The sequence below is a fragment of the Erinaceus europaeus genome, chromosome 9, assembly GCF_950295315.1.
Source record: "Erinaceus europaeus chromosome 9, mEriEur2.1, whole genome shotgun sequence".
NCBI classification, from domain to species: domain Eukaryota; kingdom Metazoa; phylum Chordata; class Mammalia; order Eulipotyphla; family Erinaceidae; genus Erinaceus; species Erinaceus europaeus.
The window spans coordinates 39,559,720-39,631,808 of record NC_080170.1 but is presented as its reverse complement, the minus strand read 5'-3'; the positions used below and the strand labels follow the sequence as shown (position 1 = coordinate 39,631,808).

At 42.2% G+C, this 72,089-nt stretch overlaps 2 protein-coding genes and 1 pseudogene across 3 annotated transcripts; 2 read left to right on the top strand and 1 right to left on the bottom strand.

The window, feature by feature from the left end:
* The first annotated feature begins 20,517 nt into the window (after positions 1-20,517).
* Positions 20,518-24,734, top strand: LOC103120174 (mucosal pentraxin-like; annotated as a pseudogene).
* A 2,707-nt stretch (positions 24,735-27,441) lies between these two features.
* On the bottom strand, positions 27,442-71,653 carry LOC103120221 (olfactory receptor 10J1-like). The gene is made up of 4 exons (XM_060197089.1): positions 71,642-71,653; positions 68,663-68,721; positions 66,726-67,252; positions 27,442-28,507 (listed from the first exon to the last, which is right to left on the bottom strand). Exons 1-4 carry the CDS (start codon positions 71,651-71,653, stop codon positions 27,573-27,575), a joined length of 1,533 nt encoding a protein of 510 aa, XP_060053072.1. The 3' UTR covers positions 27,442-27,572.
* On the top strand, positions 55,059-61,004 carry FCER1A (Fc epsilon receptor Ia). 2 transcript variants are annotated; one of them, XM_060196954.1, is made up of 5 exons: positions 55,059-55,179; positions 55,526-55,546; positions 56,513-56,779; positions 58,417-58,680; positions 60,633-61,004. In XM_060196954.1, the coding sequence occupies exons 1-5, from the start codon at positions 55,137-55,139 to the stop codon at positions 60,818-60,820; spliced, it is 783 nt and encodes a 260-aa protein (XP_060052937.1). In that variant the 5' UTR covers positions 55,059-55,136; the 3' UTR covers positions 60,821-61,004. The 2 variants fall into 2 exon arrangements, with proteins under 2 accessions (XP_060052937.1, XP_007530660.2); XM_007530598.2 differs by lacking the exons at positions 55,059-55,179; positions 55,526-55,546 and having other exon boundaries at positions 56,375-56,779.
* Positions 71,654-72,089: the final 436 nt, after the last annotated feature.

Below are 72,089 nucleotides of genomic sequence, written 5' to 3'. Positions count from 1 at the left end.
TGGGGCAGGGGTCTGAGGGAGGGGGACACTCTATGATACAGTGGTGGGGTCATCTGCCCAGGTAAGTAAGGTTGGCATCATGGTAGTGTTGCAGAAATGACTCCCAAAGCACAAGACAAGAAAGAGAGGAGGTTATTACACCACTGTATAGGAGACTCCAGATCACTCCAGGAAGTTCTTCCCAAACTTTTCAAAATCACCCAATTTTATTTTAGTATTCTAGTTTCATTGCAGCTCCCCCACAAAGGGGAGAGGGAACATACCAGATGAATTTATTTCAGTATTACAGAGTAAGCCTGAAATAGACAAAGGCAATCTTTCACATAATTGATATACATGTTTCTTTTTCTTTTTTTTTTTAAACCAGAGCACTGTTTAGCTCTGGTTTATGGTAGTGCAGGGGATTGAACCTGGGACTTTGGAGCCTCAGGCATGAGAGTCTGTTTGCATAACCATTATGCTATCTACCCTCTTCCCCGCTATACATGTTTCTTATCTGTGGCCTTGGTGCAGGCTGAGATGGGAAGGCCTAAGTATATATTAGTCCTGAGACAGCTGGATTCCTCCCTAGTCATCTTTATCTTCAAGCACCATTGTCTTGGGCCTACTAGCTTAGGAATGGAGTGGGAGGAGGTACAGTAGCTTCTTCTAGTGTTTGCCCTTCTTCCGTAGCCAGTCAACAGCGTCAGGTTGAGCCTGATGTAAAGTTTCGAGACCTCCTTTGAATCTGGAGAGGTGGCAGTCGTTGACTATGTGGGTCATAGTCTGTCTGTAGCAGCAGGGGCAGTTCAGGTCATCTCTGGCTCCCCAGTGATGGAACATAGCAGCGCACCGGCCATGGCCTGTTCGATAGCGATTGAGGAGAGCCCAATCATAACGTGCTAGGTCAAAGCCAGGTTGACACTTACAGGGGTCTGTGATGAGGTGTTTGTTCTTTACCTCAGCTGACTGCCAACTCTGTTTCCAAGAGTCTGGAACAGAGAAGTTCAGTGTAGGCGTAGGAGACCAGATTGGATGACGAGACGTCAAGTGTTGGACAGGGTGGGCAAAGATATCCACGTATATTGGCAGGTCCGTTCGAGCATAGACATGGGAAATGAACTTAGATGATGCCGCATTCCAATGAATATCTGGCGGGGCGATGTTGCTAAGAACTGGCAGCCATGGAACCAGGGTGGAATGGATGGTTCCAGAAATTATCCTTATGGAGGAATGTAATTTGGAATCGACCAAGTGGACATGGGGGCTACGGAACCATACTGGGGCACAGTATTCTGCAGTGGAATAGCATAATGCCAGAGATGATGATCGTAGTGTGGAAGCGCTCGCACCCCATGAGGAGCTGGCCAGTCTTGCAATGATGTTATTCCTCGCACCCACCTTTGCTGCAGTTTTTATGAGATGTTCGTGAAATGACAGAGTGTGATCGAGAGTAACGCCAAGATAGACTGGCTGGGCTTCATGCCGGATTCTCGTATAGTCAAGCTGCACATTAAGCTCATGTGAGGCCGAGGCATGGTGTAGATGGAAAACAGATGATACCGTTTTTGCAGTGCTAGGGATTAGTCGCCATTTTTTACAGTAATCAGATATCAGAGACATGTCTTTCGTGAGTGTTTCCTCGAGGATGTCGAACTTTGATGCCTGAGTTGCACAGCAGATGTCATCAGTGTAGATGAACTTCCTTGAAGAAGTTTCTGGGAAGTCATTGATGTAAATATTAAATAGCTTAGGAGCCAGAACAGAGCCCTGGGGGAGGCCACTTGAGACAAGTCTCCATCTGCTAGACTTGTCACCCAGATACACCGGAATCTTCTGTTTTGGAGAAGAAACGATATAGTATTGGCCACCCATAGAGGCAGGCATCTTGAGATCTTGACTAGGAGACCACGGTGCCAGACAGTGTCATAGGCTGCTGTGAGATCAACAAAGACATCACCCATCTTTAAATTCTTCTGGAATCCCCTTTCAATGTAAGTTGAGAGGGCCAGGACTTGTTCGCAGGTAGATCTTCCTGGGCAGAAACCAGCTTGGGCGGGTGATAGGAATTTCTCTGTAAGAGGCGAAATACATGACAGAAGCAGCCTCTCAAGGAGTTTGTAACACACGGAGAGGAGAGAAATTGGTCTATAGCTGGCGGCCAGTGTTGGGTCTTTCTTTGGTTTCAAAACTGCTATTATCTTCGCACGACACCAAATTTTGGGCATAGATTCAGATTCCAAGATGTGGGACAGGAATGTAGTGAGCCACTTCTTTGCCACAGGGCCCAAGTTAAGAATGAGTTCTGGGGTGATGTTATCATAGCCAGCAGCCGTTCCCGGTTCAACCCTCTTCAAAGCGTCTTCCAGTTCAGACAGTGTAAAGGGAGAGAGTTTTGGAGATGGACAAGATAAACGGAAGTGGGATGACCACTCATGGGACAGACTGGGTCGATCTTAGCACATCCAACTTGAGTTAGGTGACTGGCCACTGAGTTTGGAGATACAAGAGGATGGGAGACAGGAGAGGGTTGGCTACCGGCACCCAGACTATGAAGAAACTTCCAGGCCTTCCTACTTGAGTGGGTGAAGTTCAGACTTTCCGTGAGTTGTTGCCAGCAGGCTTGGCGTGCTGCATACAGGGAGGCATTGAGATGGTCGGCCACATCTGGGTTGCCCGACTCATCGTACTGCTTTAGTAGTTGCTCGCATTCAGCATCAAGACAAGGCATATAGTTAGCACGTCTCCCACGAGGAATAGCTTGGGAAGCTGCTTTGAAGATGGCTTGGTGGAAGCGCCTGTAGGAATCTTCAGAGGGGACAGAGTTAATTGGAATTGCAGGAATAGATTTGTTGGTAAGATCACTGAACAGATGCCAGTTTGCTTTCCAGTAGCTGCAGTCACTGAGTGCTGTGAGGCCCATCAGGTACAGAGGAAATACAAACTTAGGCTCTATGTCCCTATATCACAGAGGAAACATAAAAGTCTACCAGGCACATAGATTAAAATACCTACACAGGGTGAATCAGGAGAGTATGCACTGTGTTCATCTATTTTCCATAACACTAGCACTGGAATCTGGTGGCTGAAAGAGAGTTGAGATATAAAACAGAAAAAAATAGTTGATTAATCATGAATAAAGGCAAGAATATTGCAGATAAAGATTTGGCATCTCCATTTTGGAAAAAGCTAGTAAGTCTCTTTTAGGTAAATTCCTAGGAGACTTTACTAATTTCTGCCTGAACCTGACAACTAACATGCAGGTGGACCCAAGGTATTGTCTGAGGAGATGGTGTCATAGTTGGATAAAAGACTAGAAAGCTGGATCAGGGGAAAGAGTAGCTCCAAAATATGGAAAAAGTATATAAATATTAATTGTAAACCCCATCAATTTGATCTGGGGCCCATATTCAGCACAGGAGCCTGTGTAATCTCTGCATCACTGTAGGCTCACCTTTTAATGTTAACACATTTAAACATCTTAGAAGAAAAACAACTCTCTTGAAAACAAATTATTTGTAAAGCCCATATGTACTTGGATTGTATTATTTGATGGCAATGTTCAACTCTTATGTAGTTTGAATGAATACATTTAACAAAATTCTTTACACCAATGATAATGAGTACAAGCCCAAACTGATAGGAATAATAAAGTCTATTTATAGGATTTAAAGGATAAATATGTGATACACACACACACACACACACAACTCACTACCCAGACATAAAAAGAAAAGAATTCTGCCATTTATAGCAGTCAGGATGAATCCTTGAGGGCATTATGCTAACTGAAGCATGTCAGATAGAGAAAGGCCAAAATCATATGATTTCACTTACATGTGGAACCTGAACAGACAGTGGTTGCCAGCATCTGGGAATGGGAGAAGCAGGGAGACGCTGGCAAAAGGTCCAAAGTTCTCACTGTAAAAATAAGAGATTCTGGGCGAGTCAGGCGGTAGCACAGCAGGTTAAGTGCACATGGCGCAAAGTGCAAGGGCCAAGTAAGGATCCTGGACGGAGTCCCTGGCTCCCCGCCTGCAGGGGAGTCGCTTCACAGGCGGTGAAGCAGGTCTGCAGGTGTCTCTCTTTCTCTCCCCATCTCTGTCTTCCCCTCCTCTCTCCATTTCTCTCTGTCCTATCCAGCAAGAACGACATCAATAACAACAATAACTATAACAACAATAAAAAAGACAGCAAAAGGAAAAAGAAAGACAGAAAGGAAAATAAGAGATTCTGAAAATCTAATGCACAGTGTACTTGAAGCTAATAATCCTGCTTTATCATTATTACCAGGAGAAAAAAATCTTTAAATTCTCTCATTAAAGAAAAAAAACACAGTGATTACATAGTGGGAATCATTTTGCGACATATAGATGAATCAAATCACCACATTTTGAACCTTAAACTTATACAATGCGGTAATGTCATTAATATCTCAGAAAAGGCTGAGGTGAAATAAATTTGAACCCCCAAAGAAAAAAATAACTACAAAGAAAATGAGATCAACATTCAATGTGGCAAACAAAGAAAAATGGGCACATTTCTCACATGTGATAACCCCTCCTCGTGTGAGATTTAACATGACATTTTGTGTAAGTATAAAAATAATTCTGTAAAATAACTTTGTAGGCATATTTCTGAAAGTTATTGTATTTATGTAAGTAATACATGTAAATGAGAAGACTATTTGCTCTCATCAAGTCTGCAACTTGAACATCCCTGGCTTGATGAGAACTTAGGTCCTAGGACAAACAATGAGACTTTACTCAAATCAAGCTTCTCACTTGGGAACATCAAAATCTGGACTGTCTGCCATAAGATGAGGAAAGCTGCATGTGTGGAATCAGCAAATGGTATGGTTAAACCAAACTGAACATCTTGAGTTTTGTTAGGTGAACATTTTAGACCTTGGGATTTCTTCTTATGAATACTGTATGACTGTGTGTGTGTGTTGCTTATCAGAACAGAATTAAATTCAAATTAATGTATTTGTGCCAAAATTTTAGCCCAAATTTCTAAAGATTGCTTTTTGATGCCCTGTACTTTGCATAGTTTAAATTACCCATTAGAAGACACGGCCTCACTTTTACAATAGCCATAACACCTCTGGAATAACAACAGTATTTCATAAAGTAGTTTCTCAATATACTAAAAACTCAATGTCTTGCTGAAGTGCCTATCAAATTATCTTACTTTTTTTTTTTTTTTTTTTTTTTTTTACTAGAGCACTGCTCAGCTCTGGCTTATGATGGTGTGAGGGATTGAACCTGGGACTTAGGAGCCTCAGGGATGAGAGTCTCTTTGCATAACCATTATGCTATCTACCCCAGCCCTCAAATTATCTTACTAATTGTTGCTAATTATTGTTATTTTAAAATTTTTTTTTAACCAGAGCACTTTTCAGCTCTGGTTTATGGTGGTACGGGGAATTGAACCTGGGACTTTGGAGCCTCCGACATAAGAGTCTGCTTGCATAACCATTATGCTATTTACCCCCTACCCTAATTATTGTTAAGAGGCAGTTACATTTAGGTCAAACAAGACAACATACTATAAGAGTTAAGTGAAACAACAGAAGATCTTTAATCATCTGCAGGAAATTTTCTGCAGAAAATAAAATCATTACTGTTAGCTACAGTTATTTCTTAAGGTATTTCTATTAATAATGTTAATAAAAGCTTAAAAGCAGCACCTCCAACATCAAATCTTTCTAAAAAAATATGGGCACAGAAATGTCTCTCATAATTTTAGAAAATTTTTATACTTTAAAGGAAATGGCATGTGGAATTAGCAACAAAAATGACATTCCAACAATAAAAGAAATTATGAAAAGAAAGCATAGACATCTTCATAACTGAAGGAAAATTTCATTAGGACTATTTTAAGTCCACTCAAGATAATGGTTTCAATTAAAAAGAGAGAACTACCTTGCCATTTGGAGTCTTCTTCATGATATTTCAGCACAGAAATTTTAAAAAGAGGGACTTAAGTAATACTGTGCTGATCTAGATATTGCTTTAAAAGATAGCAAAACATTATGGTATGTGGCAGTAATTTATATGATGAAATCTAAATATTTTGTAATATACTTTGTGATAAGATAATTTATTATATCCTCCCCATTGCAATGTGTGAACAAAGCAGGTGAAGCTTGAGTTCACTTCCAGTGAAATATCGCCTTAAACCTTGTCATTCTGCTCTCCATTGCTGGTGTTTTAGAAAAGCAAATTCTCTACAAATTTAAATTAATAAAATTTAGCTAAAGACCATAATAACTCAAGGAAAACACTCTAATTTGCATTGTCTTAAGTAAAACAAAATTTTTAAAAAATAATAATATATTGATATAAGAACATAATTAGGGCCCACTTAATAGTGGCCTGCTTGGTCAGTATCACACCACCTGATCATCTGGGGCCCTAGTTAGGGAATCCTTGGATTCCCATACACATATGATGGGCTTTGACCTCTAAAAGGTCCTTCTTTCCACTACTACTGGTTACTTCCACAAGGAACAGCATCTTGTGGGCCCTCCTAGGATCTTGGCTCTATCATAAAGCAATGATGGTAGGGATATCCCCAGTCTCTGAAGCTGCTCATAAAAGACTGGTCCTGAAATGAGTGAAGACTGCAATGTTCCTCAGATATGACCATGAGCTATAAGCTCAGACCAATTGGAACTTAGCTGTTACACAGGCTCTGGTGATTATATATATATATATGCCTTGGAGCAGGTGGATGGAGGTAAAAAGTTAATTTTAGCCACAGATTTTTTTTTTTTAGAAATAAGAATGCTTCCCGCCTTAATCCAACTTCCTAGCCCCTTTCTCTACTCTGATACCATTTTCTCAGACAATATACTTATCCAACCTCAGGCTTGCTACCAAACTTAAGCAAACTACTATAGTTGTATTTCCCCAGGAACATGCCTAAAACAGTTTTCCTAGCTTTCTTCTACCCTAAAATCCCTAATGTCATCTACTCTTGATACTATTTTTTGGGTCCTGTTTATTAACCATTTTGTCTCAACTTAGGTCATGCCACCCTCCAGACACCAAGTTACAGATGCTACCATGACTCCATTCCGACTTCTCTGGGCAGATGACCTCAACAATGTGTCCTGGACCCTCGCATCTATAGTACGCTGGTCCACTAGGGAAAGATAGAAACAGACTGGGAGTATGAATCAACCTGTCAACACCCATGCTCAGTGGAGAAGCTGCTACAGAAGCCAGAACTCCTACCTTCTGCTCCCCATAAACAACCTTGACCCATACTCCCAGTGGGGGAGAAGTGACAGGATAAAGATAAGAGGGCTCTGAACTCCAGCTCCATCAGCACCCAGAGAGAGAGAAGAAAAAAGAGGCACATATGGAGGTAGCTACAATGTTATGAATGGATTAGAAAGTAAGAGAGGATTGAATCAGAAAAAGAAGGGGCAACTATGTATAAATGTGGACAGATAGTTGTAGAGAAGATAGTTGGCCCATGTCTACCACTTTAGGAGAATTATGGTGGATTGCAGTGGGGAGAGTGAAGATTCAGAACTCTGGTGGTAGGGATGGTGTGGGTTCAAACCCCTGTCAACATGTAACATAAAAATAAATTTTAAAAAATGATCCCATAGGTGAAGAAAAACTTAAAAAAAAAGAACATAATTAGTGATGTCTTTGAGATGAAGAAAGACAAACTTACCAAAATAAACATCTTGTCAACCCCATACTAAGTTCACTGCTATTTTTTTAGTTTTTTAAAAAATATTCTATTTATCTATTTTAGATACAGAGAGAGATTGAAAAGTATGGGGGAGATAAAGAGACATCTGTGGCATGACTTTACTGTTCTTGAAGCTTCCTCCCTGCAGGTAGGAACCAGGGGGTCCTTGTGCAGTATAATGTGTGCTTTTCACTAGATGTGCCACTGCCCCACACACATTGGTTAATTTCATTTCTTACTCAGACACAATTAGTCTGTAAACTGAGCACACAAATATACCCAACAACACATCAACCCAGATATCTTTCATGTTTTCCCAACTTTCTGTCATGTCAAACCCATACCTTCATATCAAATCTCAGTATGTGTGTTATGAAGACTTACTTCTTCAAGTCTTTGTGCACTGTAATAACATGCGCTCCACTGGGTGTGCCACCACCTGCCCCCTTGCCCCATCAATTTCTTTCTGAAGAAAGAGGAAGAAGAAAAGATATAGAAGAAAGGAAGGAAGGAAGTTAAATAAACATTTTCACCTGAACCACTTAACTTATGGATATCAGTGGTGTCTGTGATTGCCTTGATCTCTCAGAGGTGTCTGTCCTCTGCCTTGTCTGTTGCCTGTCTTGGCATGAGCTCAGGACATAGATGGGTTTAGTGTACAGAAGGATGCATGTCTAAATTTCACTGTCCATTCATGTGTTGGACCCACACATACATCTACTTTTCTGCTCACAACTCTCTATACCTGGGAAACATCTGACTTTACTAAATGTTCACAGTAGAGGTGAGGTGGTGCAGAAGTCACTGTATAATTTCATACTAGCAGTGAAGGCCAACTTCTGACCTACAAGTTGACTTCTTTTTTCTTTCTTCTTTTCCTTTATTCCTCCCTCCCTCCCTCCCTTCCTCCCTCCCTTCCTTCCTTCCTTCCTTCCTTCTTCCCTTCCTCCCTTTCTTCTCCCCTCCCTCCTTTCCTTCCTTTCTTTTATAGGAACAAATCTGGGGAAAGTAAGAACAGAGTGCTAAAACTTTCTTCAATGCAAGGGGCATGAAAGCAGGGCTTAACTTGGGTCACACACATGACAAAACAGCACACTATCCAAATGAGTTATTTTGCTGGCTCCCTGAAAGTTGGTTTAGCCAAGACAGAGATTCTGAGCACTAGTCACAGATGCTTGATTGTGTCACCTCCCACCTTCTCCTCCCCTCTCCTCTCCTCTCCTCTCCTCTCCTCTCCTCTCCTCTCCTCTCCTCTCCTCTCCTTTCCTTTCCTTTCCAGTCCCTTATCAACTTGTCCCTCTTGTGAACAGAATACTTTTCACACTACAAAGCAGAACAATGCTTTCCTGGACCCTCACTCTCACTTTGAATTCTAGGTCCACATCAGCTACAACAGAACCCTCTGAAGCGATGGAGCCACTGGGCACAGGAGACCACCACAGAGCCCCTGAGATTATTTATAAAGGGTCCACCCTTTCTCAGAAGGCAGCTGCTGGCTTAAATAGCAGATTCTTTCTTTCCAGTTCACCAGAAATAGGTCCATAATAGTACAGAAACACAGGACAGGAGTCTGCCAGCAGGGCTGCTGGTGGGTGTTGTATCCATTCAGAATGGCATGCTAATTACCCAGATGCCAGCTCATTGTTCTGAGTGAACCCACCTGCACAGGGAACAAACCAAGTCAGAGAAGGGTCTATGTTTGGGGTATGAAGCAGCCTGTATGTGCTGTAGGGGAGGACCCAGGGGAGGAGAGTCTTCTCTCCTTCCAGAGAGCTGCTGGGCAAAAGGACATGAGGGTAGAGGTAGCTGAGGGCCTTAGTTTACCAAGTGGCTCTCCATGAAGTATCCTGCCCACTGGTGGGGATAATATCATTCTAACTCCCATTATGCCGGCAGAAGGCCAGAGGGAGCTACTTGGGCCTCCCTTCCTTCCCCAACAAAACTTGTCATTGTCCTCACATGCAGGGAACTCCCTGCAAGTGTTTTGCTTGTTTATTTGTTTTCTGGATTCCCTGATTCCTTCTCACCATAGGGAACCAGAAAACAGAAGCTGTTCAGCACCCACCTAAGGACTCAGGAGGGCGAGGCAATGGCCTCTATTGGGGGCGAGGGTATTGGTACTACTCTGCCATGTTTGGGGACCCCTGCTTTACCTCCTTGAGCACAACAAATTTGAACCTGATACACAACATTGAAAGGCTAGCTGGCTCCCCTCAAATCCTATGTACAAGAAATCCCTGGCTATTGTGCTCTCTAAATAAGTGTCCCCTTCCCCAGCACACACACTCATTTCTCATCATAATGCCACCCTCACTTAGAAAAGTGGAACAAGTCAGTTACTATTGTGTTTGTATCAAGCCTCATTCCCCTTCCTCCAAATGTTAACAGAATGGTGTTCCCACAGTGCAGATGGAATCACATGACATCTGTAGTGTCTCCTTTCAGGGCCCTTCAGGTTACGTTCATACTTACAAACACAACACAGCACCCTGAGAACCCAGAACTTGCTTCCCTTGGGGTATTTTATTCTTCTAACACATTGCTCTCCAGCTTCCTGAGCTATATGCTATATACCAGTTAGCCTGAGCCACCTTCCATTATTTCCCTTTTGACAAAGTTACCATAGTCATGATCCCCCCTCCCCACCCACATACACACATATACACCAATCCCTAGGCAAGGTACTCCCACTGTGTACCCAGACTTTCCTGGAGCTGTGGTCATGTGATGCTTTAATGACCAATTTCTTGCCTCTTGAGACTCTACAGTTCTGTGTCAAGGAGCTGTCACCTTTCTCATCCTTTTCTGCTGTGGTCTTCTTTTCCTTTGCAGAGCAGTTCAGAGGACTCAGCACATTGAATGTTCAAGGTGTTGCTAGCCAATCAATCCATGGTTGATGGGGAGAAAGGGTGGTCTAGCAGAAAGTAAGCAAAAACGGTGAAGTGGAGATTCAGGACAGTCTCCCTGAGGACTAGAAAGCTGCACTGCCGTGATGTAGTCATGCTCCATCTCAAACGAGTAAGAATGTCTCATTGCTGTCTGGCTGCTCTGTCCTCTCCTCCTTCCTTCCATCTGTCCTAACAATAAGACTCTGGTAGCTGTGCTGGCAGAGTTCATCTCAGCTCAGAAGTCAGACATGTCTGAGACCATGTCTCACCAATATAAACATGAACACCACAGAGAACGAATGTGACCTTGCTCCCCTAGTACATGCCTAGTAGGTAAGAATTCACCATTTCCTACAAGCATGGCAGCACATTGGGCACCTAAGTAATAGAGAATACTGTCCTTCCCATGACAGAGCAAATCAGTGTAGAGACAGTTCTTTCTTTAAAAAATTTTTCTTTATAAAAAGGAAACATTGACAAAACCATAGGATAAGAGGGGTAAAACTTTGCACAATTCCTACCACCAGGCCTCCGTAGCCCATCCCCCTCCCCTGGTAGCTTTCCTATTCTTTAACCCTATGGGAGTGTGGACCCAGGGTCATTGTGGTATGCAGAAAGTTGAAGGTCTAGCTTCTGTAATTGCCTCCCTGCTAAACATGGGTATTGACAGGTCGATCCATACTCCCAGCCTGTAAAGACAGTTCTTGTTCAGTTTTTCTTCTTTTTAAAATAAGAATACAAGTTATTTAAGAAGCTCAATTCATATGGCAAAAAGAAAGATAGAAAATCTAAGCCTTTAAAGATATGAAATTCCAGAAGAAAATGATTAAAGGACCTTTTCTAAAGACAATAAACGGGAGCCTCTATCCTGATAAGCAAGTTGTCTGGAATATTCTGCTAGCTCTGGATATCAGAATCTTTTTTTTATGGACATCCCAGCTCCATTGTCCTCTTCTGGTGAGATTGAGTAAACATACTCTCCTGATAAGCAGATGTCTATATTATACCCTCTGATAACTCCTGTGATAAACACACCAAGGTTATTCTACCATCAGCTTCACATCTAACCCTTCTTATCAAAGTAAGTAAGCATAAAAAAATTCACACTAAAAGAAAAACATCCACTTCACACAGTCAGGGCTGTTTCTACCTAACTGTAAGCCTGGATGTGTACTTTACTGCAATTCGTCTGAATTTTGTTCTGACAGATGGGACATCACTGGCTCTGTGTTTGCTGGCTTCCTTATACACACACACACACACACACGTAAGGGTTTCTGGATATTGGAAGATGACCAATGACATCTCTAATATTGGTATACCACTTAAGGGGAGCTAAGCAAAGTCCATCACTGCTCAGATTCTAGCATCAGGAATTAGACTGAAAGAGAAAATCAAGTACTGAGTAACCAAGGAAAGTGCTGTTTGTCTGTTTTGTTTTTAGGAAAGTTCTCACTAATCTATTAATGAGAGACTAATGGTGTGACTTCCATTTCTTCTGGATCTCACACTGTTAGTAATACCTGATTTCTAACTTTCTAAATTAGAATAAAAACATTATTTTAAATACCGGATTTTAAAATACCTGATTTCTAAAGTAGTTGTCATACAGACACTTGTTTTCTGTCCCAGAGCTCATAGTGGAAGAGGGTGGAAATGGTTGCACTGTGGTACCGCACTAAAAACCCCTTCAACAGTAATCTGATATTTCTTAGAGTTCATCTGAGTGCCCGGACACTGTAACCTCTCATTGCATCACACTTCATAGACCAGCCTCTATCCATACCTTCTCCTCACTCTCTGATCTGTTCCTAGAGGGTCACTCAAATTTAGGTCACAGTTATAGATCTCTACTTACTTGTCCCTCTCCAAGCAATGACCTGAGCTGACCAGGAAGAAGAAATAATAAAAGCTCAATAAACTTACATACTGGCATAAAAAATTTATGTGGGGGTCAGTTGGTGGCACACCAGGTAAAGTTCATGCATTTCAGTGCACAAGGACCATGGTTCAAGTTCCTGCTTCTCACCTGTAATGGGGAAGGTTCACAAGTGGTGGAACAGCAGTGCAGGTCTCTTTCTCTCTCTCTGTCTATCGCTCCCTCCCCTTTTAATAGAAATATGCTGTTGCAGAGAAAAAGACTCCTTCCTTCCAGCTCCCCACAAAAGATAAATACTACATTCTTACCTTTCTTTACAGTGCCTAGACTTTGAGTATGTGTGATTCCACCACTCTGGGATCAGTTTTTCATTCTTTTTATTTCAGAGAGGCAGAAGGAAAGACAATGCAGATCTGTTCCACCATCCATGGAGTCATGGAGCTTTTCCCCAGTGCCGTGGCGTTCCTCCATGTGACTGTCAATTCAAAACCAGAGTCTCATGCCTTGTAAAGGCACATGCTTCACTGAGTAAGCTATCTTCTGGTCTCATTAAGTGGCATTTGTAACCACAATTACATATTATTAGCTCTATGCCACACTACAAAGTTTCTGAGGAAAAGAGTTTGAGATGAGGTCCTAAAACCAGGGTTCTTTAATAGTAATAATAATAATAATGCAGAAAGCCAGTTGATTTCAAATTCTCAGATTAGGAAGGAAAGAAGGCCAGGCTCTGAATATCTGAGCATGAGTTTTTATTCAAAGCTGGTTCTTATAAGAGGTCTATGCCAATGAGGGAGAAGCTGAAATCTATCAGTTTCCCAGTAGATTCATCTCTGGGGCTGAACAGAATGTCAGTGCTCTTCCAAGCTCAACCCAGAGTGTTGACCTGCCTGTTACTGGAAGGAGTGCCCCACACCCCAAACACTGGCTGAATTGGGCCCTAGGGGTGCTGCTGAACACAGAGACACTTTGTTACAAGCAATCTCAAATTCTTTCATACCTAAAAACTTAAAATAAATATAGTGAAAATGCACTCTAGTGGTATGAATCTAAGAGTCTTTTCTTGCTGCCCTTGCTTTCAAATTTTTTGCTCAGTGAGCAACGTTCTTGGGAAATAGTTAAGTTTTTAAAAAAGTACTTTGTTAAAATCAATTATATTAGCTTTTTTTTTCAGTTTTAAGGAGAAGAACATTTATTAAAACAACACAGGGACAGAAAAGATACAGAGAAAGATACATTAAGGTATTAGACCAGAGAGAGAGAAAGAGAGATAGAGATATTGATATAGCTAGATAGCTAGATAGGTAGGTAGATGATAGATGAGATAGATACCTGAGCTCCCCAGCTTCCTTTATTACATATTTTATTTTATAAAATGGGAATATTGACAAATACCACAGGATAAGACAGGTACAATTCCACACAATTCCCACCACCAGAACTCTGTATCCCATCCCCTCCCTTGATAGTTTTCTTTTTTTTCATTTATTATTTATTCCCTTTTGTTGCCCTTGTTGTTTTATTGCTGTAGTTATTATTGATGTCATTGTTGTTGGATAGGACAGAGAGAAATGGAGAGAGGAGGGGAAGACAGAGGGGGGAGAGAAGGACACCTGCAGACCCGCTTCACCACCTGTGAAGCGACTCCCCTGTAAGTGGGGAGCCAGGGGTTTGAACCAGGATCCTTACACTGGTCCTTGCTCTTTGCCTCTTTTTTTTTTTTTTTTTTTTGCCTCCAGGGTTATTGCTGGGACTCAGTGCCTGCACTATGAATCTACTGCTCCTGGAGGCTATTTTTTCCCTTTTGTTGCCCTTGTTGTTTACAGTTATTATTATTGTTGTTATTACTGTCGTTGGATAGAATAGAGAGAAATAGAGAAAGGAAGGGAAGACAGAGAGGAGGGAGACAAAGATAGACACCTGCAGACCTGCTTCACTACCTGCGAAGTGACCCTCCCTTCCTGCAGGTGGGGAGGCTGGTGCTCCAATCAGAATCCTTACACGGGTCCTTGGGTCCTTGAGCTTTGCCCCATGTGCACTTAATCCACTGTGCTACCACCCCGCCCCCAGCTTTCTATTCTTTTTTTTTTTTTTTTTTTTTACCAGAGCACTGCTCAGCTCTCGCTTATGGTGGTGCAGGGAATTGAACCTGGGACTTTGGAGCCTCAGTCATGAGAGTCTGTTTGCATAACCTTTATACTATCTACCCCCTGGCTGCTTTCTATTCCTTATGTCTCTGAGAGTATGGACCCAGGATCATTGTGAGGTGGAGAAGGTGGAAGGTCTAGCTTCTGTAACTGCTTCCCTGTTGAACATGGGTATTGGCAGGTGGAGCCATACTCCCAGCCTGTCTCTTTCTTTCCCCAGTGGGGCAGAGCTCTGGGGAAGCAGGGCTTCAGGACACATTTTATTTTAATGAGGGAGAAAGAGAAGCCAGACCACTCTTTTTCTCTGGCTAATGATGGTGCTGGGGATTGACCTTAGGACAAGAGATATCTTAAAAATAATATTGATGGTTAGTATTCATTTAGTTCTTAGTAAGTGAAAAGGACTTTCAGCATCACCATCATTCATCCCTGTGAGAATGCTTTGAAGAATCCTCTGGTTGGAGGCCAGAAGATAGCTCACCTAGCAGAGCACACATACCACCATCTACAAGCTTCAGTCTTGGGCCACCATATAGGAGAACTTTCAGGACAGGGGGTAGCTTCACAAGTGATAGCAGAGTGACATGGTATCTATCTTCACTTATCACTATCGACCGATCTATCTATCTATCTATCCATCCATCAATCACCCTCTGTCTAGAGGAAAGACAAAAAAGGGGGGACTGTTGGGAGAGGTGTAGTTATGCAGGTACTTAGCCCCAGTGATAATCATGGTGGAAAAAAAGAATGCACCATTTTAATTTATGTAATAATAGTAAGAGTAGGAGAGTGTCTTTCTTAAAAACTAGTTTCACCCTCCAAAAGAGAGACATGCCATGGCAGAGGGCATACGCTGACCACTGAGTCACAGAAAATTCAACACCTCATTAAAGACACACATAAGTTCTAGTACTACAAGCAAAAAAAAAAAAAAAAAAAAAGAAGAAGAAAAGAAAAATGCATAGAATCAAAGCTTTCCCAGCAGGTGGTTCCTAATCAAAGGATACTGTGAAGACCAAGACCAACCCTTCCAAGAGGAATCCCTGCTCTTGCTCCCCTGTCCAGTCCTTTCTCAGTGTGGGTAGACCCCCATCCTGACCTGTGCTGTGTCTTCCCAGTCAGGTTAGTATAAAGGCCATTAAGGGGAAGGGTCTGGACAGAGCACCTCAGAGGACCAATGTCACCTCTGAAGGGGCATCCTGCATCTTGTCATAGAAGCATATCAAAAGAGTCTGAGCTAAAAGATACTACTCTACAATGATCTTCAAAATGTTATGACACAGAATACGAGAAAGGATTGAGGGACAATTCTAAAGAAAAGATGACTAGAGGGAATAGTAATGACTTGGGTGGTGATCTGGGGTTTTCCTCTGCCTTGAGAAATGCAGTTGATCCCTTGCTCATGGTTTCAGTGTGTGTGTGTGTGTGTGTGTGTGTGTGTGTGTGTGTATGTTATAAAATATGTCAAGTATCAAAAGACATTAGAATACTAAGAGAGTCCACACATATATTTTTATTATAATACATTGTCACAATTATTCTATTTTATGATTAATTAGCACTGCTATTCTCTTACTGTGCCCAGTTCATAAATTAAGTGCTATTAAAGGTAGTTGTATATAGGGAAAATCAGAATAAATTTTTAGGATTCAGTACTAACTATGCAAAAAAAAAAAAAAAGTCAGTTATCCACTGGGGGTGGGTAAGGAAGCAATACTGGGGACGGGGTTCTTCTTTATTTTAAAGCTTTGGCAAAAAGGGTAAAGAAACAATGATCAGTGATTTGGGGACCAGGCAATGGTGCATCTGGTTAAGTGCACATATTACAGTACACAAGGACCTGGGTTCAAGTCCCTGGTCCCCACCTGCAGAGGGGCAGCTCCAAGAGTGGTAAAGCAGTGTTACAGGTGTCTCTCATTTCCTCTATCTGTATCTCCCTCCCCTCTCGATTTCTATTTCTATCCAAAATAAATAAAACAAATATTTTTTTAAAAAATGACTATGACTTGGGGAACTGAGACTATGAAGCATTTTTCAGTTACCCAAGACCATCACAATGCTTTATGAGTCAGACAACTTCAGAGAAACTGAGAATGTTTGTTGATATTCTAATTTCCACCTGCCATGGAGGCAAATAGGATCTCTCCCCTGCTTCTATTATCCCTCTGTGTTTCTACTCAAGACCCAGTTCTCTCCTGAAAGCCGGCCACAGGAGCTGTGATGTGGGTCTGTATTATGCACAGTATTGAGACCAGCAAATGCCCTGGCTGTGAGACTGAGGTCTCCTTTCTCATCACATCCCAAGCTCTTTCGTTTGTTCCAAATAGGTGACCATATCCAGCTTAGGATCCCAGAGACTGGGGAGTGAGGTCAGGTTCCTGGTTCTCTATTGTACATCCTGGTCTCCCTGTAAGCATGGCACAGACATTCTCACTACAGAGAACACTCTGGGCCCCTTCTCAGAGTCAGCAGTCCTTGGGTATCTGCCATCGCCTGCTCTTCCTCCTCTTCTCTTGTTTGCTTCCTCAGGTGATGCTAACACATCACACTTGCACCTCGAGAATGTGGTTTTAATGGTGTCAGCAGAGCATCTTCAACCATTTTATGGTGTGTGTTACTCCTTTGCAGGTTTATACATTAGCACTTATGTGTCTATTTATAAATGTATGATATGATTTTAAATGAGGATATGTATGCTGTAGTTTAAAACAATCCATATTGATTGTCAAAAAAGATCCTAGTTAATATATATCCTACATCACATCAAGATGTCTTTAACTTAACGAAATCCTTGGTAAGTAAACATTTTAAAATAAAGTACAAAAAATAGATGTAAAAAAACTATGTGTGTCTGTGTATGCATGCTTGTGTGTGTGTTTAGATTATAAGTGTCAAAAGCACATATCAAACTTATCAAAGCAGTGTATGTGCCAGGGTGTGGCAAAAAGTGGTTAAATTGTAGTTCTCCATTTTAATGCAATAATGTTTCTCCAAAGTAAAACATGGCATATAAAAATAACATTTTAACCTCTTCATAAATTATATTCTCCTATTTATAATTATTATTGCAATAATGTGAAGTGCATCCAAAGTGTGACTAAGTTAAATTTCTGTATAGATATGTATTATGGATATCACTAAATACTAACAAAATTAATTTCTAAAGGAAATTTCAATCATATTCAACTACATGATTTTATTTTTACTTTTTCAGATATAAAGAATACAGTGTACAAGGGCCTGGGTTTGAGACCCCGGTCATCACTTGAAAGGGGAAAGCTTCATGAGTGGTGAAGCAGTGCTACAGGTGTCACTCTATCTCTCTCCTTTATTACCCCCTTCTCTCTCAATTTCTGGCTGTGTCTATTCAATAAATAAGCAAAAATAATATATTTTTTAAAAGAGTGAGACAGAGAGGCAGAGAAAGATGAGGAAAGAAACCACAGCATTGAAGCTTCATTCGACATGGTGGGGTACAGCTTGAACCTGGGTCACACATATGACAAAACAGCTCACTATCCAAGTACACTAATTTGTCAGCCTCAAATTTACCACATGAGCTTTTTTTCTTTTAACTCGCAATATGTTGATGTAAAGTAACATGTTTCAAAAAGGAAAATCATTTTATGGAAAAGTGCATTTAATACCATGCAAGCAATGATAAAAAAAAAAAACCTAATGTCATATGCCACTATGACTATAGTTTAAAATTAAATGAGAGAGAGAAAACAAGACTGATACAATTTAAGTGTAAACAAATAAGACAAGGATCCTTAAAAAAAAATACTGTAATTCTCATTGCCCTGTATCTAACTCATTTTCCCCACACAGTTAGCTGTCCTGGTTGTCACCTTTCTGTGACTAAAACCACCACCAGCCCACAGATTCATGAACTAAGTTAGTGTTTACTACTTTGTAAAATCAGTTTTCAGAAGTTTGTTGAACAGAATAATGACATACAATCATGTTTTTTCTTGTGTGCAACTGAGAGTTTCAGCCAATTCTTTTTTGTTCTATTCCTCATAATCCTGGAATACCAGACTGATTCATGCATAAATCGTTTGGGGGCTTATACTATAATTTTTTAGTAAGACTCACAGTGGTTGATGTTAGAGACTTAGCTGTGGGAGAAACATGCATGGTGCATGAGGTCCTGGCTTTTTAAATTATTAGAATGTGTGATGAGTAAAAAATGGAGAAGATGATAAAGCAAATTGCAGAAGGTTTTTATTAGAGATAGAGCAACAAATTCTAAGATAAAATATCTTCATAAGTAGTCAGATTTCTGAATCTTAGATTTAAGTGATTTCAAGGCTAGCTAATTCTCAGGGTGATTCCTTCTGAGAGGGGTTTCATTTGACCATATTTGCAGACCTCTCTGAACTCTTGATTTCCTAAGCAATGTCCTAACTGCTGTTGAACAGAATCTTCTGAACCCAACATCCAGGGATACTTTATAGAGAACCTGGCAGTTCCATCATCTAGACAGATAACTAGCTCTGTGCTTTCTCACTGCTATTTTCTTTCTCTCTCTCTTTTTTAAAATTTATCGGGGAATTAATGTTTTACATTTGATAGTAAATACAATAGTTTGCACATGCATAACATTTCCCAATTTTCTATATAACAATACAACTCCCACTAGGTCTGCTGTCATCCTTTTTGGACCTGTATTCTCCCCCTCACCCACCCCAGAGTCTTTTACTTTGGTGCAAGATGCCAATTCCAGTTCAGGTTCTACTTATGATTTCTCTTCTGATCTTGTTTTTCAACTTCTGCCTGAGAGTGAGATCATCTCATATTTAGCCTTCTGTTTCTGACTTACTTCACGTAACATGAATTTTTCAAGGTCCAACCAAGATCGATTGAAAACAGTGCAGTCACCATTTTTTATAGCTGAGTAGTATTCTATTGTGTATATATACCACAACTTGGGTTGCTTCCAGGTTTTGGCTATTAAAAATTGTGCTGCTAAAAACATGTGTACACAGATCCTTTTGCATTGGTGTGTTGGATTCCTTAGGATATATCCCTAGGAGAGGAATTGCAGGATCACAGGGTAGGTCCATTTCTAGCCTTCTGAGAGTTCTCCATACTGTTCTCCACAGAGGTTGGACCTATTTACATTTCCACCAATAGTGCAGGATGGTTCCTTTGACCCCAAAACCTCTCCAGCATTTGCTGCTGTTACCTTTTCTGATGTATGACATTCTCACAGGAGTGAAGTGGTATCTCATTGTTGTCTTTATTTGCATTTCTCTGACAAGCAAAGACTTGGAGTATGTTTTCATGTGTTTCTTGGCCTTTTGGATCTCTTCTGTGATGAATATTCTGTCCATGTCCTCTCTCCATTTTTGGATGAGGTCATTTGTTGTCTTGTGGTTAAGTTTGGCAAGATCTTTATATATTTTGGTTATTAGCCTCAACTCACTGCTATTTTCAAGTCACAATTACTAGAATCAGGGATCATTCTTGTCTACAAGTGAGATGCTGACCTCTAAATATAGAGGACGGGCTCCTTCACTTCCATATGTATGTACATTACAGAGCTAACTTGTATATCCTGTGGCCAGATGTCCCTTAAGGAAGACAGGGGACCCCATCTCCCTTAGAGATATGCAGACGATGGCTCAGTAGGAAAACAAAACAAAAACAAACAAACAAACAAAAAAACTCTCAAAGAGGAAAGAAAGACCCTAGGATGAAGCGATAGGCTGAAAAGTAAACACATGGGCTTGTAATCATATCCTGGATCAGTTAATGTTTACCATTTACAACATGGCCTTCTGTTGCAGAAACAAGTCCCTGCGCCCATCTTGGGCACAAGATGCAATATAAGCAGCCAGCAGTAAATATTTCTCCATCATTCCAATTTCATGCTCCCACTTTCCTGAGACCTAGGAAAACAATGGAAAATCTTCTTCTGGGCATCCTGCTCTTCACCCTGTTATTAGGGGCTGTGGCTCATCCAGGTAGGTGCCAGGCCTTGTGGGAAGCTATTTCCTCCATCTCAGGGGAGCTGGGCTATAGCAACCCTTATTTATGTCACTGCTGCTGTTTGACAGAACTTGAAAGAAGAATAGTGTGTCAGTTGCTATGATACCAAGTATCAATTCAGACTTGCACTTACTATCCCATAGTTTCTGTAGGTCAGGAACCAGGGAGCATTCACACCTCCTGGAAGTCAGGAACTGCTTCCCATAGTCTAGGAGCTACTTCCTTTGGGCCAAGAACCAGGGAGCACTCTTACTTCCTATGTGGGTCAGGACTGGGAGATATAATATTTTCTATAGATCAGGAATGGGGAGTACTCACCCTTCCTATTTGTCGTTTTCGACGGGTTAGGTTGTTTCCGCCAGGCTGGCTTCACGGGCAGGTAACAGACGACCAGGGACTCATAGTTGAGCTGTAGGCAGTATCTCTTTATTCATGCAGGACGCAGCACAATCTAAGCCGAGCTGAGCTAAACTAAAGGTAAAGTACTCTAAAACTCACAATGCTGTCTTTATATATACTTGCCAAGTAGGGTGGAAACAGGGTGTGACATAGAGAGGGTGGAGAGAAAAGTGACTGGTGACAATCAGAGTGTGACAAGGAGAGGATCAGGGTGTGACAAGGAGGGGGGGTGGAGCAAAAACATATCATGAAACAGTGGGGATTGAACCAATGCCCTGGAGGGAGGTACTTGTTAACAGCGGTTATATAAATAGAATGAAGTGGTTATGTAAATAGAATAGTGTTAAGCAGGGGGGATTTAAACCAAATGAAACAGAAGGGGTCTCATGCATACCAACAATTCCCCCTTTCTTTTTAACTAATGGCCATTGCGGGGTGAACAGAAATGTATATTGTACAGGCGTTTTCAGAAGAACTGGCATATGACATGGAAAACAAAATAGGCGAGCAGCAATAACCAGTGTGATGCCAAGTGGAGCTTTTCTTGCCTCAAAGGGCAAGGCCTAGCAGGCGAAAGGGCATTTCTTGCCTCTGGGAACGCTTCATGCCTCTGGGGGCATCTCTTGCCTCAAAGGGCGTTTCCTGCCTCTGTGGGCATCTCTTGCCTCTTGGGGCGCTTCATGCCTCTGTGGGCATAACCTAATAAGGAGGGGGAGCTTTCTGCCTCTGGGACAGAGCCTGCAGGCGAGGGGACATGGTCTATAAAGTTTCAAGGCAATTGGCTGAAGTTAGTCTTTGAGAAACACAGCAGTGTGTACCAGTAAGTCCAATGGAGGTGTCAGTCCAAAGTAGCTGACCACAGAAGAAAATGCCGGAGGATGAAATGCTGCACGTCTGTCTCGATGGGGAATGTTGGCCACCAGAATTTTGCTTTTCTGTAGAGAGTGATCTTTGGAGTCTGTGAATCTGTTTCTTCAGGTCGTGCCAGGTCACCTCATTGGTTTCCGGGGGCGATGTCAGAGAACAGGATCCAAATGGATTTCCAGGAATTCCATTTGAGTAGATGCTTTTTCATGTGAAGACTTTGACAGCTGAAATTCACTTACTTGTCAAACAAAACTTGTAGCAGATTAGAAGTTTACTATAATTGATAACTCCATTATAATTGGAAGTCGTTTCTAGTATGATTTTAAGGTTGTTTAAACAGTTTAAACTCAATAATATGTGGAAAGGTAAACAGAAGAACCACGGTTAAAAGCCTCAAGCATGAGAATAATTAACATAATCATTGCACTATCTGCCCCACCCATAACTCATACAGTTTTCAGGATTAAATGTTTCAGATTCATGTCAAGACGTAAAAGAGAAATCAAAGGAGGGAAAAAACAATTTTTTGGATTGTTTCTGGATGTCTCTAGAAATCATGGCTGAGTCCAGCATTTTTTTTTTAAGTCAATGTCAAACAAAAATTCAGTCATTCAAATCATTCTCTTATGAAACGCAACTTGAACCAGATTATCAAGATCTCACCATGTAGGATTAAGAATCCCCGGAGGGCGACCTAGTCCAAAAAGGTCCTCGAAATTCCATTTAGGGTGTTTCTGACTGTTCCTGCTGGATTGCTTCAGGCACCCATTTTTAAAAGTGTCTTCCCATTGAAGAAAGAATCCAATCAGGAGAGTAGAACTAACCACATGTCTCCATACTTGGGAACTGCCAGGGTACTCGAGAATGTTCTTCAAATTAGAGTAGTCCTTCTCCATGGGAAACATTCGAGAAGAAGTCCAGAAAGTTCCAGGGGAAATCCCCATGCATATCCCAAGGTCTACGATCACGGTCATAAAGAACCAAACTGTGGCCCGGAGCAAAATGTAGTCCTTTTCCTCAGGAAACATGGGAGAGGGAATCCAGAAAGTCCAAGGAGAAATCTCCGTGCATCTCCCAAGCTCTATGATCCCGGTCATAAGAAACCAAAGTTCCCGGTGAGGGAACCGAAGTGTGGCCCAGAGTAAAATGTTCCAGAGACAGAGAAACTGTCTCATAATGAAACAGTAGAGGCTTTGGCAAACCTCTTCGTAAGTAGAAGAGAAGACCATAGTGCATAGGTAGGCAAAGTCTTCACTTATCTGGGAGTTGCGCAGGTCTGGTCCCACGTTGTTGCGCCATATGTCGTTTTCGACGGGTTAGGTTGTTTCCGCCAGGCTGGCTTCACGGGCAGGTAACAGACGACCAGGGACTCATAGTTGAGCTGTAGGCAGTATCTCTTTATTCATGCAGGACGCAGCACAATCTAAGCCGAGCTGAGCTAAACTAAAGGTAAAGTACTCTAAAACTCACAATGCTGTCTTTATATATACTTGCCAAGTAGGGTGGAAACAGGGTGTGACATAGAGAGGGTGGAGAGAAAAGTGACTGGTGACAATCAGAGTGTGACAAGGAGAGGATCAGGGTGTGACAAGGAGGGGGGGTGGAGCAAAAACATATCATGAAACAGTGGGGATTGAACCAATGCCCTGGAGGGAGGTACTTGTTAACAGCGGTTATATAAATAGAATGAAGTGGTTATGTAAATAGAATAGTGTTAAGCAGGGGGGATTTAAACCAAATGAAACAGAAGGGGTCTCATGCATACCAACACCTATTTGGCTCCCCTGTCTGCTCCAGAGATGCAGGAGAAGGGAGGCTGAGAAAGACTATTGGCCAAGGGATTTACACATTGTCCTGCTCAACTTTGTGTTGTGACTGTTGGTGTGGCACAAGCAAGCACAAATCAAGAACAGTCATTCCTAGATCCAACCACAGGTCCTCCCCATGTCTCAGGATGTGATTGTTGGTGGAGGCATGAGAGGAGGGAGTGCTGTGTATGTGATACCTTCACTCAGTGAATGACTGGGTTTTACTTCCTTTGATCGTGGTTAATGCTTCATCCAGAGAAATTCTGTAGGAAAGATGGGAGCCCAGTTGATCCAGGGCACCTGTGATTCCTTGTGCTAAGAAGCAAAACTGTCCCTAAGTTTGCCCTTTCATACCAGGATTTTTTTCCCCATTCCACCCCCCAGTGCTGGCTATTGTTCTAAGTGACAGCCAATTCTGCCAGAGAACTGATGGCACATGTCCCACCCTCTCTCTGCAGACTTGAGGGTGAAGGCACTGATCTTCCCGCAGGAGTCAGCACCATCCATGTGTCTCTGGTCCCCAAGATGAAGAGTCCACTGCAGAACTTCACTCTGTGCATGAAGGCTTTCACCGACCTCACATGCTCCTAAAGTCATTTCTCCTACAGCACCAAGTCCCAAGCCAATGAGCTGTTTATCTTTGTGGAGAAGATGGGAGAGTATAGCCTATATATTGGGAACTATAAAGTCATGTTCAAGGCAGCTCCAGCCCAGTATGACCCAATCCACCTGTGTGCCAGCTGGAAGTCAGCACCAGGCATAGATTAGCTCTGGGTCAATGGGAAGCTCCTGGGCAGAAAGGGCTTGAAGAAGGGTTACTCTGAGAGCAATGAAGCCAAGATTATCCTCGGGCAGGAGCAAGATGCCTTTGATGGAGGATTTGATGTCAAGCAGTTCTTTGTTGGGGAGATATGGGATGTGTCCCTGTAGGAATCACATGCTGCCCCTGAAGGGTATGTGTGCCTCCTGTCTCAGTGACAGTGTCCTCAACTGGCATGCCCTGGTCCACGAAGACTTCAGTTATGTGGTGACTAAGCCCAGTGTGTGGCCTTAGTCAGGTCTCCTTGTTCCCTCCAAAGCCCAAGGTCAATTTTGCCTATAATCATTGCACATTCTTTGAAATAAAATGCATTCACTCCAGCTCTCTCTGATTCTGTTAAAATGGTGTCAAAAACATTTTTAATGCTGGTTGTGGGTAGGCTGTGACATAGTGCAGTAGATAAAGCATTGAACACTCAAGCATGAGGTCCGAAGTTCAGTTCCCAGCAGCACATATACCAGAATGATGTCTAGTTCTCCCCTCTCCCTCTCCCTTTCCCTCTCCTCCTATCTTCTCATTAATAATAAATACAATATAAAAATTAATATAAAAATTAAATAAAGGTTGATGAGGGGAAGAGGGTAAGACAATTCTTTAGCAGGCCTGAGGCTGTGGGTTCAAATCCTGGTTCCACATGGGAGAACCATGAAATACACTGTGACTGCTCAACATATGATGAATATCTCTCTCTCTCTCTCTCTCTCTCTCTCTCTCTCTCTCTGTCTCTCTCTCTCATTAAAAAGAAAAAAGAAAACACTCAGCCTAGAGCCTGGATTCAAGCCCTTGCTCCCCATCTGCAGCAGGGAAGATTCATGAGTAGTGAAGAAAGTTCTGAAAGTATCTTTGTCTCATTCCCTCTCTATTTCTCCTCCCTTCTCAATTTCTCTATGGTGTATCAAATAAAGGAGAGAGAGAGAGAGAGAGAGAGAGAGAGAGAGAGAGAGAGAATGCCTGCCAAAAGCAGTGGACTCATTGTGCAAGCACCAAGACCCAATGATAACCCTGGTGGCAATTTAAAAAAGAAGAAGATGAAGAAGAAATAAAGAAAGGAATAAGGAAAGTAAGAAAGATAGGAAAAGAAAGAAAGAAAGAAAGAAAGAAAGAAAGAAAGGAAGGAAGAACTTAGCCTAGAGAATCATTTATCAGTAGAGCTCTGGGTTCATTCCCTACTGATAAGGAAGAAAGATAGAAGAAGAAGAAGAAGAAGAAGAAGAAGAAGAAGAAGAAGAAGAAGAAGAAGGAGGAGGAGGAGGAGGAGGAGGAGGAGGAGGAGGAGGAGGAGAAGGAGGAGAAGGAGGAGAAGGAGGAGAAGGAGGAGAAGGAGAAGAAGGAGAAGAAGGAGGAGGAGGTTAGGATGAGATAATGGAAAAGGAAAAAAGAGATAGGGGATACTCAAGGCTTTCATGTACATTCTTTATTGTTGCAAATGCTACTTTGGAAAATTGCACTGTCATTTTCCACAACATCAAATGACAGGAACACACCAAGTTCAGCTCAGTTACTGCCTCACAGAGGCCTGTGCAGCAGTGGGGACCTGAGGTATCTGTGTACAAAGAGTCAGCAGTCAACTATATGATATGATTGCAGGAGAGGCTTGCAGGAATGGGGAGTGAGAAGCAAGTCCTCAAAAAGAATCTTGGAGGGGACTTTCTTTGATGCAGAGCTCATGGCTTAGTACGCTTCCAGAGGCATCAGGGGACTAAGAAAAATAAGATGCCCACCAGTGGTCACATTCAGTTAGGTGTTCTCAGGACAACTGCTCCAGGGACACAAAACTCTTGTTCTCCCAGGTAATGCTCTGCCTCCCTCACTCCACACACCTGCAGGCTGCCCTCCTGCCACAGTGCCTTCCAGAAGCTTCACTGCACTTCACTGGGGACCTGTGAACTAGAGTTGGTGAAGAGTGGGTGGTACAGATTAACTTTTATTTTATTTTATTTTATTTGGGTTACACTCTTTGACACATAGGAATAGCCTCTTTTCTTCCCTTGATTGGTGTCTAAGTGATACACCAGGACACCAGTGTCCTTTCATCCTGTCTATCACTCTCCCTCTTTCCCCAGAGTTCTTTGCTTTGAAGCAGTATACCACACTCCTCAGTTCTTGAACTAGAAGATACCTGACAAGTTCTGTCTTTTTCATTTCCAGATCCACACAAATACCCCACATAAATCAATAAAATCTCTCTCCATAGAAAGCAGTATCAATAAGAATCAGTAAACACCCAGGCAAACATTGAATCTCTGAGTTTAGAAGAGTTCCCAGCTATTCACAGAATGAGCCCAGCAGGCAGGTAAAGAGGAGAAGTATGGACACAGTATTTGCATGTCCCGTGGACAAGATGAAAGTCACCTGCTGACTTTCAGATTGAGACAGACAGAGAAAGTGGAGAGGAAGCTTGATAAATTTAATTTCTGAAAAGGTTCTCAGATCACTCTACATGTGTGAACAAACAACCCAGCAAACTCCTTGTCCCCAGAAGATGCATAGCTGCCTGCAGAGAAATTCAGTGACTGGATGCGACAGCTCACTTAAGAACACGTGCAGAGACAAGAAACAAGTTGCATATAAGGCTCAACAGAAGTTGAAAAATATGTCATGAGACTACAGGAGGGTGAGAATGTTTGCAGCTGATAATATTTCTGAAATGTCACAGCTGGCTACTCTTGTCACCGTCTGGAGGGGAAGCTAAGGGTAGTAGGGATGATGACTTTGATTGTGTCCCCAGCACAACCAGGTCTCTCTGAATTTTCAGAGCTCAGTTCTTTCTGACATTTAGGTTGATCTTCCCACCCCTCCCCACTCACCTCTCTGCCAATGGTAAACTGATAACAATCAGATATTCTCTTTTCTCAGCCTTCTACCTACAAGCAGTACCTACTCAACCAGTGGTGACCTTTGAGATCTTTGGGAGGTTAGAAAAGAATACCAGTAAAAATAATTCAAGTCAGGGGGATGACTGAGTCTTTAACGCAACATCACCACCAAGTTTTGCAACTCCCTCTGGGTAGAAAATGAAATACCTCAAGATAACCAAATGCACAGAGGATAAGAGTCAAACCACCCCCACACCTAAACAAGACATTTCTTGCCCATGGCACGGTTTAGGGCATTCTGGACCTCTTTGTTCCTGAGACTGTACACCATGGGGTTGAGCAGGGGTGTGATGACGGTGTAGGTCACCGAGATCAGCTGGTCTTCATCCCTGCTGTTCTCTGACTTGGGCTTCAGGTAGGCGATAGAGGCGCAGCCATAGTGGATGATGACCACTGTCAGATGGGAGGCACAGGTGGCAAAGGCCTTTTTCCTGCCCTCGGCTGAGGCAATCCTGAGGATGGAGGAGATGATGAGGACATAGGAGATGAAGACCAGGCCCATGGGCACAAGGATGACCAGTGAACTAATGACAAAATTGATTATGTCATGCACAGTGGTGTCAGCACAAGACAACTTCATCACTGGGAGGATGTCACAGAAGTAATGGGCCACCTCTGTGCCACAGAAGGGCAGCCTGAACACAGAGGAGATCTGGATGATGGCCACCAGCAGCCCGATACTGAGGGCGCCCCCCACCAGCTGGGCACACACATTCTTGTTCATAATGAGTGAGTAGCGCAAGGGGTTGCAGATGGCCACGTAGCGGTCATAGCCCATGGCTGTGAGCAGGAAGCAGTTGTTTATGGCCAACGTGATGAAGAAAAACATCTGTGTGGCACAGGCACCCAGGGAAATGGTCTTGCTTAGGCCCACCAGGCTGCACAGCATGCGAGGGACAATGACAAGGGTGTACACGGTCTCTGAAGCTGACAGAACACTGAGGAAGAAGTACATGGGCGTGTGGAGGTGGCGGTCCAGACTGATGATGGTAACAATGATGACATTGCCTGCCAGGGTTAACAAGTACAGTGCAAGGAAGACCACAAAGAGGGTGAGCTGGTGCTCCTGGAACCTGGAGAAGCCCAAGAAAACAAACTCAGTCACCACTGTGAAGTTCTCTTTCTTCATTGAAAAAATTCCAGCCCTAAAAAATGGAGAGATAGTGGTGGATCTGACTCTTACAGAGGTGTACTGGGTCTTGGAGACTGTCAGGGTTATGGGCCACTGTTCACCTATTGGGAAAAGATTTAAAACATCGAGTCAGGAAACCATTCCACATGTGGAGAGCCATGCTGAAGGTAGAATGAGTGGCTATGAGAAAGGCCAAAGCAAGGACCTTGTACAACTTTGGAGAAGGTTCTCTGGTGGGTCAGAGGACAACTGTAGAGAAACACAAAGGGTAAAGAAATGGGAAATTGAACTCATCAAATCAACTTTTGAAGAATTTCCTGACAGATTATGGTTTCTGAGTTCTGTATTCCTGAAAGCAATTTGTCAACCTCTTCTACTTTAAGTGCTCACTTCCAATATTTCTTAAATTTCTTCCTTTCCTAATATCCAGACCAAACAGTGTTTCCTTTCTCATTTCCACTCCTCTACATCTATTAGAAAGCCTTTCCACACATCACTGGATAGTTTCACACTGAAACAATGCCCATCCCCCCATCCCCAGGAGTGTTGTCAGAAGCCACGTTCCTCTTTCAGCAGTACCCCAGCCTCCTCTTCTCAGAGGTCTTATTGGAACTCCATTCAGCCCTTGAACATCTGACTGCTGGTTCCCCATGACTGGTTCTCATTGACTCTAGGTCTACCTCCCACTGCTGTTTTGATGTGAACTTCACCATCACCTGTTTCAGTAATGATGGGCCTCTGTTTCCTAAGCCTGTCAGAATTACAAACTGACATTTTGGGCAGGCTAGTATCTTCATCCATGTCTATTCCTTATTGTGGAGTTATTGGGCATCAGATAGATTTCATTTTTAAAAGAGTTAAATAAGGGGGCTAGGTGGTAGCGCACCAGGTTAAGAACATATAGTGTAAAGCACAAGGAGCAGTGCAAGGATCCTAGTTTGCAGTCCTGGTTCCCCACCTGCAGGGGGGAGGGGTCACATCACAAGCGGTGAAGCAGGTCTGAAGGTGTCTATCATTTTCTCTCTATATATATATATTTTCTCCTCCATTCTCAATTTCTCTCTGTTCTATCCAATAAAAATGGAAAAAATGGCTATCAGGAGCAATGAATTCATAGTGCAAGAAATGAGCCCCAGCAATAACCCTGGAGGAAATAAATAAATAAGTTAAATAATAATGAGCCCCAGCAATAACCCTGGATGAAATAAATAAACAAATGAGTTAAATAATAGTGATAGTAATAATAGTAATAATAACAATAACTGGTCCCTTGTGGCATTTTTTCATTTGCAGAGTCATAGTCTTTAACAGCATTCTTTAATAATCTCATATATTAGGTAATAATTATCCAAATTAATTTTTTTCCAGATTTAACCAAAATCAATGTCCTGGACCCAGTTATTTCATTCTAAAGTCAATGTGGTTGATCCTTCACCATAGCTAGCCAAGAAATACTATAATGCAGCACAGTTGAGAAAGAGGATACCTTGATTTGGTTTTTACTGAAAAGCATTATTCTATTTTCCTCACACTGGGAGTGAGATTACATGAGAAAAAAATGGAAAATGTTAGGAAAACTAAAAAATTTTTAGGATATTTATGTAGATCTATGGAAAAAATATTAGTGTACTCATTACAAAACATGTCTACTCTTCTTGACTTAAGCTACTTCCAATTATTTTATGGAAATAATCTGGGATATGCCTCAGGGTTTATGTGTGAAAGAAATTTTGTGGTATTAATAATGAAGACTAAAAACTAAGTAAAGGTTTAAAACAATGTTGAAATGCATTATAGCATATCTATTTGGTGGAATGATGCCACTAAATGTCTTAAAAAATGCTGATATGGAAATAGGTGATAGATGGGTCCAGAAGTACCACAGCTTTGCAAAAAGTGAAAATGAAGAACTTGACAAAGGTAGGGAAGATATCCATGACACACTTGCTATTCAAAAAAAAATAAAAAGGAAGTATTCCTTTTTTTTTTTTCTTAGACCTCATCAGTCCTGGGATGAGTTTGTTCTTTCAGTGTTACCATGGGAAAGTCATATGCTTGGAGGTTGAAAGTCCTTCAAACAAAACTGAATCGTAAGACCTCAGACTGAGCAGGCATCTTTAAAAACACATTTCATATGCTGAGGAGCTAGCCAAGTACATTAGAGCACAGAACTTGAATAACTGAGGCCCAGGTTCTATTCCTGGCACAGCATAGGCCAGAGCTGAACTATGGAAATAAGCTTTGTTTTTCTCTCAAAAAATTAATTAATCTATAAAGCAAAAAACACAGAATTTCTTTAAAAATACAGAATTTCTTTAAAAAGGATTCCCCAAATCTGTTTCAGTGCTTCCAATAATTATAAATTTTATTATCTTTCAAGTTAACTTTCCCTCTTTTGATACTTTTTTTTAGATTTTGCTGTTGTTGTCACATCAGTAATTCAAGTCTACGTTTTCTGAGAGAGACAATGCAGCATCTTAATTTTCCCCAAAACCTGGCTACATGACAACTCAGGCATCTTCTCAGGAGTGCTGCCTCTCTGGCCGCTCAAATTAATTTTTATGAGTGTGTGTGAATGACATACACACACACACACACACACACACACACACACACACACACTGAGAGACTGAAACCAGAACACCAGGATGCCAGGGACTGAAGCCAGGGCCTTATGCATACAAGGAATTCACTCTATCCATTGAGCCACCTCCAGACATACCTTTCTTTTTTAAAAGATATTAAATTTATTTAAAAATAAAATTTGACTTTTTAACTTATAAAATGCTTGAGGGGGGAGAAACAGCACCTGTAAAGAAGAGCAGAAGGGCAAAAATAGCAAAATTAATTTTTACTTCTCTTTTCTGCATTCTCTGGTCTAGAGATAAACATAATTTATGTTTTTGGTGGTTTTTTGTTTGTTTTATTTGATTTTGCTTTGTTCCAATGTTACTTATATAAAGAAAATTTCTATTTATACTTAGACATATTACCATTTCATTTTCATCCTACACAAATGGAATCAGATTGAAAGTAACAATTCATAGCTAGCCTTTTTCACTCACTGTTTTATTATTATTATTACTATTATTATTATTACCATAAAGGTTAATGCTGGGGCATGACAAGTTCATTACTCCTAGTGGACATTTTTTCCTTTTTATTTTATATGATAAAAATTGAGAGGGGACTAGGAGAGGAGGCAGAGAGAGAGAAAGAGAGAGAGAGAAAGAGAAAGAAAGAGAGAGAGAAAGAGAAAGAGAGAGAGAAAGAGAGAGAGAGAGAGAGAGAGGACTGTAGTACTACTTCACTGCTTGTGAAGCTTCCCTTACTGAAGGTGGGGCTGAGGGCTTGAACCTGGTCCTTGCACATGGTAACATGTGTAGTCAACTCAGTGTGCCACTGCCCAGGTCCCTTTCATTGACTATTAAACCGCATTCCACCCTTACCAGCACACATCTCACTCTTACATTTCTTCATGAGCTCAGTTATCCATTTGTAGACCCACACAGATACACCCCGACCAAGTCTATTTCTGAACTGCCTAAACTCTTAGAAAACCAAAAAAAAAAAAAATTTTTTTTTAATTGATTCAATATCTGTCTCCCTGCACCTTGCCTCCCCTCCCTGGGCTACCCTAGATTCTGTTTCCTTTCACCCCTGATAGCAGTCTTAATATTGGAAGACCTTTATCAGTTTCTGAAAAATGTCATGTCCTTGAATCCTCTAGTACAGCAAGTGACTATGAAGAAATATGCTACTAAAGCAAATACAAATCAATAAACCCAATACTGAAAACCAAAGAGGTTTTGGGCAACACAGAAGGTATTCTGTGTCCATGCCTTCAGCCAATGGTCACTCACTCTGTCTGACCTTGGCAGTGGGAACGGGGAGGGGCTTTCTCAGTGGTGATATCTCACAGCCTCCAGAAGCAGGGGAGAATGTTCTGTGTTCCAGAGGCTTGAAAGAGGAAGCAGGAGTGACAGGGAAGGGAGCTGTGCATGAGTATCACAGACAATCTCAGATGGCTGCTGTCTGCTGCCACAATGGCTTAGGAATTGGCCAAGGGAAAAGTGCAGCCTCTTAAACCCCACTTTCAGGAGCCCTGGGTATTAATTTTCTCCCCAACAGGAGAAAATCCCTTGCCCCATTTCTCCTGGGACTGTGCCTCTGAAAGTCACTGGAGCCACAGAGAACAAGAGGAGAACTCTCAGAGCTGATCTCTGGGGTGTCATTAGGAACCTGGGAGCAAACAGACACTTCCCTTTGTTTGCTGAGTGTTGGGGTTATTGAAGTTTCAGGTACTTGTCACCATGGACAGTTTCAGACATAAGAAATGCTAATCAAAGAAAGACCCAAAATCTAAGTTTTTTTACCATCAGGGACTGATCAGGTCTAAGAAAAAAAAAAAAAAAAAGATTTCTCTAGAGCAAAATAAAAAAAAAAAAAAACTTTTCTTAGGGTAGGAAGGTATTTTTGGCTAGACCCAAAACTGAGGGAACAGGAGTGTTATCATAGTGTTCTCCTTGGTCACATGGTTCCTCAGAAGGAGAACTCCATATTGTTATCCTCCTCAGGACTCTTCATGCTCATCTGGTCATAGGTCACAGATCAGGGCTGCAACTGATATAAGAACTAGCAGAGAACCACGGGGGCTCCTCTGTTCCCTCCTCAATGCTTTCTCCCTGAGCACATATCCCAATCTCTCCACCAGGGAGGTCTCTCTTCTCAGTTTTGAGGAGGGTGAAAGACACCATCAGGTCCATCTCTGTTTCCAAAGTCTTGCTGGAGAAAGATATTTGGGGCTGTGCCTCTCTAGCCCAGAACATTAGTAATAGCTTAGCACAGCTCTCACCCTCAAGGTGTACGGGGACACAGGAAGGTAAGTTATAGCTCTTCCCTGTTCCAGGGGGTGACCAGAAAGATCTTCAACCCAGGCCAAGAGCTTTCCTTCCAAAATAACCCCACTGTACTTTCTGAATTTAAAAGATGAAAGCAGGGAGAGGACATGAACAGAAAAATCAAATAAGAGATCCAAAAAGGCCAACAAGGCATATGAAAAAAATATTCCAAGTCACTGATTGCCAGAGAAATGCAGATAAAGACAAGGAGACACCACTTTATTCCTGTGAGAATACCATACATCAGAAAGGATAGTAATAACAAATGCTGGAGAGATTATGGGGACAAAGAAATCCTCTTACACTGCTGGTGGGGTTTTAAATTGGTCCAAATCCTGTGGGAAGCAGTCTGGAGAACCATAAGAAGGCTAGAAATAGACCTCCTCTCTGATCTGGAAATTCCTCTCCTGGGGATATATCCTAAGAAATCAAAAATACTCATCTAAGAAAGATCTGTGTATACCTATGTTTATAGCAGCATAATTTATAATCATCAAAACCTGAAAGTAACCTATGTGTCCAACAACAGATGAGTGGCTAAGAAAGTTGATATATATAATGGAATACTACTCAGCTATCAAGAACGGTGAATTCACCTTATTCATATCATTTTGGATGGAGCATAAAGGAATCATGTTAAGTGAGATAAGCCAGAAAGAGAAAAATGAATGTGGGATGATCTCATTCATGGGTAGAAGTTGAGAAATAATAACAGAAAGGGTAAATACAAAGCAAAACTTGGACTAGGTTTGGTGTACTGTACTAAAGTCAAAAATGTAAGTGGGGTGGGTGGGAGGGCTTTCAGGTCCTGGTTCATGATGGTGAAGGAGGAGCTATGTGAGAGGTGAGAGTTTTTTGCAAAAAACTAAGAAACTTTACACATGTATCCACTACTGTACATTGTAAACCACTATCCCCTCCAATTTTTTTTTTAAAAAAAGGTAGCTCATGTTCATTATGGAAAGCACATCAAAGGAAAAAAAGAAGAACACAAGAATTGCTTTTATACTCCAACTTGGAAAGATGAATAGTGACATTTTGAGGGCCTGTTTCCTAATCTTTTTCAGTGCATCTGTATGGATGCATCTGTTTACCTGAACACATGTGTATTTGTGGCAAAAGTGGGATGACATAATTTTTATAGCCCTTTCTCTGCATTAGTGATAGGAGAACTTCTCTTCCCATAGAAACTTCTTTGTATTTGAATTGGTACTTTTTTCCCCTCTTACAATTGTGCAGTAAGCCTTTCCCATTTTGACTGATATTTTTCTCCATCATCATTTTGTATGTTCTGTTGGGAAATGAACCCAAAGCTTCATACTTGCATGGCACTGCTGAGTGGCCACCCCAGCCCAAGTTTCTATTTATTTTTGAGAAAGGTAAAAAGGGTAGAAAGAGGCCTTTGGAGAATAAGGACAGACACCATAGCACTATTTCACCATCCATAGAGCTCACCCCAAATTCTCCCTCCCCCCAACCATGCCACCCTTATATTTACCAATGATGCTGGGGCTTGAAACCAGGGCTTCACACACAACAGGAAAATCTCAAAAAGATATTAAGAGATACTGAAAACAACAGAGACATATGGAATGAATTCAAAAGAAATAATATACACATTTTAGGCATACCAGAGAAAGAAAGAGAGGGAGGGGAAGAAAGCATTCTACAAGACATAATAGATGAGAACTTCCATTGTCTAGACAACATAAAAGACATAAAAGTTCAAGAAGCCCAGAGTGTCCTAAACAGAATTAACCCAGATTTAAAGACACCAAGACACACCCTATTTAGAATGGAAAGGAATAAGGATAAAGAAGGGATCCTGAAGGCTGCAAGAGAAAAACAGTCACCTACAGAGAAAAATCCATAAGATTAGCAGCAAACTTCTCCACAAAAACATTACAGGCCAGAAGAGAATGGCAAGATATCTATTGAGTGCTCAATGAGAAAGACTTTCAACCAAGATTACTGTATCCTGCTAGACTGTCAATCAGACTACATGGAGGCATCAAAACCTTCTCAGACAAGCAACAGTTGAAAGAATCAACTGTCACCAAGCCTCCCCTGAAATAAATTCTGAAAGGTCTCCTATAAACAGTCAGACCATCATAAATATGCCATATATCAGAACACTCTACAAATCTACAGGAATGGTGTTAAAATAACTTCAGTCTTTGATATCAATAAGTGTCAATGGCCTGAATTCACCTATGAAAAGGCACAGGGTAGGAAGATGGGTCAGAAAACACAACCCAACCATATGTTGTCTGTAGGAATCCCACCTAACTCAACAAGACAAACACAGATTCAAAGTGAAAGGATGGAAAACTACCATACAATCCAATGGCCCACAAAAAAGGGGCAAGAACAGCTGTGTTCATATCTGACATGATAGACCTTAAAATCAATAAAATTTAAAAATATAAGGGTGCACATTACTTAGTGCTCAGAGGATCAATCAATCATAGGACTTAATGATTATCAACATCTATGCACCCAAGGAGAGGCCATCTAAATACATCAAACATCTGCTGAAAGAGCTACATCAGTATATTAACAGCAACACAATAATAGTAGGGGATTTAAACACCCTACTCTCTGAACTTGACAGATCATCCAGGTAGAAAATCAACAAAGAAACAAAGAAGCTAAATGAAGAGGTAGATGAACTAGAACTATTGGACATTTTCAGAGTAAAAATGTTGATTTCACCATTTTCAGCCCATCTTGGATGGAGCTTGAAGAAATCAAGTTAAGTGAAGTAAGTCAAAAACAGGGGCCGTGTGGTGGTGCACCTGGTTGAGTGCACATGTTACAGTGTGCAAAGACCTGGGTTCAAGCCCCTGGCCCCCACAGCAGGAGAAAAAGCTTCACATGTGGTGAAGCAGGGTTACAGATATCTCTCTGTCTTTCTCCCTCTTTATCACCCCCTTCTCTCAATTGCTGGCTGTCTCTATCCAAATAAATAAATAAATAAATAAATAAATATAATTTTGGTGGTGGGAATGGTGTTTATGTACACTCCTAGCAAAATGTAGACATATAAATCAGTAGTTGATTAATATGAGAGGGGGAAAATCAATTGTATTTCTCAAAGTTTTTCAAAACACAAACTGAATCTTTTTAATATATAGGCTGTGTATTTGATATGCGGACTCTCTCAAAAGCCTAGACCAAGTAGATTAGAAGCATCCAATAGCACAGCTATATACAAGATACTGGATACTGTACAGCAAACCCTAACAAAAGGACTTTTCAAAGTAACCCAAGTATCAAATAATGTGATGATAACATTAACTATCGATTGTCTTTTTGAACCCTAAGACAGCAGGAACCTCACATCTCCACTATAGAGCCCCTACTTCCCCCAGTCCTGGAACCCTTGGATAGGGCCCACTTTCCCGTATGCCTCTCCCAATCCATACCAAATACTATTGCATCCACCGATCACAATCTAACCAACGCAACGATTGCCACCTCAACATGCTTCACCTCAGACTGTGTCCAGAAACTTCACGAGTGGAATGACAACCCTTCAGCTTCATTACTTGGGTGAGACCTTTCCTTTTATAGTACACTCTAATTTATCTCAGGTGGTTCACTTTCTAACAAAGTCCCAAAACCTAGATATACACCAGTTTCTGTGAGAGAGAGCTTATGTTCACACGTGTCCATAAACTACTGCAAAATATATACCTGAAAGCAGAAGTACACTAGAGTTTGCAGTGAGTACCTCCCTAACACTTCCTCTCCACTATTCCAAGCTTTGGGTCCATGATTGCTCAACAATTTGTTTGGTTTCGTATGTTATCTCTCTTTTCAATCACCAGGTTCTAGATGCCACCAGGATGCTGGCCAGGCTTCCCTGGATTGAAGACCCCACCAATGTGTCCTGGAGCTCAGCTTCCCCAGAGACACACCTTACTAGGGAAAGAGATAGGCAGACTGGGAGTATGGACCGACCAGTCAACGCCCATGTTCAGCGGGGAAGCAATTACAGAAGCCAGACCTTCTACCTTCTGCAACCCTCAATGACCCTGGGTCCATGCTCCCAGAGGGATAGAGAATGGGAAAGCTAGCAGGGGAGGGGGTGGGTTATGGAGATTGGGTGGTGGGAATTGTGTGGAGTTGTATCCCTCCTACCTTATGGTTTTGTTAATTAATCCTTTCTTAAATTAAAAAAAAAGTCAGAAATGGGTGAATATAGGATGATCTCATCACAGGCAGAAGTTGAAAAACAAGATCAGAAGAGAAAACCCTAAGCAGAACTTTGACTGGAGTTGGTGTATTGCACCAAAGTAAAAGACTCTGGGGTGTGTGTGGGGGAGAATACAGATCCAAAAAGGATGACAGAGGACCTAGTGGAAGATGTACTGTTATATGGAAAACTGAGAAATGTTATGCATGTACAAACTATTGTATTTTCTGGTGAATGTAAAATATTAATTCCCTAATAAAGAAATTTTAAAAAAGACTCTGGGGTGGGTGGATGTGGGGGGGTGAGTTCAGGTCCTCAAAAAGGATGACAGAGGACCTAGTGGAGGTTGTATTGTTGTGTGGAAAAATGAGAAATGTTATGCATGTACAAACTATTGTATTTACTGTTGACTGTTGAAAATATTCATCCCCCAATAAAGAAATAAAAAAGAAATGTTTGCATTCACATTCTAGTTTTTTAATTAAGTTCAAATGAGCACTTTGTATGCTTAGATTTCATTTTTATTTTTTTAACATTTTTTCACTGATGGTTTAATAATAGTTTGCAAGATTATAAGATTACAGAGAAAAAGATCAGGTGGTGATGTACCTACTAGAGCACACATATCACTTTGCTCAGGGACTTAGGCTCAAGGCTCCAGCCTCCACTTGTAAGAGGTGAAGCAGAGTTGCAGGTGTCTCTTTTTCTCCCTTTCTGTCTCTCCCTTCCCTCTCAATTTCTCCCTGTCTCTATTCAATAAATAAATTAACTAAATATTATAGGGGATTAGTTCCACACTGTACCCAAGACCAAAGTTCTCAGACTCTCTTCCCTTAGCACCCCCCCAACTCATTGACAATCACCTTAGTTCTCACAAAGACTTATAGACAGTTAGATTGTTAAATGATCTTTTAATCCAGTGTAGGCCCTCTCAGCAGTTGCACTGTTGATATTTGGGGCCTGATATCTTCTCTGTTGGTAGGTGAGTATGGGAAGTCACCCCCTATGTTACAAGATGTTTAGCAGTAGTCTCCCTGTATGCTAACAAGAGGCCAGTAACATCTCTTCCCCTTCTCCACCACACAGAAGAAAACCACCATCTACCAAACCTCCCCTGGAGGCAAAAACTGCCCTCCTTTGAGTTTGACTGGTCTAGATCATATCACCCCCTAACCCATGCTTTCTCCTCATCTCATTTTTAGATAGCTCTTCACTTACTATACCATTTAATTTGTTCTTCTAGCACCTGTATTTTCTGTAGATGGGAAGTGTATTCCGAAGGCTTCATAAGACTCATATTCGGTGTATTCACTTACACTCTGTGTCGTCAGAGTTCAGGGCACCAGTATGCCAGGATAGCTTCGTGGGTGGGAGACAGAGACCAGGGACACATGGCTGAGTGGAGAAGCAGTATTTTTTTATTCATTAGCAAATGGTTCAAAAAACTAATCTAAACTAATCACAACCCAAATCTGTCTTACATCCTTCTCCGGTGGAAGCATCAAGAATCAAGGAAGTACATAGGATAGGGGGCAGGGAGAATGAAGAAGTGCGAAACTAGCAAGGGCTAAACCAAATCTCCTGGAGGCAGGGGGAGTTAGACCAAACCAATGTAACAGAATGACCATGTAAATAGACCACAACATCAAGCAAGGGATCCCAGAAGCAGAACTAGAAGCATACCAATAATTCCCCCTTTTCTTTTTAACTAATTGACCATAGTATCAGGAGTGTGGGGTGAACAGAAACCTATATCGTACAGGCATTTTCAAAAAAGAAACTGACACAAACATGGAGGAACAAGTAAGCGAGCAACAAGAAACAGTGTGATGCCAAGGGAAGACCTGAGGGGGGCATTTCTTGCCTCTGTGGGCAAGGCTTTATCAAGCTAAAGGACATTTTCTTGCCTCTGTGGGCTTCTCTTGCCTCGACGGGTGTTTCCTAACTTTGTGGGCATTATCTAGCATGCAGGGAGGGTATGGCTGATAGAGTCCCAAGGCAGCTGGCTGCAGTCAGTCTTTGAGAAACCCAGCAGCATAAAGGGAAGCTATGGTAGTGTTGTGTACCAGTAAGTCCTATAGAAGTGCCAGTTAAAAGCAGATGTCCACTGAAGAATTGCCAGGGGGTGAATTGTTGCATGAGGAAGGTCAGCTGCTGGAATTCTGCTTTTCTGTAGAGAACTTGACAGCTGCAATTCACTTACTTATGAAACAAAACTTGTAGCAGATTAGAAGTTTACCACAATGGATAACTCGATGATTATAATTGGTTCAAGTATTTTTATAAACTTGGAAGGTCTTTTTTGTTTCATTTTAAGGCTCCTAACCAATTTAAGCACAATAAAATGTGGTAAGGCAAAGAACCACTGCTAGAGCCTAAGGCATAAGAATCATTAGTATAACCATTGTGCAATCCACTGTTTCTAATTGAGAAGGTATTTGAGAGCTTCACATATCAACAATATCTTTTTTTTTTACCCTTTGTTACACCCATACAAGATGGAGACACACCCTAGGTGTGTGCAGGTTTTTTAGACCAACTTAGTTAAAATATATTGATTTTTAACTAATTTTTACCTCAGACTTTAAATGTAAGTTAATTTTACCTTTATGAGAATTATGTTGAAAACCTTTTTCATTTAACTTTGCTAAGAATGTAGCCTTAAAGTTACATTTCTAACCTTAAAGTTAATGTTTAAACACACACATAACATGGTCTTCAATACACAAGGAGAAAAACTTTTGTTACGAAGACATGTCATTTTAAACATGAATCCAGATCTGCACTGTCTTAGTTGTTCAGGGGGTGCGCCATCTGGAGGTGGAGCTCCACTTCCAGGAATTGTAGGTTGCCATCACTGCATGGATCTCTGCATATTCTAGCTCCTCTGCCTTCAGAGCCAAGATGGGGCTCTCAGCCAGAGGGCCCAGTCCCGGCAGGGAGCCCACTTCGGGTGGTCCAGGATCTGCCCAGACTTCATAGCAGGAGGGCTGGCGGGCTGGCTGTGCAGAAGTCACGGGCCGAGGTGCCCTGGGGCGAGGGCCAGGATGGGCTGCAGCACTGCCCACCATGCCCGCCGCCCTGCTCCCAGCTCCAGAGGCTGCGGCAGCCATGCATCTCAGAGCCCCGCCCCGAGCCCCGGGGCAGCGAGCTGGCTCCTGAGGGTGGGTGGCGGGCAGAAACCAGAGTGTGGCCCAGAACAAAATGTTCCAGAAACAGAGAAACAGTCTCATGAAGAAAGGGCAGAGGCCTTTGGAAACTTCTTCACAAATAGAAAAGCAGCCCATAGTTGATAGGTAGCCAAACGTCTTCACTTATCTGGGGGATGGGCAGGTCAGGTACCACGTTGTGGCGCCATATGTTGTCAGAGTTCAGGGCACCAGTATGCCAGGCTAGCTTCGCGGGTGGGAGACAGAGACCACGGACACACAGCTGAGTGGAGAAGCAGTATTTCTTTATTCACTAGCGAACGGTTCAAAAAACTAATCTAAACTAATCACAACCCAAATCTGTCTTACATCCTTCTCCTCTGGTGGCAGTGTCAGGAATCAAGGAAGTACGTAGGATAGGGGGTGGGGAGAAGGAAGAAGTGCAAAACTAGCAAGAGCTAAACCAAATCTCCCAGAGGCAGGGGAAGTGAGACCAAACCAATGTAACAGAATGACCATTTAAATAGACCACAACATCAAGCAATGTAAGAGAAGGGATCCCAGAAGCAGAACTAGAAGCATACCAACAACTCTGGAGTTCCTTAATGTTCTAGTTAGGATTGGAGGGCACATAGAGCAGGGGTCCCGGTAGACTAGATCCTCCATCCTGCCAAAGTTTGCAATCAGCTTTACCACTTGGGGTTTGTGCAATCATGTTCAATGATGTTCATGCAAAGGATTCTCCAAAGGATTCTTTTTTCATAATATATCCCTGTCGATAAGTGGTGCATGGCTGTGTACTAACTGTATTAGTCTATGTGTACTAAGAACTATATCATGCCATACTGAACAGCTAAGATTTGCATTAACTGACTAGACTGTCAGTTACAAAATAAAAATAGCACTCAGTGCATTTGAATTTGGAGTAAACAGCAAATTTTCAAAGTAAGTGTATTCCAAATTGTGCTTGGGACAAAATAAAAGTGATTCATTGCTAGTCTGAGACTTTAATAACTCAGAATCCTGTATTTTATCTGGCAACCCCAATCAAGAGGACATGCTGTCTAGTTGCTTTGCTCTAAACAATAGAAGTGGGTGAGTGTCACAGATGGCACATTAAGCAGATGCCTTCAGTGATTTACCCTTTCCTCTTTTGGAGACTTTTGTCTAAATCAGTACTTTATTAGGAATTGAAAAAAAAAGCAGAACTTTGCTAGCTATGGCATTTCTCTTTTTTCCTTTTTTAAAAATATTTATTTATTTATTTACTTTTTTTACCCTTGTTGCTCTATTGTTATAGTTATTATTGATGTCATTGTTGTTGGATAGGACAGAGAGAAATGGAGAGAGGAGGGGAAGACAGAGAGGGGAAGAGAAAGATAGACACCTGCATACCTGCCTGCTTCACCACCTGTGAAGCAACTCCCCTGCAGGTGGGGAGCGGGGTCTCGAACCAGCATCCTTATGTCAGTCCTTTCGCTTTTGTGCCACCTGCGCTTAACCCACTGCACTACCGCCGGACTCCCAACGATATAAATAATGCCATTTCTTTTATGTTTATTCATTGACTTGTTTTTGTAAAGAAGTTTCTATCATCAATTTAAGCCAAGAATGAAAGGGACAGGAACCAAAACCTGTGTTCTCTAATTTAGATCTAGCATGTGTGGTATTATACCCAGGGAAGAAAATTACTCACTTTGAATTTGATAATACGTGACCACAAAGAGTCATAATACCACAAGCTTAGGTCTTGTGATGAGCATGCATATGAAAAAGGCAATAATATAACAGACTGAAGACTGAGGAAAATTCATATGCCATTCTGCAAATAAATTAATAAAAGCTCTATGTAGGACTTGCATGTCTGAGGTCCTATCTTTGCTCCTCAGCATCACTTATGCCAGAGTAGTGCTGCTCTAGTTTCTCCCTCTCATAAATAAATATCTTTGAGAGAAAGAAATGTTTGAGAAAGGATTGATGATGGCACAGAGAAAAGAGAGCCACACAGTAAAAGAATGTATGTACTTTCCCCCATTTTTCTTTCATTTTGGACACAAATTCTTAGTGACACATTTCAGATTAGTCCTTACAATCAAACATAGTCATGGGCATGCCATGATGACTATGGCTTCTGAAGGGGCTAGGCTTTAATTCACTAGGACAGTAAGGAAGGAGAAGCCTTCCTCATCAGCCCTGTCTCTGGAGAAGAGGTACTTGCAAGCAGGAGTTGGGTAGCAAAGGACTTTCCGCTTCTTTTTACAAAGTTTGACTTTTTTGCACTGTATTTTCAGCTATTGCAATCACTACCTAATTCCCTGTGGTTAGATGAGGGGAACGGCATTTACAAGGCCTTATATTTCCATCTTTTATGTAACTCAATAATACTTGCAGGTCATCAGTCATATTAGAAAATATCTTATGATATGTTCTAGATAAAATTCTAATTACTACAGGGATTAATTGAAGAGCATGTCCTGAGGGGGCTGGTTTACTTGAATATAGATGTAAAGATAAGATTGATGGCTCCCCTGAAAGAGGGGAGAGTATTGTCTGGCAGGTCCCTCAAGCTTTTCAAAGGTTTTTTCTCATTTTTTTTAAAGCAGTTGTTGACACATAGGTACAGTGTCTTTTTTTTTTTTCATTTTTAAAGGAAATTATCTCTAAGGAAGGGAAGGATGACTTATTAGGCTGCAGAATCATGAGAGAAATAATCACTGAGTTAATTGCTCATTTATATATCTAATAAATATTTATCTCAACAAGCCTTGCACTGCTGAGCACCAATGAATCAAACGTATAAAATGTGTGAGGAAGAGTTGGATAAGAAAGGTATGATGTTACTGGGGAAATTGATCAACTTGTAGAGTATCAAACATTCATGCTTGAGGTTCCCAGTTGGATCTCCAGCATCACATGTATCAGAGTGATAGACTGGCTTATCTCTATCTCCTTCAGCCTCATGTGAAATTCTCTCTTATATGTCTTTCTCAAATAAAACAAAAAAAAAACATTTTAATTCAAGAGAATAACATATGTTCTGACACCTGCTTAGGTCAGGTGAGGATGGAGTAATGCTGGATCAATAGCCTCACTTTTTTAGTAGAAATATTCATTTTTGTGCTCTGCTTCTAAGCTTTGCATGTTACCCTACAACATTTTTTTCCAAAAGGGCTTGTTATTTTTAGTGTGTGCTTTTACAGACTGCAAGGACATTTTTGAAATAAATGCATATGACATTATAGCAGAAACACCTGTGTTATGTTCAAAAAATGCTCTCACTGAATGAGTAGGAATCATTTTTCCTTTTTTGCCATCAACTGGCTAGCTTTGCCTTTCCTGATTCTCTATCTCTTCCTATGCTTCTCCTGCCATCTGATAAATCTGACCTGATGACTCCTACAACAGGCAAACTCTCTCTTGACAATCATTTTTTTCTCCACTGCCACCCCATAGTAAACCCTTAAAGACGTCCACATGTGCAATCACTACCTCCTCACTTCCTGTTCACTTGCAACCCATTTCCACATGGTTTCCACATATCATCACCCTGATATTGCCATTATGGATCCCAAAACTTCTACGTTGCTAGATCTAATAAGTAATGTCATTGTCTTATCCCACTTTGCATTTTAAACACACACTACACACATGTGCATGTGCACAAAAAAGCAACCCATTTAAAGCAAGTGTGTGTGTGTATACAGACACACAGATCTATGTGTATACATACATATGTGTGTATGCTTTGTTTCCTTACTTAAAGTGGCATGCTGACTTTTCATTATTCTTGAAGTAAAATCTGACATTATATATACCTCACAATCCTTTGTATGCCACTGTCTTCCCGCTCACTGTGCTTCTGCCCCATTGTTATTCTCTCAATTCTAGATTTCTTTGATGTTTTGCTATGAAGATTTTGGACTTCAATAGTCAAAACATCTTTCAGCTTCTTGTTTGGTTCACTCTACATTATGCTTGAAACTATATGCTGTTGTAAGATGTTTTCTAAGGACATATATAAAGTAATTTGCTCTTGGTAACACATTGGTTACTTTTTTCTTTCTTTCTGCTTTTTAAGCAGAGAAACAGAAGAAGAGAGTGTAAGAGACCAGTGTACCAAATCTTCCTTCAGTGTGGTGGAGGCCAGGCTTGAACCTGGGTTGCACTCATGGCAAAGCTGAAAGCTGTGCAAGACCCATACGAACCATTTTTCTGGCCTGTATACCAGCTGTTTTCTAAACTCTAATTATAAGATGTTACTAGTCTATTTGTTTACTTAATTACTTGATATCTTCTCCCATAATATCTTCATTCCATCAGTGAAAAAATATCTACCTATATGTATTTTGTATAACCAGCAGGTAACAAATGCTTAGCACATACATACTCACTGAAAAAATAAACATGTATGACAAAATGTTCTAGTATTGAAATGAATTTTTTCTGTTGGGTTCAGTGGTAGAATGATCAAATATCAGGTCAAGCTATTCTAATATATGAGCCTAATAATTCACATTCAGGAGTGGCCTGTTTGGGAAAGCATGTTACACCAAATGATCTTAATAGATTTCAAGACTTAGTTCATTCACTCTGGGAAATTGTGCATATAACTCACAAAATTCTAGCAGCAAGCTGTGTTTAGTGCTCACTTTAATGTGGTAGCTTGTGATAATTTATAAAGTTCCCTTTTTACTTTTAAAATTAGATTAACATCTGTTTTTTTTTCATTTCTTAATTTGTGATTAATAGTGGGTTTCAAGAATTATAGTGTATAGTTCCACACCACATCCACCACCAGTGTTCTGTGTCCCCACCCTCCCAACCTCTCAAAGAGAGCCACCATAGTTCTTTAAAAGTCTTAGAAGCAATTTGTTTGTTCAGAATCTTGATGTTATTGAAATATATGGAAACTGGATATAAGTCCAAGATAGGAATCAATAACATAAAACATTTATTTCATATTCACAATCCCCACTTTGCTTCTATCAACTATGGCCAGGAAGAAAGAACCTTCTTTTTTAAAAATATTTTTTATTTTTTAATTATCTTTATTTATTGGATAGATACAGGCAGATTTTAAGAGGGAAGGAGTTAAGAGAAAGGGAGAGAGACAGAGAGATACCTGCAGACCTGCTTTATCACTTGTGAAGCTTTCCCCTCACAAGTGGGGACCTGGGGCTTGAACCCAGGTCTTTGTGCACTGTAACATGTGTACTCAACTAGGTGTGTCACCACCCAGACCCAAGAAGAGAGAACTTTCTACAAAGTGACTGTATTGTATAAAGGCTGCATGTGCTTGGCATACTCATCTGTGGTAGATTTCATACTGGTCCAGGCTTGTCTCCATTTTTCTTTACTGTAACCCATTTCATAGATCTACAACATGACTGAAGCTGACAGCGACAGGGCACAATTATAGTAATAACTCAAAAGTAATCTCCAAAATCAAGTGACAAATTCTGATTATGAAAGGGTCAACCCAGTGAATGATCTATAATATATAGTCACATGAATGTGTCTATCTCACTGATGAAGGATTTATATGTTCCCTCATTAGACATTTTTTGCAGTAGCCAGAGCTACACTCAGTGAGTGCAGTACAAGACTGGGTATGTGAAGTCCTGAATTCCACCCTCAACACAGAATAATCCCTTAATCCTTCCTCTTCCTCTCTCTCTCTCTCTCTCTCTCTCTCATTATTTAATGGATTGGATGACAAATTGAGAAGGTAGAGGGAAATAGAGAGGAAAAAGAGACAGAGACACCTGAAGCAACGCATCACCACTTGTGAAGTTTTCCTCCTGCAGATGGGCTTGAACCCAAATCTTTGCACATCATAACATTTGCACTCAATCAGGTGCACCACCACCTGGCACTTTCTCTCTCTCTCTCTCTCTTTCACACACACACAACAACAACAACAACAACAACAATAAATCTTCTGAAAAAAATTGCAAATCCCCAGTGAAATGAAACAATGGCCTGTGGAATACTCCCCATCAGAGACATCCTAGATATTCGGACCCAATTCTATCCAAATATCCAGTCCAATGCTCACACACTGACACTTTCTTTTTTCCCCATTTATTGGGGGATTAATGTTTTGCATTTGACAGTGAATACAATAGTTTGTACATGCATAACATTTCTCAGTTTTCCACATAACAATGTAACCCCCACTAGGTCCTCTGTCATCCTTTTCCAGGGCCTGTACTCTCCCCACCACCCACCCCCAGAGTCTTTTACTTTGGTGCAATATACCAACTCCAGTTCAGGTTCTATTTGTGTTTTCTCTTCTGATCTTGTTTTTCAACTTCTTCCTGCACACTCACACTTTCTAATGCGGAATCAGATACTCAAAAATTATGTTTTTCTGAACCTTCATGTGTGCCACCTATGCACACTGCCTCGTGTTTGCAGGAAAGGAAGAATCTTTTTGGAATTGTCTATTTTCTTTTTTTAATTTTTATTTATAAAAAGTAAACACTGACAAAAAATAGGATAAGAGGAGTGTAACTCCACACATTTCCCACTGCCAAAACACTGTATCCCATCCCCTCACTTGATAGCTTTCCTATTCTTTATTCCTCTGGGAGTATGGACCCAGGGTCATTATAGGGTGAAGGAGGTGGAAGACCTGGCTTCTGTAATTGCTTCCCTGCTGAACATGGGCATTGGAAGGTTGATCCATACTCCCAGCCTGTCTCTTTCCCTGGTGAGGCAGAGATCTGGGGAAGCTCCAGGACACATTGGTGAGGTTGTCTGGTTGGCATCGTGGTAGCACCTGGAACCTGGTGGCTGAAAGAAGAGTTAACATATAAAACCAAACAAGTTGTTGACTAATCATGAAGCTAAAAGCTGGAATACTGCAGATGAAGATTTGAGGGTCTCCATTTTGTAGATAGTTAGTAGGTCTCTTTCAGTTATATTCCAAAGAGCCCATGACTATACTAGTTTTTTGTTTGTTTGTTTGTTTGTTTTGTTTTTTCTGAGCCTGACACCTGATATTCAGGTAGACCCAAGTTATTGAGATGATGTCATGGCTGGCAAAAAGGCTAGAAAGCTGGATAAGGGAATAAAGTAGCTCCCAAATATGGGAGAGGTGTATGAATATTGTTAACTGTAAACCCCATCGATTTGATCTGGGCTTATATTCTGCTTAGGAGCCTATGTGACCTCTGCATCTCTGTAAATCTGAGCTCACATTCTGTGGTCATGAATAGGAACGTTCCAAGCTGCGCCAGTTTCAGGACCCATCTTCTTCAGGTGGAATATAAAGTATGTTGTCCAGCCTCCCTTCAGGGGATAGAACATTCTCTACCATTGTTGATCCGCATTGAGGGCAAGGTCCTATGGGGTCCCACAAAGGGGTCTCTTGTGTTGTTCCTGATGGAAATTACCAGTAACAATGGGGAGAGGAATCTATGGAATTGTCTATTTTCAAGGTCCCATCTCACCTACCTCTCTCCTTCTTCATGAAAATCTGGATCAGGGTTTCCAGTCCCGTGTGAATCAATGGTGACCCATTCTGTGACAAAGCTCTCTTCCTCACAAGAAAGTAAAGGTCATGAGCTTGCTCAGCACAAGAGTGAATGGGGTTTGAGGGCAGTTTAGCTTCATGACCCCCACTTGCCTCAGCCCCTTCGGGTTCTACAAGAAGCCACATGTTTCTCTAAAATGCATAAAAGTGAAGTGTTTTCAAAGTAGAACTTGGACTGGGTTTGGTGTATTGTACCAAAGTAAATGACTCTGGGTCAGGGGCTTGGGGCAGAGGGGGCAAGGTAGATGGTACCTACCATGTCTGGTAGATGGTCGTAAAGGAGGAGGACCTAGACCAAGATTGAAAATGTTTTGCAGAAAAATGAAATTTTATACATGTATCAAAAACTGAATTTACTATAAACCATTAATTCCCCCCAAAATAAAATAGAGATTATAATAGAGAAATAAAATAGAGAAAATAAAAAACATATTAAAAATAATAAAGTATTGTTATATCGCACCAAAGTAAAAGACTCTGGGGTGGGGAGAAGGGTTCAAGTCCTGGAACATGATGGCAGAGGAGGACCTAGTGGGGGGTTATATTCTTATGTGGAAATATTTTGCATGTACAAACTATTATATTTCACTACTGACTATAAGCCATTAATCCCCCAATAAAGAAAAGTAATAATAAATCAAAAAAGAAAAAATGAGGTGTTTTGAGTCACACATCTAGATAAGATCTTGCCTATTTCACCAAATCTCTCTTTGCCTCTTTCTTTCTTGTCTATTGTGGTTGTTTGGGATCCAGGACAGTTGAACCTGACCTTTCAGATATGCTGGGCACCTTGGTGCACACTCAAATGCATGTGTGCACGGTGGGACTGGGGTCCGTGGCCATGTAGGGTCAAAATGGCATCCAGGAAAAGTTCCAGGATTCAGTACCCTGACTTTAGATTCACTGGTGATGAGTTTGAGTCTCTGCAATCCTGAGTGTTGGAGGCAGGAAATGAAGGTCAGGGTTGAAATATCTGCAGTCTACACAGTTTTACAAGTGTAACTGAACAGAAGACACTGATTTTCACTTTTAACTTAGCCACCCTGAACTCGCCATGACCTTTGCTTTGGATCTTCCTGGTTATGTCAATTTTGCCATAGCAACACACGCCATGGCCTTCACTTCAGTTTCCCATGTTATTTCTACCTAGCTATAGCTACTAGAAAAATAAAAATTAAAAAAAAAATCTTTTCACCAGTTGTATATGTGACTGATAATAATGGAGCCAACTGCATACAGAAAGCAGACAAAAATGTCCAGCTCAAAGAACTCCTGATGCAAGTCTTGGACAATATTTCATTTTTACCAACATAGCAGGTCAGATAGAAAATACTGCCCAAAAGATGATCCAGTGACTTGGCCCCTTCACTATCACCAGCCTACCACCCCATACCTAAGCTCCTCTTTCTTTCTTTCTTTCTTTCTTTCTTTCTTTCTTTCTTTCTTTCTTTCTTTCTTTCTTTCTTTCTCTTTCTTTCTTCCTTCTTTCCTTCTTTCCTTCCTTCCTTCCTCTTTCTTTCTTTCTTTTTTCTCTTTCTCTCTTTCTTTCTTTTCTTTTTTATCTTTATTGGACAAAGACAGCCAGAAATTGACAGGGAAGGTGGAGATGAGAGACATCTGCAAGGGGCCAGGTGGTGGTGCACCTGGTTAAACACTCACATTACAGTGTGTAAGGACACAGGTTCAAGCCCTTGGTCCCCATCTGCAGGGGAAAAGCTTCATGAATGGTGAAGCAAGGTTACAGTTGTCTCTCTTTCTCGCTCTTACTCTCCTCCACTCTCAATTTCTCTCTGTCTCTATCCAATAAATAAATAAAAATATTTAAGAGAGACTTGTAACACTGTTCACCACTTGCAAAGCTTGCCCCCTGCAGGTGAGGACTAGGGGCCCAAACCTTTGTCCTTGCACATTGTAACATGTGTGCTCAACCAGGTGCACCACCACCCAGCCCCCCCGCCCTTCTACTCCTATGAATTATAACCCCGGGGGGATGGGGTCTTCACACGATCTCAATTCCAAACCTGTTGCACATTAAACTTAAGTGTTAAGAATAAAGGAATCTTACTTAAGAGAAGCCTTTTCTCCTTTACTGTGTCTGTCACTTTCTCACTTTCTTCCTTGAGTAATAAGAACAGCAGACCTACTTGTAATATTGAAGCTGGGGAGATCGGTAGTGATGGACGTTCTGTCCCATTAGGAATATCTCTGTAATGCAAAATTCCAAGTGATAGCACACTAGGATGCTTTTGTCTGTTTGCTGGTATTAAAGAACTGGTATAAAAAGAATTATCGAGCCCCTACTTCCCCCAGTTCTGGAACCCTTGGACAGGGCCCACTTTCCCGTATGCGTCTCCCAATCCAAACCAAATAATATTGCATCCACCGATCACAACCTAACCAACGCAACCATTGCCACCTCAACATGCTTCACCTCAGACTGTGTCCAGAGACTTCACGTGTGGAATGACAATCCTTCAGCTTCATTACTCGGGTGAGACCTTTCCTTTTATAGTACACTCTAATTTCATCTCAGGTAGTTCACTTTCTAACAAAGTCCCATAACCTAGATATACACCAGTTTCTGTGAGAGAGAGCTTATGTTCACACGTATCCATAAACTACTGCAAAATATATACCTGAAAGCAGAAGTACATTAGAGTTTGCAGTGAGTACCTCCCTAACACTTCCTCTCCACTATTCCAAGCTTGGGATCCATGATTGCTCAACAAATTGTTTGGCTTCGTATGTTAACTCTCTTTTCAATCACCAGGTTCCAGATGCCACCAGGATGCTGGCCAGGCTTCCCTGGATTGAAGACCCCACCAATGTGTCCTGGAGCTCAGCTTCCCCAGAGACACACCTTACTAGGGAAAGAGAGAGGCAGACTGGGAGTATGGACCGACCAGTCAACGCCCATGTTCAGCAGGGAAGCAATTACAGAAGCCAGACCTTCTACCTTCTGCAAGCCTCAGTGACCCTGGGTCCATGCTCCCAGAGGGCTAGAGAATGGGAAAGCTATCATGGGAGGGGGTAGGTTATGGAGATTGGGTGGTGGTAATTGTGTGGAGCTGTACCCCTCCTACCTTATGTTTTTGTTCATTAATCCTTTCTTAAATAAAAAAATTAAAAAAAAAAGAATTATCGGTATGCCTGTGCTTGTGAAGTGTAAAGCAGGGCAACCTACAGACAGTGGGAAAGGTTGGTTGCCTGGCATTGTGCACCCTCACTAGAACATATGAAGATGAACGCTGGCCAGTGGTTCTATTACAGACATATAATGAACTTCTCTATAAACATGACATTATAATGTATGGCAAACAGGAAGAGCAAAGAGTATAAAAAATTATAAAATATAAAATGTAAAAATATTCTAACCAAGTGTTTAGCAGCAAATGGTTATTTCTTCTGAGCTTTACAAGTTATTTACATATAATTCTAATACCTAACACTGTGTTCAGGAATTTTTTCTCTCATTTTTTCAAGAGGGTCCCTCAAACTGTGGATATTTTTGGAGCCTCAAACTCCACCCACCTCACCTACCTCGATACACACATCTTTTATAAATCAGCACAATTCCCAGTTATCACATCAAGAAGAAATAAAAGGAAATGGCTTTGTAATAAGAATATACACCATGATGGATGTGACAGCAGTTGATGTAGCCAGAGCAGAGGCAGCAGAGTTGGTGACACTGTTGCTACCAGTCATCTGGCCTCCCCAACAGTGAGTCACTCGAATGTTGTCCCAGGAGAAGCGAAGAACAGAGTAGCTTCTCTCCTGTAAGATCCAGTATACACACACACACACACACACACACACACGTATAGAAGATGCAGTGTATTTATTTGTCTGTCAGTTTCAGGGCTCAGATATTTGGAAAATGTCTGACAGGTCAATCAAAAGATTGGCAGGAGCAATTGGATCTTTATTTTGCAAGCCCATCCTGCTCAGTGCAATCCCATCCCCAAGACAAGCAACCACAATATCTCCTCTGCAACAGCCCAGTCCAACACACATGTAATACCATGGATGTATGCTCTCTTATACCTGCTTGCACATGGCACACATATATGCACTTGGGTACGTACACACAGACTTTGTGTAGACCTTCTGCAGGCATTAATACAGTCAGAAAGTCTAATTCCAGCTATCCTCATTCCAGACCCCTACTCATGCCATCTCACCCCAATGCCTTGGTCACAGTACTGTCTAGCCAAGTCCTATAGAATTAGAGGTTCAAATTTTAACTATTAAAATGCAAATGTTCTTGGCTGGGCTAAGACCTCCACTTCCTTATCTGTGAACAGCTTAAAATGATTCCTTCAGGAGAAGCTGTTTCCATTTTCTCAGTGTGTAATTCTGTAAAGAAGCATAAAATAGACCTAGTCTATACTGCTTTTGACTGGGGGCTGAGGTAGTTTCTTCATCTCTATGGCTTATGAGTGAGGTTGTGGGACCTGTTCCTCATAGCACAAAGCTCTGGGGGTTCAGCTTACATACCCCGTGACATATTTTTGTTTCTGGACACCATTTTTTTTGTCCTTTGGAGGAATGGACAGGATGATGGGGAATGTCCTTGCTGTTCTCTAATCTAAAGGTTCCTTTTAAGTGTTTTAATAGCAGTAATATTGAATACAGCCTTTGCCTTGTACCATCCCTGTCCTAAAGGTCATTATCCTAAGGTCATTCATTTAACACAATACCCACAGCCAAGAGCAGGTCACACAACACCCTTCCAGCCAAGAGCAGGTCAATAAGCACAGAGAGGGCGTGAAACTTGGCAAGAACCACAAAGTCAAGTTGAACCAAACTCCTGTTCAGAAGCTGACAATTTACTAGTCTTACTCTCTATCTCTTTCAAACATGCATGGGATGATGCATTGTTGTTCCTTTCCTTTTGAAAATTTAATTTAGCAAGCTATCATTTGAAGAAGCTGCTTTTATACCATCATCCCCTGGGAGAGTCATCCCAGCAACTGACAGCTCACTTCTCACTATCCTGAAAAGAAGGGTCATATCCCTAATGATGTCAGATCCCAAAGGTCTGGGCTTAGACTGTTGGCATGATTGTGAGGGGAGGACATGGCCAGAGATTGGTAACTTGTGTTGGGCTTAATTCCAGCAGTTGAAGCCATTCTGGAAACAGGAGAAACAATTGTCCTAGAATGGGAGGATGGGCAGGTGAAATAGCTCATTTGGATAATGTGCAGCCTTGCCATGTGCATGACCCAGGTTCAAGCCTAGCCCTGCCACATTGAAGGAAGCTTTGGTGCTATTGTGTCTTTCACTCTCTGCCTCTCTCTAAAATAAATAAATAAATAAATACTCACAAAAATGATAGGTTAGGGAGTATTTGAGGGGAGATCTGGCCCCTCCTTGATTGACCCCAAACCAGCTCCTGACTTGCATGTCCTGCTTCACCCCATCTGTAATAAAAGGCCTGCACTCTTTGGGGGGAGTGAGGCTGGATTTGCATAAAGGCCTCCAGTCTTGGCTTGGTCCACAATGCAGTCTCCATACAGAAGCTGTGTTACAAGGTCCTGAATTTCTTTGGCCAAGGCAGCACCATGAATACCTAGAGGGAGGCAGGAAGGCCAGGCTGAGTTCTGGTTTCTTGTGGAACAGCATGTCATCCTAGTAATTGGGAAGTTCACTCTGGGGCTCCATGTTGGGGCCTTGATCCTTTAACAAATAAAACATGGTTCATCACCATACCAAAAGCCAATACTGACAGCATCAGGCTTGATATAGAGGAAAGGGTATGTTTTGAACTTGGAGAGATGAGTTTGAGGGTGCCTCCCTAGGAGCAAGGTTTGTGATAGACTCACTCCAAAGTTGCCATCTCCCTGGTTGGAAGGTGAGAAGGGGAATCTATTGGGAGAAGGGAAGTATCTTTGATGGCATTGAGTGGTCTCTGTTAGACTTGCTGCTGACAGAGGAAGGTAAAACAGAAAGCCTCCCCACTCCCCAGCCCACAGTTCCCTGCACTTCTTTATCCAGATCTGGATTGCTTGATGTGATTTTAATTCTTATCCTACTGCAAAGCACCCAAAACAGGGTTTCTGGGAGCTGAAGTGGGAGGAAGAGGCTCAAAGAATGTGATGAAGTAGCAGGATGTGTTGTCAGGGAATAGAAACCACTTGCCTTTGGGTTAGAAGACTCACACATGGCTTTCTCTTGTCCTCATGGGCCACCACACTCACATCCCTCAGTTTAAATTATTAACATTTCAAAAGAGAAACCACTTGCCAAAACCAGACACTTCCTGAGGCCTGTTGATGATGATTTCCCTGGTTTACAAGGGAACAGACAACCTTCTGACTGGGCTTAACTCTCCTTCAACAGTCCCACATTAGCCATGTAAGTGGGTCCTGCTTGGGTGCTGAGTCAGGCTGTCCAACCCCTCTGAGCTGGTCCTCCTGTCCATGCAGTGTAGACAGGACCTGCTTCATGGTGTTGCTGTGAGAAACATCATATGATTTGGCACCGAGCAGGGTTTGTGCCTCTCAATAATCAGTTGTCCTATTTCAGTCTGCTGCCCTGCACCCCCTTTCCCAAGCTGCACACCTTATGGCTGTATATTGATTGGCGGCATCTGAGAGCCCGCTGGATTTCAGGTGCATGTGTAGAAGCAGGTGGGGAGCAGGGGGGTGAATTTCCCTGAGTTGCCCAATGAGACACCACTGGCTGTGAGCATTATCTGCAGAGAGGCAAGTTCAGACTCAGCTGATGAGCCACCAGATAGGACCCAAAGTACGTTTCCTTCTCCTTTTTGTTCTCAAGTCTTGGACTGTCCCACACAGCTTCCCGGGGCTTGGGCACTGCCTGTCTTTCACCATGGACGCTTCCTGCCTACTGTGGGCAGCTCTGCTGATCTGCTGTGAGTAAGGGCCCATGATGCGGGGCAGGTGGGGATAGTCCTGGAGTAACTTATCCAAGGTCAAGTGAAGCCCCCGGAAAACTGCCCAGGGACTCCACAAGAGCAAGGCCAGGGAGCAGAGGAGAGCCACTGAGCCACACTAAGGGACAATTGGGAGGGAGAAGCCCTTAGGGGCAGAGAGTGAGACTCAGGAAGGAGAGAAGCTCTCCCCCTCCAACCCTAAGGCAGCTCTTGGAGGATGTTTGGCCTTCATCACCCTTTGGATGTGACAGACATCCCTCTGTACCCTCTGCCCAGAGTCCCAGCAGTTATGGGGCATTTATTTCCCCTCTCTATGTTTTTGCAGCTCTAGGTAGCACTCCAGCAGGTGAGTCTTTCATGCTGCCCCATGTCCCTCTCCACACTCTTGGGGTCTATAACCTCCATTTTCCTGTCCACTGTGTTGTCTGCTGGCCACTCCACTCTCCATTCTGCTCACCTTTAAGTCCATGCAACTACTTTTGTGCTAGCCTCCTACACCTGCCTCCCCCACCTAGAAGCTTCTGCTTGCCTCATTCTCTACCTGCCTTCCCTCCTCCCTGGATGCAGCTGTGCCTTTGTGGAGCCTCTAAATGCCACACACCCTTCCTCCACCATCAGTCAGTGCTCATACCTGTCACCATCAGTGCTGAGGCTCAGATGAAGTGTAGTTGTCAGTCACAGTCAGCAGAAGTCCCCCAGATCCCAGTCCTACCTCTCTCCAGGATCCCCTTCCCCATCATTACCTGGCTCCCTACCTTCTGGGCTCAGCACTCCCCCCCAACACCATATTCACACCCACTCCTGCACTCTGCTCCAACATGCTCTGTGGGACTAACTTCATACCCTTACAGAACTGGAATTTCCTCTCTGCAAGGTAGTTTCTCATCCGATTTGTGAAGCTGGATGATGCTTCATGTCCCATCTCATCCAACACGGTCACCCCCTCTCCCTCCTCAGTTCTGGAGACATTGAATGAACACCTGCTACATTCAGGTCTCTGTACCTGAAAAAGGATCACTGTTCTCTTTAGCAGATAGCAGAGCTGATTTCAGCAGAGTGTCCCAGCACCACATGTCAGATCTGTTGCTTCATTCTTCATGTTCTGCATTGCATCTTGTCTTTCTCCCTCATCAAAAGTTCCCAGTCCACCCTCCCAATGACACCCCCACTTCCTCTTCTCTTTTATGCTAAGGGTGGGGACAGTCTGTCACTGTGCACTTCAAGGTAAACTGACTGCTGATGGGGAAACCTCATCCTGGAACCTGGACAGTTTCCAGTTACTATTCCTTCCCTCTGTATCTCTTCCTGCAAGTCAATCACAAGGCCATGAAGAAATTGAAGATATCCTTGACTCCACCCTGGAATAGAATATTTAAGGGAGAAAGTGTGAGGCTCACATGTCACTGGAATGATAGCCTTCAAGATATCCCCACGACATGGACCCACAACAACAACACCTTAGTAGTGACAAATTCCAGCCTGGAAGTGGTGAACGCTAGCATCCGGGATAGCGGGGAGTACAGATGTCAGATCGGATCTTCTGAAAAGAGCAACCCTGTGTCCCTGTATGTCTACAGTGGTAAGCTCAGGAGCCTGGAGACATAGGTTGTGGTGTGTGTGTGTGTGTGTGTGTGTGTGTGTGTGTGTGTGTGTGTGTGTGTCAGGAGGGGGTAGCAACTCCTAATATGGGAAGGAAGCCAGCTGGTCTTGGAGCTTGCACAAAGGTGAGGAAAGCATCTGCTGTCCATACCCAGGACCCTCACCCTCTTCTCTGTCTCCCTCCATTTTCCAGTAAGCCCTCTTTCAATGTCTGACCCTCTCTTCTACTCTGTTTCCCCTATGTCTTCTCTGTATGTTGCAGATGTATTCGTGGGATCAGACAGCAGGTTGGGTCCTTGAGTTGTGGTTGTGTGTCTGCAATCAGTTCTGAGGGCTTGCTCTGAATTTCCACATGCCCTCCCCTGCACACCTGGCTGCACTTTGGAGGCTCTCGGAAGCATTCTCCCTGGTCTCTGTTTTCACTTTGGAACAAGTCTACCCAGACGCCATCTTTATCTTTTTCCAACTGCCAGCAGTGAGCTCAATGCTTAGAAATATGGGGGGTCAGGCCTAAAGGAACCCAGGGATGATTGTTTGGATATGGTTAGGCCTTGCTATGATTTCACTTTGCATCTGAAATATAAATATATCTTGAAGTACAAACAGATTTTACATTTTCTTCTGGAGTGAAAAGGAATGTTTCAGCAACCACAGGCAAACTTCAAATAAAAATGGGAGCTGCAGAGAACAGCTTCCTTACTTCCACAGGGCAGATTCTAGAAAAGTCCTCAAGGATTGCTCTGAAATAAGAAAGGCTGTACAACTTGCTCATATTTCTGTTCAAAATTCTTCTCTGGTGGATGGAGATTCAAGTCAGTTCTGTTCACCTCTTAAAGTAACACTTGCATAAAATTTCTCTCTCTCTCTCTCTTCCTTTTTCTTTTTTTTTTTTTCCTTTGTCATCATTGAGGCTTCATTGCTCCAGGTCAACTTTTTCAGCTAGAAAGACACAGACAGAGAGAGAGAAACACAGAGGAAAACAGCACCGTACTGAAGCTTCCCTCAGATCAGTGGAGACTGGGTTTGAACCAGGGTGGTGCCCATGGCATGTGCCAAGCACACTATCTAAGTGAGCAATCTTGCTGGCCACTACTCTGTCTCTTGTCTTCCCCTAATTCAGTGTGAGGGAACAGACAGGGCCCTGGCCTCTTGAAGTATAGCACAAATTAGGAAGAGAACATGAAAGACTCACACAAATAAGGAAAAGTATAATGTATGCCAGGAGGCAGTTTGGAGGCCAGTTTTGATTAAGTAAGTGGCTGGTTGCATTCCTGTGAAGTGAGAAAGAAGAGATAGATGCTCTTTGGGGCTCAAGCTCCAAGGCCAAGTGCCATCCCTCAGTGGCAGGGACAGTGCTGTGGATCTGGCCAGAATCTGAGTTTCAGGCCATATGTGGATGAGCTTAGCAGAATGGGCCTAGACTCGCTTTTAGGAAGAGAGTGTATCTATCAATGTAGAAGACAGATGCTAAGCATTCTACTGGGCATTTAAAATAGAAGTTAACACTGGAGTCCTATTTTCTCTTTATCTGATATACTCTTTGCTTGGCCTGTCATTCAGTTTGCATCTCCCACTGCCCACTTCTCCCCTGGTTGTTAAAGTCTTCATGTTCTGCAGGCTGGCTACTTCTCCAGGTCACCCCAGTGGAGGTGTTAGAAGGCAATCCCCTTTTCATCAGATGCCACAGCTGGAGGAATTTGGAAGCCAAAAAGGTGATCTACTACAAGGACAGCATGGCCCTCAAGTACTATTATGAAAACCACAACTTGTCTATTCAAAAAGCCTCTCTGGAAGACAGTGGCAACTACTATTGCCAGGGCCATATCCATAAGAACAACTACTCATCCACCTCCCTTCACATCACTGTGAAAGAATTTGAAGGTGAGAGAGGGAATAAGAAGATACCTGAACCCTGGGCATTTGGGCAGCTGCATGTGGGGAGGGATAATGTTGGTGTACAGGGACAACTTGGAGAGTCTCCCCAGATCGGCAGTGACAAGTCAGGCTCTTAGGTCTCCTTATTTCTCCTGGAGCTTGATTGTTCCCAGGGTAGCAAGCATGCCTGCTGGAGTGGCAGGGTTTTTATGCAAGTGCTAGAAATATGGCCATATGTGTGAGACTGGTTTCTTGTTTTTAAATTTTTTGTTTATAAAATGGGAATATTTTGAGTGTTCACTACTGAGCAAGTGTAACTGATTACAGTTGCCATCTTAGTCTCAGTCATCTGCTGATCCCAGGGGAGAGCAGTTCTAGTTAGGGTCAACATTGGAGGAACAAGTGTTAGAAGCTGTGAAGGGTCTGAAGTCATGTACCACAGCCAGGCAGGGAGCTAGGGAAGGGGAAATCATGTGCTCCTGTGGGTGCTGGGGGGGAGAGTGGGGACAGAGTAGGGAAGGCAGGTGGGCCACCAGGGAACTGAGAAAGTGACTGATCTTCCCAAGTTTCCTGTGAGTGAGGGGTCTTTCCCAACTTTTTCTAGAAAAGAGGAAGTGGGGCGTTGTGCTGGTCTGACTTTGTTCGTAGTAACCTCTGAAAAAGCCAAATACCGGAAGCCAGAATGAAGGTGAATGGCAGGACTCTGCTAGCTCCAGAGACTCAGACACTATATCACTGTCTCAGAGACATCAGTGATCTTACCAATAGAAGAGAATTTGATCTAGGTTTTATTTATAATCCTATGTAGAGCTCAAATATATAGAAGATCTTGTTCCTAGAGATTCTGATGTGATAGTTTTGAGCAGCTGGATGATAACACCATTTTTTTCTTAAACCAAGGTACTGCTCAGCTCTGGCTTATGGTGGGGCAGGGTATTGAACATGGGACTCTGGAGCCTCTGGCATGATAGTCTCTTAGTATAGTCATTATGCTATCTACACTTGCCCTCTCATCATTTTTATTTATTTATTAAAGGAGGGGGGGTGGAAGAGAGAGAGAGAAAGAAGGATGCCACTCTGGCATATAGAATGCCAAGGACTGAACTTGGGACCTTACACATGCAAGTCCTGTGCTCTACCCACTGTGCCATGTCCCCAGGTACTGCCATCTGTGTGTATAAAGCAAGTGTCTACAGATGGAGACTCACAGGTCTACGGGGCCTCTGAGTAGTATCTGGTTGTAATAATCTGGGACTCCGTTACTGTAGAGTCATCACAACCACCAGAATTTCACAAATAGAACAGCAAAGTTGCACAGTAGTGAAACTAGAGGCAAAAGTAAAGGTGATCTAGTTTGCTGCAGGTGTGTGAGGAGTGATCTGTTGAGTGAGAAAGGGTCAACTATGACCCCTATTCTCACCTCTCTCCTTTCCACCCCCCCAAATTATATATATATATGTCAGCTTTTCCCAAATAAAAGGGTCCTGTGGGTACACTGGTTAGTGGAGATGCTAGATGAGGGTTGTGATATTGTGGGGCCCCACTGAGCAAATACCAGGAACTCAAATTCAGAATCTCTGCTCCTGGGTACACTGTTGTACAGAAGCTCATGATCAGGCTGAGAACATCTCTATGGAATGTTTCACCCAGATATTATTGCTATAGATTTATTTTATTGTATTTTTGATAGAACAGAGAGAAATAAAAAAGGAGTAAGAAATAAGAAGAGAGAGAGAGAGAGAGACCTGCATTACTGCTTCACCATTCATGAGGCTTCCTCCTTGCAGGTAGGGAGCAGGGACTGAACTTGGGTCCTTATTAATGTGAGCACTCAGGCAGGTACACCATACCTGACCCCTCATGCCTAGAGATTCTGATGCAAAGGCATTGAGCCTCTACTTCTACTTCTAATATACATTTTTCTTCTTGTTGCCTCTGGATCCCCTAAACTTTCATAGATTCCTTAATGGTCATTTACCAGCTACAACTTCTCTTGCGCTTGTTGGTACTGATTCTGTTTGCTGTGGACACTGGACTGCTCATCCTAACTCAGAGGCAACTCACAGATCTCCTGACATACAAGAGGAACAGGAGAGGCAAAAGGCAAGCAGCCTACAGTCTGAAGTCAGACAGCAAAAAGGACTGAGCTTCCTGCTCAAGACCCATTTGCCTTGGCGGTTTCTCTCCAGCACAAGCAACTACTCACACAACCAGCCCCCCCCCCCCCATATAGTTCACAATGTCTGCAGAGCACTCTTCATTCCAGACCTCACACAACAGCTTCCTCTCCTCCATAACCCAGTGACATGCCATAGCAGATGCACAATAAAAGAAACAAATGAAAAGAATTTGTAGATTCATTGACTGAATCAGAGTGTCATCTCCACCCCTCATGATTTTTCCTGGTCTGGATGAGTACCCCAAACAGTGCTAAACTAATCAGCACAGTCTGATCATAATGTGTGCATATGTAATGCATGCATGGAGGGAGTTTCACTGCTATGGAAACAAGGTTTGTTTGTTTGCCACCATTTTTCTTTCTTTCTTTCTTTCTTTCTTTCTTTCTTTCTTTCTTTCTTTCTTTTTTGGATAGGACAAAGAGAAATTGAGAGAGGAGGGGAAGATAGAGAAGGAAAGAGAAAGATAAGACACCTGAAGACCTGCTTCACTTGTGAAGTGTCCCTCCTACAGATGGGGAACCAGGGACTCTAACCCGGATCTTGGGAGCTAGGGTTTTTATACTCAATACTGTGTGACTTCAAGGAGGCCAGAGAGTGGATATGGGAGCTGTGATGACAGGGAAGGTCATCAATACCCTCCCTTTTTTTTTTTTACTTTGGGTAATACAAGGAAGATGACTTATCAATGTGATACTGACTTTGACACGTGTGTGATAATGGTTCACTCTGGAAAGCCTGGGACTTGCTTTGGGTCGGCTTTTCTGATTTAAACCAAAATAATAAGGAGGTACTTCTAGAAAATACCTACTTAGTGAAGCTTCCTGATGCTGGCTTAAGGCAACATCAACATCTGTAAAGGAGAAGTACATAAGGCATCTAAGCAAGTCTAAACATGTGAGCTTTACTTGTTTCACTTTTGCTTCTAGAGGCAGAACCATGAGATTCTGTATCAGACATGGTCTCTTGGCCACTGCTAGTATGAGTCTAGAGTTGGAAGGGAGGGTAGGGCCATCTGTGAGGTCCATACACTTAAACTCTTGTCAGCTATCTGTGAGCTTCTAGTCTTTGACATCCCAGTTTACCCTTGGGATCTCCTCTGTACTTCCAATCTCTTACTAAATATGCCCACACTTTTCCATAGGCCAGGTCTTCTCACATATAGTTTTTGCTCCAAATCAGCTGCCATCAATCATGATCCCCAATAGCTGGAGGGAGAGGGCTGTTTTAAATCAAGTAAGCTGCTCACAACTGGGCATACGTTGAAGACACATACACTGGCTACAATGAATAGAAAGTGAGCCAGAGGTCCACATTCTCAGATCGCTGGGGAGTTGAGTGCTTAAATAAAGACCCAGTTCTCCTTGGTCAGGCGGTAGCCTAGCAGATTAAGTGCACATGGGGCAAAGCGCAAGGATAGACTTAAGGATTGCAGTTTGAGCTCCTGGCTCCCCACCTGCAAGGGGGTTACTTCACAGGTGGTGAAGCAGGTCTGCAGGTGTCTCTCTCCCCCTCTCTGTCTTCCCCTCCTCTTTCCATTTCTCTCTGTCCTATCCAGCAACAATGACATCAATAACAACAACAATAATAATAATAACAACAATAAAACAACAAGGGTAACAAAAGGGGGAACAAGTAGTATCCAGGAGTAGTGGATTTGTGGTGTAGGCAAGCCCCAGCAATAACCCTGGAGGCAAAAAATAATAGAACAAAAATTTTAAAGTAGCTAGGAAGTCTATTAAAAATAATGATAATAAAAATACCAAGTTCTCTCATTAAGTGGGAAATGGGACCACAGGTCCTTCCCTGGAGCCAGAGTTGGGGGTTCTATGTTGAGAACAGCAGACACCAATAGCCAGGGTTCCTGGAGGTTTTAGATAACAGTAGGGTCTTCTGCCTTGGTCATGTGATGATCAGGGACATTCAGGGTCATCAGGTATTCATCTCTACACCCTTGACACCACACACCTCTGATCCCCTATTTTCCAGGACCCCAAATTTACCTGAATCACTCCCTATACTATATTTTTTCCCTTCAGGAAAATTGGATGACATGGGCTTACTAGTACATTTTCTAGCTCCTAGCAGATTTTAAACCCTCGGTGGGAACAGTCAGCAACCTTGCTGTGTGGCAAGGCCTCCAGACCTTAAGGAGGCTGACATTTTTCATAGGTAAGATTCTGAGCACCAAGGCATAACTCCTTGAGAATGCCAAGAAAAATTCCAATTTTCACTTCTTAACCAGCTTCCAAGAAGCTAACACTGCACTGCAGCCAAGCAAACTGAACCACAGCCAGTACAGCAAGATCAATGACAGCACAAATGGTCTGTTTCTATGAAAGGATGGGAGCCACTCCCCTCTATCCTCACTGGAGCAGAGCGGAAATGAACATTTGACCTCTTTACTTGTCGATTGTTATTCAGAAATAGGGCTTGGACTGTGATCCCAAGGACACAGACTGTGCAGCAGAAACAGAGACTTGGTGTAGAAGTTTCATGGTTCTCTTCTGCACACTACCAAAGTGAAAGGAAGCTTGCAAAATTGCACTGAGGGGGCAATTAGAAATCTGAAGCAGGAGGGGCAAGGCAGGGTGAACTGGGCTAAGCATGTTACTATGTATAAGGATCCCAGCACAAACCCCATCCCCCACCTGCAGGGAGGAAGCTTCAAGGACTGTGAAGCAGGTCTGTAGGGTCTCTCTCTCTCTCTCTCTCTCTCCTCTCCTCTCCTTTCCTTATCTTTGTCCTATGAAATACAAGACAAGGGAAAAATGTGAGGCAAAGGTGTCATCTCAGGGGACACCATGGAGCTGGTGATCATCCCTCAACAATTGCCTCAAATTGGGGTGAGGAGCTGTCTTTATATGCAAAAACAGACTAGGCATGAAGGCAGCCTGCCCTGCAAAGTGGGGCTTTGGGGGAATCAGATCTTCCCAAGAGTCATTCCAGGGGATGAGCCAGAGGCATTACTGGTATAGAGGTGAGCATAGCTGGCTTCCAGGGAATGAACCATACCAACTGCTGGTATGAGTGAGGCTGGTATCACTCCTACCTCCTAACTTGTCATCTAGACTAAGCAGAACTACTAAGAATGAACGTGTGGCACCTGGAGACAGCATAATGGTTAGCAGAAGACCTTGGTGCCTGAGGCTCCAAGGTACTAGGTCAAGTCCAAACACAACCATAAACAAGAGCTTAGCAGTAATTTGGTCTCTAAATATCTTTCATTTATTAAAATAAAATGAAAGGAAAACACTTATAACACTTATTTGGGGGCTAATCTTATAAAAATGGAGTAGCTCTATCATTTCTAGAAATCTGGTAATATAGATTAATCCTTAGCACCACCATGAGCCAATGCTCTAGTCTCTCTCTCTCTCTCTCTCTCTCTCACTCTCTTTCTCTCTCTGTATCTAGCTCTCATCTTGGATGGAGTTTGAAAGAATCATGTTAAGTGAGATAAGCCAAAAAGAGAAGGATAAAATAAGATAATCTTGCTTGCAGGCAGAATTTAGGAAACAAGAATAGAAAGGGGAAACATAAACTAAGAATTGGATGAAGATTGGTGTAATGTAATGTACCAAAGTAAAGGACTCTGGGGAAGGATGGCAGGCAGGCAGTCTGGGGTGGGGAGGAGAAGGACAGGGAAGGGGTCTGGTGTCCTGGTGCATGAAGATGGAAAGGACCTAAGTTGAGGGTGAGAGTGTTTCCCAGTCACCTACATAGTAAGATAAGAGTTTGTACCTATGTGTCAATAACTGTTCTGTAAATCATTAACCCCCAATAAAATAAAAATAAAATATTTTAAAAGAACACAAATATATTTCTTATTTTTCTCAGAAGAGTGAATGGTTTTATCATTTCTAGAAATCTGATAACACCTTAAAAGCTCTCTCTTAACTCTTGTCTATGTTTGTTTCTTTTTTGTTTATTTATTTGTAAATGTAGACACTTTGGTACCTTGTGGGAGTTGAGCCTCTTCACTGGCTATTCCAGTCCTGGTTCCCTGGTGACTGTCACAGGTGGCCCTTGCTATGCAGTCACACCATGGGGTCAGCAAAGCTGTACACCCAGGAGCCCTGTCTAAGACCTGAGCTTTCATCTATTCTGGACACAGACACTGTAAATGAGAACCACTGCCTTCCCCTGGCACTTGTAGTGCTCAGACAGGAAACACCTGTAACTCAGGTCTGTGTTAGGAGAATCTCAAGAGAAATTTCTAAAGACAAGCCTCTGCAGACTCAGGCATTTACTGGGAATTTTTTTTATTTAGGTCAAGCTTCAGATTTGTGTTCATTAATACAAGTCCTCAGCCACTGCAGTTAAAGTATTTACACTTATAACACTATTTCAAAGAATTGTGTCTATTCTGCAAAAGGAACCACATTTTTTTCCAGGTTCCTTCCAACCCCCAGCCTCTTTGAGCAGCAGTTGAAAGAGTAAGGAGGGTTGGTGTTTCCATCAAGTTATCCTTGCTCTTAGATCTTTAGCACTGGGAGTGTCATGACAGGCAGCCTGCAATGCTAGGGGCTGGGGGCTACTTGCTTTTGCCCATGTGTACTCTTCTCTCCCGGGAATAGTCAGCAAGGGCACTGTTGTCCATTAGGAGTGAGCTCCAACCTCTGGAAGCTTCCATGGGTGTGAAGGGAGATGAGAAGCAGAAACAGATAGTAAGACTGGCCAATGTGTCCAGAGAAGCATAGGCACTCGGTCTCCCCACTTAAACTTGTTAGAAAACATACACAAATCATTCCCATGGCCAGAATGTATCTTTCAAAGTCAGTTCCCAGCCCCATCAATCCTTGTAGGTTTCTGGGATGGGAGTGTGCTGTGTCCACACATTTCATGGGAGGGGGACCTGTATACATTTGTGGGAACAGTGTGCCATCCTTACCTGCACCATGTGCCCGAGTCACATCCGGGACATAGAAAACCCGAGAGAGCTCAAGTGGAACCACCAGCTCCCCCTCTCTTCTCCTCTTCACACTCCTCTTCCTCTTCCTCTTCCTCCTCCTCCTGCTTCTCCTGCACTTCCTTTTCCTCTATCACCAGGGTTATCACTTTGGCTCAGTGCCTGTGCAAATGTTCCGCTATTCCTAGCAATCTTCCACCTCCACTTCCCTTTATTTTTCTTTTCATAGAGGGTAATGCAGAAAGCAAAAGATCAAAAGGAAGAGGTAGAAATTGAGACACAGCAAGACAAATTACCTGCAGCACTGTTTCACCTCTCATGAAGCTGCCCCCCCACAGGTGGAGACTGGGGGCTTGAACTCATGTCCTGGCACATGGTAACAGATGTACTCTACCAACTGGATCACCACCTGGCCCTCTGTCTATTCTCCTGATGCCACACTTAATGACACTGCTGAAAATGTACTTGTATTGAACACGTATTTATGAAGTCAAAGGAAAGAACAGCAGAAGTATTTCCATTTTAAGAGGAAGGGGGCCTCCTCCCCATGGCTCTGCACAGGGCGTCCTTGACCTCCTTGTTCCTCAGGCTGTACACCACGGGGTTGAGCAGGGGTGTGATGACTGTATATGTGACTGAAATAAGCCTGTCCTGTGCTGGGGAGCTCTGGGACTTGGGCTTGAGGTAGATGATGCAAGCACAGCCATAGTGGATGATGACCACAGTCAAGTGGGAGGCACAGGTGGCGAAGGCCTTCTTCCTGCCCTCAGCTGAGGCGATCCTGAGGATGGAGGAGATGATGAGGACATAGGAGATGAAGACCAGGCCCATGGGCAGCACAAGGACACACACACTGACCACAAAGTTGATGATTTCGTTGACAGTGGTGTTGGCACAGGCCAGCTCCAGCATGGGCCTCACATCACAGAAGAAGTGAGGGATGACAGAGCCATCACAGAAGGGCAGGCCAAATACTGATGTCACCTGCACAATGGCCATGCCCAGGCCAAGACCCAGTGATGCAGAAGCCAACTGCACACAGGCCCCTCGGCCCATGATGAGTGAGTAGCGCAGAGGGTTGCAGATGGCCACATAGCGGTCGTAGCCCATGACTGTGAGCAGGAAGCAGTTGTTGATGCCAAAGGTGAGGTAGAAGAAGAGCTGGGTAGCACAGCTCTGGATAGCAATGGGCTGGCCAGGGCTCAGGAGACCACAGAGCATGCGGGGGATGATGGCCATAGTGTAGCAGGTCTCAGAGATGGACAGCATGCTGAGGAAGAAGTACATAGGTGTGTGGAGGTGGCGGTCCAGACGGATGATGGTCACAATGATGGCGTTGCCAGAGAGAGTCAGCAGGTACAAGGTCAGGAAAACAATGAAGAAGATGAACCTGTGCTGCCAGCTAAAGCTGGAGAAGCCCTCAAACAGAAACTGGGTCACAGAGGTGAAGTTTGGTGTTGGAGAGGAGAAAGGACTGAGTCTCCAAGAACTGGGCAAAAGGAAGAGAGACATGGTCAGGGAGCAGGAAACAGAATAGGCTGGGCCAAGGCCTTTAGTAGACATTATCTGTCCTAGTGAAGCTGAATGAGGGCCTGGTGCCCTGTGCTACAGGAAAGCAATCTGTCACATAAGCTTTGGCATGAAAGTCAATTGCTATTATTGCCATTGAAACAGCAATAAGAGGAAGCCATCTATTAACTCAGGTCAACCTCTCAGCCTTTTTTTTTAATATTTATTTTCCCTTTCGTTGCCCTTATTGTTTTATTGTTGTAGTTATTATTGTTGTTGTTATTGATGTTGTCGTTGTTGGATAGGACAGAGAGAAATGGAGAAGGGAGGGGAAGAAAGAGAGGGGGAGAGAAAGATAGACACCTGTAGACCTGCTTCACCCCCTGTGAAGCAAGTCCCTGGCAGGTGAGGAGCCGAGGGCTTGAACCGGGATCTTTATGCCAGTCCTTGCGCTTTGCACCATGTGCGCTTAACCCGTTGCGCTATCGTCCAACTCCCAACATCTCAGCCTTTTATACAGATGGAGATGGAGGAAGGGAGAAAGCCAGGAGCTAGATTTAAGGACAGTTATGTAGGGGCTGCAAACCCCCAAAACTTCCTGTCAGTAGGACCATGATTTCTCAAAGTTTCTCCAAGAACAAAGTCCAAACAGGTCCTAACTATTCTTATTATTTCAAAAGGGCAAACCAGCAGAACTGTCCCTCAAGTCATCTTTGTTTCCAAATATACAGCTTTAGCAAAATTAAAAATAAAATTTATCTATTTTAGTGAGAGAATTTTATTAATTAATTAATTAATTTTAATTAGAGACAGAGTCACCAGAGCACTGGTTTATGGTGATACCTGAGACTTCAGAGCCTACAGAGCAATCTTTTTGCATAAGCATTATGCTATCTCCCCAGTCCTAGCTTTAGCATATTAACTGCCAGAGTTTTAAGTTCAACCCAATTTAGGTCCCCTCCCTCCTCTAGGACCTCATCATCAGTTTGGGGAGGCTTGATTTTACTCTGAGCAGAGCCCAGACCACAAGCTCCTCATCTTGGATTATGCAGTGATTTGTCATGTTTCTTGCCTTTGTCTACCCTTATAGCGATATGACCCCAGGACTCAGCAATAAAGAGCAGAATGAGAGCTGATAGGGAAAACCGAGAGAAATTGAAAGACAAACATGTGGATATAATTACCCAGCCATTGAAGAGGAGAATCCTAGGCAAGAAAAATGTCCAGCTCTATATTCTTCCTCAACTTCTTCAGGAATTATCTCCCTAGAGACCTATAGAGGAATGGTGACCTGGGTAAGAGATAAAAGACTTCCAGTGTCCACGTCTTTTCAAGACTCAGAGCTCACTAGCAATACCTAATAGTGCTAAAGGTTCTAGAATGACTTTACCCATTCTGTAGCATATAGTTTCTAAACTTTCTTAGTCCTTCTCCAAAGCCTTCAGTGATCTGGAGACACAAGAAAAAGAGTCAATTCAATTAAATATTCTTCCTAGAAATTCTACATCACCTATCCTTCAAGACAAGGAAAATAAGGTTTGTTGGGACTCTACAGGTGTTTGATTTATCTCCTGGAGTCCCAGTAAAAGGCAACAAAGAGGATGGCATAAATCTGAGGTTATCCCTTCAAGGAGAGAACAGAGTTTCCTAGTGTGAGAGCAAAGATAAAACACATTCAGTTAAAGAAGCACCAGATGTCCTGTTATTTTTTTTTACTTCAGTTTTGCATATTTCAGACTACAATGGGGACCAAAATGAACCTACTCCATGTGAATGCAGAATTGGAGAATATATAGGGACAGATTGGACTTTGCCCCTTAAGCAAAATCTACTCCTGACAAAACTCATTTTGATTCAGCATTGCCTCCATCAGAAAGCTGAGATAATCCCAATTATCTCTTTCTTTTTCTATCCTGAAGACAGAACCCCTGGACCTGTCTCCTTGCTGCCCTGCTATGCCCATACTGTCTATCTCTACCCATGTTTGACCACCACCATCAAGATCTGTGATGGCTCATGATCTTCTCTCTCATCTCCCTTACTTTGGCAGACCACAGTCAGTCCAAGACTTCCTCCAGAATGCGTCATTCCTTAAAAGAAAAAGAAAGAAAGAAAGAAAGAAAGAAAGAAAGAAAGAAAGAAAGAAAGAAAGGAAAAAAAGAAAAGAAAAAGAAAATCCATTCATGGAGCTTTCCTATACACAATTCCTCCAATAGCCCCTTGACATTTGAAACACAAGAGTGAAACTGATTTGTAAGTTGAATGAAACAGCACTCTACGAGTTGCCATGGGTGTAAAATGGGCTAGTGCACATGAAGAGTTAAACAGAGCACTCAACACGTTGGGAGATTCTAATAAACAGAGGTCTTACTGGTGTTTATTTCTTGTTTTCTAAAAAGGAACCAGTTTTCATATCTAAAAGAAGTTAACTTGGGGTAAAGGGTTTTTGTTTGCACTCTAGAGTTTGCAAACAAGACCATAATCAATTCAGTTTTAAAATTATTTCAACTTTAGTTTGATAAATTCTATCATTTTCTTTCTCATTACATATATTGACTTCTTTCTACATTTTTTTCTTTATTTTTTGGATAGATATAGCCAGAAATTGAGAGGGAATGGGGAGATAGAGAGGGAGACAGACAGAGACACCTACAACCCTGATTCACTTGTGAAGCTTTCCCCTGCAGGTGGGGACTGGGGGCTTGAATCTGAGTCCTTGTGCACTGTAATGTATGTGCTCAATCAGGTGTGCCACTACCCAGCTTCTACTAATATTGGCTTTTTCATACTCTTTAAAATTCTTGAAATACATGGATCAGAGGCACACTCATTTGCCTCTGTTATCTCTACCTCAAGTGAACTAAGTAGAATAATATTCTCGGTTGTGCTTCTAATCCCCTTATTGAAGATGTCCAACAGTCTCTCTTTCCCTTCAGTTACAGCCTACCCCATGAATATTATATGGGAACTACCTCAAGGATATCTCGATTGCTTCTCTGAGTTTTAACTGGTAGCTTGAAACCCTTTACTAAAAATCAGTTTTTTTCATACTTGCACACTTGAGTTTTATCCAGGTTAATCTTGTAAGCTAAGGCCCTTTATTAGTTAAAAACACTGACTCAAACCTGTAGCTAGAATATTTATCTTCTTCCTCCATCAAAATATTCATTAGTCCCAAATTCTGACACCCCAAAATCTCTCTCCTGCCAGCATTCTGGGGAAGACCCAATAGAGAGAATAGTCAATAATGGGGTGAAGTGTGAGTGTGTTGAAGCTAAATCATTAGTCAGAGTAGGGTTACTCACCTAGGGAGAAGTGAAAATTAAGGAGAAAAAAGATGAGACAAAAAGCAGGGGGGATTAAGCTAGCCTGAAACTTCCTCCTATCCCCATTCACCCCATTCAGATGATGTCTTTGTCTGGAGTTTTAACTCTTATTCTTTTCTGTAGAATAAATATTAAAAAATAAGAAAGTTAAGCAAAACCTTCCCTTGAACTAATGATGGATGAGTATGCTATTTCCATATTATCTCCAGGGAAGAGAACATATTTATCTTATTGGTCTCTCATGTTTTTTAATCTACTATAAATAGTAAAAATTTGTTCCAAATCAGAGCAAAGCCACTTTTCAGTAATTCAGTGTCTAAAGTTTAAGATTATGTCAGCGTTAGGATTATATATTTTTTTCTTAATCATCGTTATGGCTTCACTATACCAGGGTGACTTTCTCAGATAGATGAAATAGATAGATAGGTAGATAGATAGATAGATAGATAGATAGATAGATAGATAGATAGATAGATAGATGAGGCTAAGCACAAACATGGGTTGTGTGCATGATGAAGTAAGCACAGCATGCTGATCTTGCTGGCTTTAAGATCAGACTTCTTTTTGCTGGTCATAAGATCAGATTTCTTTTTCTAGTGTTTGGAACAGGACCCAATTAAAGACTTCTGAAAGTTAAAAAGAACAAACAAACAAACAAAAAAAACAGGGCTGGATGGTGGCTCACCTGGTTGAGTACACATGTTACAGTGCCCAAGGACCCTGGTTCAAGCCCCTGGTCCCCACCTGCAGGGGGAAAGCTTCACGAGTGGTGAAGCAGGACTGCAAGTGTCTATCTCTCTCTCCCCTCTCTATTTCTGACTATCTCTATCCAGTAAACAAATAAAGATAATCAAAAAAATAAAAAAACACCTCTTCTCTACATTAGTGTATATACCTACACCTACAAAAATCCTAGAAATCACCATTCTCTTTGAGGAGTTATGTTTCCTCATCTCTGTCCCCTCCTAGCTCTTTCTGTATGACAGCTGAATATGTGCTACAACAGATATCTCCATTCTAGCAGATAAGAAAGTGAAACTCACCAATTGGTCCATTCCTGGGTCTTCTAGAGAGCTGTTCTCATCTCTCAGTTGGGAAATTTAGACTACTCTCAGTAATAGATGTGGCTTTTCCCTATGAGTTATAAATTATCTGCCACACATTTCTCAACTTTCTTCCTGAAATCATTCAAAATTCTCTAAACAAGTTGAGATTAGAGCACTTTGTAAACAAAACTTGTTATTTTACCAATTAGGCTATGAATTTCATCTGAAGTTTGCTACTGTCTTACTGAACAGAGCTCTGATTTAATACACATTCCCCCTTAACTGCGAATTTTTAGAACCAAACCCATTTCACACTTGAAAGACACTAGAAGGGAAGTGAATAATGCCTGTCCCAGTTTTTGAGTACCAGCTCACTGAAGTGGGCAACAGAGAACATTGCACTAAACTCTTCTTCACTATCACAGCCCTTCTTTTGGTTACAACA

Excerpts from the sequence above, each read along its gene's own strand:
- FCER1A (XM_007530598.2), top strand. The coding sequence starts at position 56,440 with ATGGGGAAACCTCATCCTGGAACCTGGACAGTTTCCAGTTACTATTCC. Across the intron at positions 56,780-58,416 it reads GTCCCTGTATGTCTACAGTG|GCTGGCTACTTCTCCAGGTC; the intron begins GTAAGCTCAGGA and ends CATGTTCTGCAG. Across the intron at positions 58,681-60,632 it reads CACTGTGAAAGAATTTGAAG|ATTCCTTAATGGTCATTTAC; the intron begins GTGAGAGAGGGA and ends AAACTTTCATAG.
- LOC103120221 (XM_060197089.1), bottom strand. Across the intron at positions 67,253-68,662 it reads AACTATATGCTACAGAATGG|TTCTTGGAGACTCAGTCCTT; the intron begins GTAAAGTCATTC and ends CCTTTTGCCCAG. Across the intron at positions 28,508-66,725 it reads GACATCAGTATTTGGCCTGC|CAATGAAGAAAGAGAACTTC; the intron begins CCTTCTGTGATG and ends CTGGAATTTTTT.